Raw genomic sequence first — 61319 nt, 5'->3', positions numbered from 1 at the left:
CTCCAGGGTATTCTCCAGGGCATTCAAAAGCTAACTCTCTGGTTTCTGTAGTCACTTGCCCCATCCTCAGATTTGTCTTATCACTGAGTAAGACAGTCTGGTGCAAGCATTGACTGAGTGGGCATTCCCTTCAGCAGTGTCCCTTCATGAATTCCTCCTTTTGTACTCTACAAAATTGTCACAAAGTTGCATCTTCTAGTGTTAAAAAAAAAAAAAATCTATTCTTTGCTAATCTCTTGGATTTCTTTCTCTTTTTTGGCTGATGCCAGGTGTCATTCCTTGAAATGATACCAGTTTCAGACTGATTTAGTCAACTGCACAAGGGTAGTGGTCAAATAGTTATTACCAAGATTGCATCTTGTGGAGACAATCCAGTAAAAACACCTAGTGCTAAGTGTATGAATAGTCCCATTTGATTCATGAGGAGCTACTCAAGTTCTTTCAGTGGGCCATAAGAACAAAAGCCAGTTAGTCTTCTCTTTTAGCACTTCTTGTCACTTACTGCAAGCCTCAGCCTTGAACTGAACATTTCATAGCAAACCTAGGAAGAGTTAGATACCTTAAATGGTGTTATGGAAAATTCAAAACACAAAGCAAGGAACTTCATCAACTGCTCAGTAGGAAATTCCAAGGAAATAGGCAGGGCTGAAGTTTATTTATCGAAGCTGAGCCTTTAAAGCACCACCACCTTTGAACGTGTTCAGGATGTTTGAAGGAGGTGTTGCATACAGGACAAGTCCCTCAAGGTCCCTGAACTGGGTGAACATACTGGTAAGTGCGTCCTGGCTCATCTTCTTGTAGCAGAGGGCCCTTTGATATCTCACATGATGAAGCTGCATGTCCTCACATGTGGTTTTCCAACATATTTGTCTCCCCTCTGTCAGTGATTTTGCTGAAGATCAACAGTGACTGTACAAGTTAACCTCTTTACTGATATGTTCTTGCTGCCTCTGAGAGGAAAAGGAACCGGATATTTTTCCAAGCGTAATCAAAGGACATTTAAATGGGAAAGATATGCAGGACATCTTCATGGTTTCAGCTACCCTGAAACAGACACACTTGAGAGCAAAGAACACAAACCAGGCAGTTTAGGTATGATTGCTGACTGTATGGTGGGCCAAAGCTGTAGATGATTTAAATCACATAGTTTTGCTGAAAACAGTGAGGAACAGCCCAACTACTGCTTTTTTTTTTTTCAGACAGTAAAGGTTTAATGACCTAACTCTTGTGTTTATCAGCTGTAAGTGTATAGTATAGGCCTGTTGACAGTGTTAGCAAAATCCTTCTGTGATAATAACTGTGTAGGACAGAACTTTACTTAGCAGTTATTATTTGACATTTCCTTACTTTTAGGTATATAATCAAGCAGACGTAATGACCTATGACTATTTGTTTTGTGATATTTTCTGGATGTTTATCAGAGAGGGAGGAAGAAAAACAGCAGCCTTAAACCCACAGTTTTCTATATGCATTAGGATCATGTATCCTACAGAGATGTAGCCTTCCTGCAGGTTTTGCATTTCCATTTTCAGCAAGTCTTGTCTGTCCTGACTTAAAATAAATTGGATCTAGAGAAGTAACTGTCATTGAACAAACAGAAAATAGCTCATGCTGTCAAATTAGATTTAAAAAAAGCATTTCCTACCTTTTAACAAAAATAGCAGAAAGGTAACATTAGACAAGATTTAGGCTACCAGATTTTCTCTATGGGATATGTTATTTTGCCTATGAAAGTTAGCCGTAGTTCTTTCTAAATGAATCAGTTAATGAAAGATCTGACTCACATGGATTTGCACTGCATACTTTGGAATTCCTTTAGCCTGAGCTCTTGCTTAATTCACCAGCCATGAACTGCAGGGTGCAGAGGAGCTCAGTTTGGGTTTGAACCTGAACCCAAACTCTCTGTTGGTCTCTGGTAAAAAGATCCTGGACAAAGTTCCTCCCTAGAGTGGACAAGACTGTTTTATGGATCAAGCAAAACCCAGGCAGAGCATCCCCTTGCAATCATTGATGTGAAACCATCATGCACCCTGGGAGGCTGGTTTGGGCAAAATCTGGCTCAGAGTCATGCCCAAACCACTTTTTAGGTGTTTCTGACAAGTAGTTTCTTGGTTGTGGACCAGAACTGGAAGTAGAAAGCATGCAGTTTATTTCCTATGGCCCTGAAGTGTTGTTTTTCACTAAACTGCTGATGATACAATGTGATTACTATATTTAATGAAAAACTAAGTAATGATCACTCAAGACTGCCAGAAAACAAGAATTCAGTAGATTTTGGTAAATCATTGGAATAAAGTAAGTGTGTATTTAGAAATTATTACAAGAGAAATGCATCTGGAGGCAGACTTATTGGCATGTTGAAGATTTGCTCAGAATAAAAGTTACATGCTGCAAGGAATCTAACTCTGAAAAGTGCTTCTAAAACTATTTAAATGTTAAATCAGAGGCATTCTGAGTCACTGACCGTCAAACCTAAGGAATTCATCTTCTCAGCTGTGTTACACTGTAAGACTATTTACATTAAAGGGCAATGTTTTCTTCTTCAGTAGAACCAGCAGGTGGAAGATCGTCAGAAGAGCTTTCTGTTTCTTAGTAGAACATATTGCTGCATAGATGAAAAGCACTCTTCCTATTACGTGCAAAATAATAACTGACTTCATCGCATTTGAATGTATGTTTATTTTATCATCTTCTCAGCAATGGAACACGGATGTTGCTATTATCTTATTTCCGTGTTACGTATTATTCATATTTCTCCAGAATCAATATTGTGGTAGCTCCCAAACACAGACTTTTTCTGAATGTATAGAGTTCTACTGTTCCCACAGCCTAGATTTTTTGCATTTTTTTATGTTATTTTTATGAGTTGTCTCTAGCTTTATTGTTTTAGATAACATTTCTGTAGTACAAGTATATGGGCTCTCTTCAGAGACCTGCTTGAAAGGATCAGATGGGCCAGGGCTGTAGAAGGAAGAGGCGCCCAGGAGAGCTGGTTAGTTTTCAAGCGTATCTGGGTATTTCCTCCATGCCCAGCAACAGTACATCCCTGTGTATAGGAAATCAGGCAGAGGGGGCAGGAGACCTACGTGGATGAGCAGGAAGCTCCTGGCAAAACTCCAGCAGAAGAAAGCAGTATACAGAATGTGGAAGAAAGGACAGGCCCCTTGGGAGAAATACAGGAGCGTTGCCAGGGAATGCAGAGAGGCTACAAGGAAAGCTAAGGCACATTTGAAATGAAATCTGGCAAGGGATGTTAAAAATAACAAAAAGAACTTATTCAAATATATTAACAACAAAAGGAAGGTCAGGGAAAAGGTGGGTCCGCTGGTGAACGGAGTGGGTACCCTGGTTATGGAAAACACGGACAAAGCAGAGCTGCTGAATGCCACCTTTGCTTCGGTGTTTGTCAGGGGCAGCCCTCTAGAATCCCAGGCCCTAGGGACACAAGAAGTGAGCTGGAGAGAGGAAGGCTTGCCCTGGGTAGAGGAAGAGTGGGTCAGAGAGCACCTAAGGAAACTCGACACCCACAAATCCATGGGCCCTGATGGGATGCACCCCAGAGTGTTGCGGGAACTGGCGGATGTCACAGCCGAGCCACTCGCCATCATCTTTGGAAGGTCCTGGAGAACAGGGGAGGTGCCGGAGGACTGGAAGAAAGCCAACATCACTCCAGTCTTCAAAAAGGGCAAGAAGGAGGACCCGGGCAACTACGGGCTGGAGAGCCTCACCTGCATCCCCAGGAAAGTGATGGAACAGCTCATCCTGGCTGCTGTCTCCAGACACATGGAAGAGAAGAAGGTGCTCAAGAGTAGCCAGCATGGATTCACCAAGGGGAAATCATGCTTGACTAACCTCATCACCTTCTATGATGGAGTGACTGGCTGGATAGATGAGGGCAGAGCAGTGGATGTCATCTATCTGGACTTCAGCAAAGCTTTTGATACCGTCCCTCACAGCATCCTCGTGGGCAAGCTCCAAAGGTGTGGGATAGATGGGCGGATGGTGAGGTGGATTAGGAATTGGCTCAGTAGCAGGGTGCAGAGAGTGGTAGTGAGTGGTGTGGAGTCCAGTTGCAGGCCTGTCGTTAGCAGTGTCCCACAGGGGTCGGTCCTCGGTCCGGTCCTGTTCAACTTATTCATTAACGACCTGGATGAAGGGCTGGAGTGCTCCCTCAACAAGTTTGATGATACCAAACTGGGTGGAGTAGCTGATAGCCCTGAGGGCTGTGCTGCCATCCAGAGGGACCTGGACAGACTGGAGGACTGGGCGGTGAGAAACCTCATGAGGTTCAACAGGGGCAAGTGCAGGGTCCTGCACTTGGGGAGGAATAACCCTGGACACCAGTACAGATTAGGGGTTGACCTGCTGGAGAGCAGCCCTGCACAGAGGGACCTTGGTGTCATGGTGGATGACAAGTTGACCATGAGGCAGCAGTGTGCCCTGGTGGCCAAGAAGGCCAAGGGGATCCTGGGGTGCATTAAGAAGAGCATCTCCAGCAGGTCGAGAGAGGTGATCGTCCCCCTATACACAGCCCTGATGAGGCCACATCTGGAGACTGTGTCCAGTTCTGGGCTCCCCAGGACAAGAGGGATGTGGAGCTGCTGGAGAGAGTCCAGCGCAGGGCTACGAGGATGATCAGGGTCCTGGAACATCTGCCCTATGAGGAAAGGCTGAGGGAGCTGGGTCTGTTCAGCCTGGAGAAGAGGAGGCTGAGGGAGGACCTGATCAGTGTCTATAAATACCTCAAGGGAGGCAGTGAGGAGGAGGGGGTGGCCTCTTTTCAGTGGTGCATAGCGATAGGACTAGAGGAAATGGCCACAAGCTGAGGCACCAAAAGTTCCACAGGAATTTACGGAAGAATTTCTTGACAGTGAGGGTACCAGAGCCCTGGAACAGGCTGTCCAGAGAGGTTGTGGAATCTCCTTCTTTGGAGATCTTTAAAACCCACTTGGATGCAGCCTTGTGCCACATGCTCTAAGTGACCCTGTGTGAGGAGGGGATTGGACTCAATGACATTTAGAGGTCCCTACCAAGCTTAAGCATTCTATGATTCTATGATCAACATAGATGGATGTAGCTCTGGCTGCTCTTACCAGGTGGATTGTCCAAGAGATGAAATCAATGAAGCCTCAGTCAAGGCCAGAAAATGTCGTCTAAGAATGACTTGCTTTTAGGTCACCTGAAGTAGTCACATGTGCCGTGTGGATGGCTTGCGTGCAGCCATGTAGGAGATTCTCACTGCTTGTCTCCCAAGATCCTTGGCTGCTTGACTCCTTGTGTCCCTTAGGATGTTTCCCTGATAACCAAAAGCTCTGATACTGTTTATGTTCTCTTAAGTGAAGACACTTCTGCCTGATGTCATCCTGCGACGTGGCATGACGTGGTTTGCCGATTCAAACCAATAACTGGGAAAGTGCAGATCTCTCCACCCACCTGCACCCCATGCTAATAGTAGTCGCTGCTATATCTACACATAGTTTTACTCTTTGTATCCAGCAGAAGGTATGAATCATAAAAGATTACCATGACCAGCTGCAATACTCCATGAGCTGGAGAGTAGCTCACTGGGATACGTGCTTTGGAAAGAGAAACATGTCAGCACGAGTAAAACAGAAAGTGAAGTGTTAAAGTGATTCAGAATCACTTCATCACAGCATCAGGCTTTGGGACACTCTGAAGAAGTCCCCTGTCAATGCCAATGCCAATACTGGTCTGTATATAGAGCTTAGAGAGAGAGTTCCATTTTTGGATACCATACTTCAGGTAATTTAAATGTTTTTTGATCTTAAAAGCATTAGTACTCAGCATTTTCTAAAAGTGTAGTCCTGGTGCCTCCAAATAATGTAGTAAAAAGTAAATAAAATTGGGGCAGTTCAAATCTTTTGAACTGGTATTTTTAGGAACCTTTAAAGTGACTTTTGGGTGCCAACACATAAGCAGATTTGGCCTATCTGAAAACTCTGGATGTTTATCAAGCCTAGACTAGCCTTAGCTTGCAAATACATAAGATTGTTTGGCAGTAAAATGGCTACTTAAGTCCTAAAGCTATGAACCAGCGACACAGGAGGAAAGAGCAGCTATATGCTGCAACCAAGGATGTGATCATAGCTGAATAAACTTATCATATTGTACCCCCACTGACGTCTCCCAGCACTGTTAGAAAACATTTTTTCACAAGTTTCCCTGTGGGTTGTACCTATTACAGTTGCTGGGAATGTGTTTGGACTGGCAACCTGTGATGAAAGCCTAAAGTCTAAGATGTGTCCATAGTTACTGCCTTTCAGGGCTAAATGGATTAAAAGCTGAACCTCCAGTGGCAGTGATGATATCCACAGGCAAAATTATTCTTGGAACAAAACTGCACGCCTGAGGACAAGGAAAAGGAAAAAATATCAAAACATTAAATGACTTATAAACCAGAATGGCTTTTCCAGTCTTTGAATGACAGAGCAACTAAATAACAATTAATGAGAAACATAACTTATTAGTATTTGTATATTCTCAGAATAGGAATTTTCTCCTGAAGCACTTTATTTATTGTATTTATATCATGATGTAGAAGAGTTATTGAGAGAGAATTCCTCAAATCACTTATGTGGTAGAAGTCTTCTTCTTTTTCATTTTTGAAATTCAATTAGGCTTTTTAGAGAGTGCTATTCTAAAGCAATCTGAAAGATAACATTTTGACTTACAAGTAATTCAGTGTTTTGGAAAATGCTATTTTATTGATAGTTTCCAAGTTTGCATTTCTTTACCCAGGAAATCTATGACAGAACAGGAAACTGAATGAATATGTGCTATGTCTCAAGAGAGCCTGCTCAGTTTTAATGTACCAAAAAATAGCTACCTTGGTTTTGGTGTGCAAGCATAATAGTTTTTTTTTCTATTGGAGTTTTGGAAGGTAAAGGACATTCCTTCTCATGCCAGATCATTCTAATGTTTATCTGTAATATAACAATTATTTTCAGTTCAGTGTTTCTCCATTCCATATTGACCCTACAGCTTTAAAGAGATTGACTTTAGAGCTACACTGGTTAATGGACACTGCTCAGGAATTATGGAAATCTATCGGTTTCTGCTGTGAGTTGGGAAGTCACCATCTAAAAGAAAAATTGAAGAGCAGAAAAGGAGCAAAATTAGCTAATGCTGATCATTGATCTCTCAATGTAAAAGATATTTTACAATGACTTTGTAAGAAAGGTAATTGCAAGTGAAAAAGCAACTCCTGTGGCACATGATTTCCTACATCTTGAAGTAGAAGTTGCACAGCTCAGTAATTTGCTTCTGCTCTAACACAAATGATCAATGCCCTTACATGCAATGCCTACTCAGAGCTTGCCTTTTTGAATTAACTGAGCTGGACTGTTTGCAGATTTTCTTTGACAATGTCAGAAGATGGCCTATAAAATTTAGTCCAGCTATTGTCATAGATATTTTCCCTTGTATTCCCTTCTATCTTATCTTTTCCCCCTTAATTCAGCTTAAAAAAGGACAGTTCATGTCTGCTATCTTGCAAAAGCTAATATCTACTCTCTGCACTGTAGAAGGGTAATTGATGGACCAAAGGCAAATGTTTTAGTATAACATATAATTTAGGTAGTATACTGGCTTGTTAAATTCACTATCTAGTATTGAATCCCTGCCCATCTACCCATCCATAAGCAATGTCTGTGTAGGACTCACTGCTAAGGAAATTTTATTTTTTAATCTAACTTTGATGAAGGCAAAGTGAAGCCTTTTAACAGTAGCTAGAACCTACTCGCTCTATGTCTTCACTGCTGTTGTTTCTGATGAAATATTATTGTCCTTTATATAACCATTTCTGGCATTTTATTTCAAGTCCAGATTGACTGCAAGCTTGCAAAGTGCATCCCCCATTGAGCAGTATTATTAACATAAATCTGTAGTAACATCTCGCCAGGTCTCTAAATGTCTAGAGAATATTAAGAACACAATGAAATATGATGGTGCCATCACCAGATCATCTGTATTGTGGACCAGATGCTGAATTTCTTACAGAAATGGGGGAATTGTCACACAGAGCCGGAAAAATGGCATTGTGGGACCGGGATTGCAAAAGCATTTCTTGCATTCCACAGTTTCTATCTAAACCAACTAACCAACTCAATGCCCTCATCAAGTCAATGAAAACAACAAACAGCTGAAAATCCCATGCATTAAAATGAGGATTAAAATACAACCAGTGGGTTGATACTAATTATGATTCAGAAATGAGTCAGCTATTGAACTATCTTTCAAAACCTGTTTTGAAGAAGAAAAAAAGGGAGGGGGGAAAGTAAAATGAATAGTTGGAAATTAAGGAGCTTTTGCAAGTAAATACCTGTGAATACTTTGCATATGGAAGAAAGGAATTCCAGAAACCATGAAAAGGAAGGCACACTTAAGAAAAGAAGTAGAGCTACTACTGACCAATCGCAAGTATTTTTGAAAAAAGTGGATAATTACTAAGATAGCAACTCAAGGTTGAAAACTGAATTAATCACAGAATCACGAAATGGTTGAGATTGGAAGGGACCTCTAGAGATCATCCAGCCCTACCACTCACTTTGAGAAAATTCCAGAGAAAGCCTGCTAATTTTGAGACATTTGCCCTTAAAGTGGGCACATTACAGGCACATTTTTTTGTCAGGACCATGAACCTAATCCAACAAGGGGCTTGCTATACTCATGATTATTCCTATCACCTGTCTTTGGGCTTTTCACATTTAGCTGTAATGCTTCACACTGGCACATGAAATTCATGGATTCATTGAAAGTCCAAGAATTTTATTAGTGAAGAAAATTCCTACGCTTCAAATTAAAGTCACCTTCTAATGATATGCTGCTATGGACAAAATGCATGACAGATGGTCACTTTGCTAAAAAACATGTATTATGATTTCTTTTTTTTAAAAAGGGAAGGGGCTAATCTTTAACACTGTTTCAATTGATTGCTAACACTGCTTCAGCTGAGCGCTAATGAGCCCATTTGTCAGCTTGGACAGATCAGCGAAGTCATTTGCAATGCACTGATTTGCACTGGTTGATAAACTGTTACCAGATAAAATTGGCAGATCGAGTCACTCTCTTTGTGTTGACTCATGTATCTCTGCTGTACATCTTGTTGCTTGTGGATCCTTATTCAGGGTAAGAGTTGGGTAACCTCCATGAGGTGTGCATGGGCAGAAAGCAGCTAGGAGAGCTGAGTTTGCTTTTCTGTTTGCTTTTCTCAGATTTTGTTTTGGTTCAGGCAATAAACTTGTGTCACATTCAGGCATTAAAATGGAAAAATCACTTGTTGTATGAGTTTCAGCTGTGGGTTGAAATGTAGATACACTTTCAAAAGCAACTTAATCAAGGCATGCACCACTCTCACAATATTTCTATATTGGTTTTGGACACTATGCGTATTTTATTAAGTGAGAGAGATACAATCGAGCTTCTTTTCTGCCCAACCCAACTTCCCCCTGCCCGAAACAAACAAACAAATGAAACAATTGAACAATTACTGCAACAACTTCCAGCTTTGGTAGTTGTGAACTGCCTCTTTGCATTAAGAGGCTTTACTGCTAAAAATTTCAGTGCCATAGGAAGGCATGTGAATCCAACTGATGAGCCTCTCCAAAGAGTTAAGCAAAGGGAGCTATGGATGCATTTACTATGATGAATAAAAGAGTAGAGGTGGGTACTTAATTTTACATACTCAATGTGTAAACGTGGTGGCTGCAGTGATAGATGGCTGCTGAAAGGCACTCATCCACATATTCCCTCAGAGTAATTCTTCTTCCCTCTGGAAGAACAGTGAGAAAAGCCTCTGGGCTTTTCTTTCAGAACTGTAAAGACACCCCAAAACTTTCTCTGTCCTGCAAATCCAAAGTTTTACATGTGTGTAGTTCTCAGGTACCGAGTTCGCTCAGGACGTGAAAATAACACAAAAATTAATTACAGAGCTGTAGCGTGAGATGAAATACAATCAGAGTTTTCTGTTTGCTTTGCCTCCACCATAGATTTGTACCATGCAGTTGCACTTCTTTAATGACAGACAGAAGAGCACCTTGTTTTTCAAAGCTAGTACCATTTCAAAATGTTGCTCTCTCTTGCAGCTGCCAAGCTGCTGCAGCACTCAAAGGTAGCTGGGCTTTGACTCCGGCTGGAACAATTTTTCCATAAGAAAGGGGGAAAAAGCCCTTCATAAGCAGGTTATGATCTTCTTGTATCAACCTTCCTCTCTATGTCTGAGAAGACTCGTTTACTTTTATCTTCTTGACCACATAAGCCTGGAGTAATAGCTTCCCAAAACTGCTAACGGCCATAATCCTTTCTTTTGGTAGAACTGATTCCTCAGATGTAATTTCTCATCCAGGATCTGCTCTGATTCCCATTTAAAACTACTATATTTTGATGAAGAAAATATGTGTTTTCAGAGGTTGCGGATTTGGGGCCTCACTCAAACTCTGGCTTTGGTGTTGTCATAGAAAATCATGTATGCACATAGACATACGAATAAAGTGGCATGTGCAGAAAGTGGAGAGCACTTGTGCAGAACTAAACAGTTTCATTTTCTTTCCCTGTCAAAACTCATCCCAAGTTCAATAAGTAGACAAGATATTTCATTCATTCAGGTCATTCCTAGAGCTGTATCTGGATATGTCAAAATACTTGCAAATGCAATCCTTAGACATAATCAAAAAGACATAGCAAACTTGATAAACTGAAGGCATTTCTTCCTATGTAGTATCGTTTCATTTAGAAAAGAAGTCCCGCTCTTCTCCCTTCAGTGGCTATAGCCACTACTACATCATCTTTCATGATGGCCCACATTTATATCATAGCTGCTTGGCTTAGCATTTTGCTCAGTGTATTTTGGTATGTTATCTGTTTGTTTTCTATAGCCCATTGTGCTTTGAGCATCTGACTAGAAGTACTGACCAGAGAATCCAATTATTGTTGTGAATGAGTAATCAAGTATATATCTTTTTATTGAAAGTAGTAACAGTTGTCCAAATCTAATTGGTACAAACATAAGGAACTCAATCTGACACATATACAAAAGTAACCCTGAAAATATAAGCTAAAGACTTTCGCTGAAAAAGCTCTAAGGTGCAAGAAAACACAGATCAATGCAGTACATAACCACTGATCATCTTCTCCCCCAAAAGAGTGACTTTGTATATAACAAGTGTTTTGAGCATGTCTAGTTACAGGATGGGTAATACTATTCTTTGAGTGTCCTCTGCTGGTTATTACCTCGCATAGCAATGAAAGGCAGATTGGACAGAGTGTCATACACTGCAGAGATTTCACTTAGAAAATATTGTCACTACAAAATTCAGAATATTTCTTACGTTTTATAGTCACACCTAAAAAATTAACTATTAATATAATACTACAACTTTGAGACTTTTTAAACAATTATCTCATTTCTAGCAGCTTATTTATGCTTATAACTAGGAATAAAGTTTTCAGCTGAAATAAAGTAAAATATTTTCTGGGAAAACACTGCTTTTGACAGATTTTGCCAGTATTGCAATGGAAAATGTTAGATATGGCTCTTTTCCTTGAGTTGGGAATGTGTTGCTTAAAGATTTTTCTTTTATTTTGAATTCTGCAATGAGATGAAATTGTAACACTGCAATTGGAGGCCAGTTTGATGATCCCTGGCAGGGGTACGCTCTCTGGGTGCAGGATCAGAGGTGGTTGTTGCCCCAGAAGGCATCTCTGAGACCTTCGAAAATTGCACATGGGCCCTATCAGTGATGCCAGGTGGATTTTCCTTCCTTATCAATCAAGAACCTGGCTGTTGTTGATTATCTGGTGCACATATTCATACTTGGAAGTGGAACATGCCTGTGTGTAAGCTTTTCTTTTTGTTGATTATAAGTTGGTTATTGCTTGCACTCTCCAAAGAAGTGTTACTCACTGTTGATTTATTCATGATGTTGTGAGAGCTGTCCCCAAGAGCATGTGCCCTGACTCATGTGACACTGATTTAAATGGCCTCCTAAATGCAGGATTTGTTCTCTGCTTCGAGAGAACCAGTCAGAGGTTCACTGCTCTTGAAACCATCTTCTTTATTCATAGGAACTTCTTCTCTTCCTCCATTTTCTGTAGATGTGGATTTCTTAGCTGGATAGTGTTTCTTGACCAGTACTATAAAAATTAATCCTAACAAGTAAGAAGGAGCTCTCAGCACTGCTGATAGACCAAGGAAGGCATATCTGTGGGATAAGGTATAAAATACAATGTAAGCCTTTAATTTTTCAATGAAACTGAAACACACATCATACTGAGAGGAAAAAAATGAAAATTCACTCTCTATAATTGGTTCTACAAACTGCTATTAGAAGAACTTGCTAAAGAATTTGTAATATTACAAAAATAGTAAGAAAGCGAAACTTTCATCATCTTCCTCTTTCTTATTAAAGATTTTTCACTAAGAATTTTTTTAGGCCTAGAAATATGACACATAACATGACAGATCCCTATGTTAGACTATTTTATATAAAATTTAAAAAATGCATTATAAGCAGTCAAGGGGTGAGTGAAAATGAAAAAAACTTCCAGAATATTCCTCCTTGAGATAGTTTTTATCTGTATTTGACCAATGCTTTCAGCTGCCCAGTGTGATTTTCTTTCACTGCTTTTCTCTCAAGTGTGGCCAATGCACAAAGTTACCATCTTGCCAGTGTGAGCAACCTCCCTGCAAATGACGTAAATTTGGATAGCTTTCCTTTCTTGCTGGTGAATCATATAACCCTCAGTGTCTTAAATTGACTCAAAGAATATATATATTTATCTACACACACATTCCATAAAGTTCTTGTCATTGATAAGGGCCATTATTTTACTCCTAAAATTTCTCTCTTTTAGAATCCAGAGTTAGTGTTTGGCCAATGTTTCATCAGTGATCTCATGCAATATAGTATAATAAAATATGGAGTATCTATCTGTAGTGAGGAAATGCATGAGGCTCTTTGTGTTCTAATTTACCTTACCTGTAAGCATTAGAGTCATATATTCTGCAAGCACCTCGAAGCCCACAGCTTCTACTTCCCCACTTCAAGCATGTCCTATCAATCAATGCACCAAAATAAACTGGAGCCGGAATTCCAGCTGAAACAAAGTGAACAGAAATATCTCAAGACATTACAAGGTAAGCAAGACAAGACTCTTTTTTTTTTTTTTTCCTTTTTTTTTTGAGGAAACGTCCTTATGTTCTGTTAGTGTCAAGTTCCATCCTCTGTTCCTTTCCTCTCTATATATCTCATGTATACCTAATAATCTATGCATAGAGGTCCGTGTATTAGGATGGTCAGGGCTGCAGACAGAGCATGATGGGAGGAGTGGTGATTTTGAATGTCCCTAAGGAGAGAAAGGGGGGTGTAAAAGACTTGCACTCCAAGGCCCTGGGCAGGAATGCCAGCTTTCATGGATTGACAGCAGTGGCTCCCACCAGGGAAAGTGCTTGCTGGCTTGATGCACTCAAGCACATATCTGTAAAAGGGGCCAGCTCTACTTAAATAATACATTTTTTAACCTTTGTCAGGACCAGTAAGTGCTGAGTGCTGGGTCAGAAAATCTGCCCTGTTACTGTGTGATGAGAAAAGTGCAAGAGGACAAAATGTGGCTACATCTTCCTGTCTCAAAATGTCTCATTTATATCCCAAGAACTGACTATGGTTCTAATCAGTCTCTGACTGCTGACATTTGTAGGCTGCTGGTGATATCTTAGGCTTCATAGCAAATCCATCTGGTTTGACTTTTCACACTTGCATTTCTATTCCGTTCACAAAGAAGACATAAAAGGAAAGAAAGACATAGATGTTTTCCTGTCTGTCTAGGCATTTTAATTAACCATCTCATTAACAATGCATCTAATTAGCAATCCTTACACAAAAAGGACGTTGCAGCATGTTAAAAAGAAGAGTATCTAAGCACTTGTATACCACAAAAACAGTTTCAGTAGGGACAGTACTTTCTGCTATGAACTCTCTTATTTGTCTTGAATAAAGTCCTGATAGAGCTTTCTCCCTTTTATCTTACTTGCAGCACTATGCTTCAGTAAAGAAAGCTATCACTTGAATGTTAATGAAGTTAATATTTTAGTTTTGCTCAGAAACTTTCCATTTCGGAACACCTTGTCCCAAGTGCAACAATGCTTAATAAGCAGGCCAAGACATATCAAAATTATGTTGGATATTTTTGCAGTGGACTCTTGATGGTATGTTGGACCTTCAAGAACAACCCAGGATTTAAAAACAATTCCAAGTGTATATTTCGTTCATGAAAAGGGGTTGCTATGATGTCATTTAAAGCTACAGAAGCAAACATCTTAATTACTCAGATTAATTTCTCTTACCTAGTGTTCTCATAACAAGTGTGTACAGACCAACTGCAAGAGATTTCAGCTCTGGCTGGACACACCTGAAAGAAAGAGGGAAAAAGAAGAAGCATTTACCTACCTAGAGCTTAGACATACTTGCTAAACTGATGCTATTTCCCCTGGACTTAACACTCATCATAGAATCACTGAATGTCAAGCTTCAGGAAGAGAGTGCCTCTGATGTCTGTGGCTAAGTAGTAATTAAAAAAAAAAAAAAAAAGGTGAATTAATCTATTTTGGACACTTTGGAAGTCCATCCACTAGTCATTCACTAAAGAGATGAAATGCTAATGACATAATCACATTCCCTATCCTAGGGATAGTGAAATATAGTGCCCAGCTAACTTAAGTCACTGGCATAAATTTTCTCACTTGTTAAGAAAGATTTTACTCATGTGATGGAAAATTCATCAGTGCTCTGAGAAGGGAGTGTTGCATATAGCTGCATTGCTACATTGTTTTATTCTCAAATGACATTTGTCAAAGCAGTCTGTTCAACTGCCACGTCTTGAACTACACCAAACTGTCTGGCAGTATGTCATTCAGCTTTGTGGGGAACCACATTACAAACATGTGAACTGGGCACTGATCTTGAATCCATTATACATCCAGTGTGCTATCTTGCAAATATTAACATGGACATCATTCAAAAAGATGTCTCACAATGGGTAGGAAGTGGGAAGTTTGCATTCTGAATTCCATTCTCATTTAGGATGACATGATGCCCCTGAGACTCCATTTAATTTTCCACTAATATGTTCTTCTACCAATTCAACTTATACTTCAGGTTACTGAAAAGTGTATCGTAATTTCTATACATGTTCCTAATTGTATCCTGTTATTCCTGCACCAATATACCACAAGAGCTTTGTGCCTCGGTGCCTCATACGACCTGAATTTACAGACAGCCAAAGAGCATGATCTGTTAGGTCTACTCCACATCCATGAATCTTGACAAATGAACAGTGTCTGCAAAACCCATGTGGCCAAAATATCCAAATAGAGAAAGAAGGCATATTCTGGAAAATCTTTGGGTATGATAACTATAAGAGACACCATTATGGAGGATTTAGAAGCAACACACTAAAATAGACTTCATATCAGCAGGAAAGTAAGTTTATTGCCAGCAACCACAAATAGAAGTGAAGTGAGGAAACTTGGTAGAGAATATGTTATACTGCAAGAGAATTTTTGTTGCCAAGGGAAAGCAAGAACCCTGAACACCAACATGATTCTCCCATTGGAAATACTATACCATTGGTGCATACTCACTTAATTTTGCTTACCTAAACATGATCATGTAAGCTGGGGTGCCTCCCAATGCATAACAAAAGCCACTTAGGACTTGTATTGCCGTATAATAAATAAAGTTTCTTGAACAAGCATCACTTTTTGGGCATTGCCCCAAAGTCGCAGAGTTATTTCCCCACTGTGACCCGCTGGCTTGGATGCAGCTGCAGTTATGGTAGAGCTGAAAGACACAAAAGGGTTTTGGTGGGACATTGCTCAGGTAGTGGCATGTCCTATTGCCAGGTACAGGCAGCTAAGCATCCTGCTCCTACCATGTTTGCATTAGAGGAACCTCAGGTTCTATAGACACCTATTTACTTCTGAGAGTTGTAATAGTCCCAGCCTCACAGAGCCTGCTGAGCCCTACTTTCCCCTCTCCTTCAATATGTAAGAGTATACGCAAAGAATCTCTTTGAAAAAAAGATCCCTGTAGGTACCAATAAGAAACTATCCAGAAAGAAAAGTCTGCTGTATAAAAAAAAATCTATATGAGTGAAAAAGAATTCCCTAGACTGTGTATTTTCTAGGATGATCGTCTGGCATCATAAGACAGGAGAAATATAGTGCAATGAAGTCATATCCATTCACTAGAACTGTCTTGATCTGTGCCAAGCAGAGCTCAGCCATCTGGAAAAATAAGCTGTATCCTGCCACGCTATAGTCTCACATGAAAACAAACTGGGAAGAGGGCAGCTGTGTTAGTGTACTACCACTCTTGGCTGAAACCTCAGACCAGTCAAGATTAGGTTTATGGAAGCCAAATGGTGAGCAATGGACATAAAAAGTAATTAAGCACTATGAATTATTTTTCCTATGTTCAGTCTACAAAAGATGAATGTTAGTATCTACAACAAAGAGCTTGGGTTTTAGCCTAATGTATAAAAACATTTCTCCATGATGTTTGCATCCAGAGATGATAAACCTTTTATTTATTTTTTCTCTTGTATCTTTGGTTTCCTCTAAATGTATGACCCTACTAAAACTCTGCTGGTATATAGAAAATAAGCTAGCTGGAAAAAAAAAAAAAAAAAAAAAAAAAGCCCAGGAACTGAAGAGTTGGAGCAAGCTCCTACCATATTCTTTCCATGTCCCACCGAAGCTGTGCACCCAGCAAGGCATGCTGAAACATATGTGACTCCGTTGTCTCCACATACAGGATCCCACACATTGGTGGCACATTTGCAGCCAGAGTTGCATTCAGAAAATAAGGCATTTTCATGTTTCTGAGTGGGTTTCCTTAGAAGTTAATTTTAGACTGGTGTGAGAACAACCACTTAGCAGTACTGAAGTCAATTTAATCCCTTCAACTTTCTCTTCTATCTGATAGAGTCACTACTCTTAAATTTAGGTCATATACTGAGGACATAGGTTTTAATAGCTGAATTTCTACAGTACTGATCTCTTTGCTTGAGATTCTATTATATTCTATTATGCTATTCTGTTATGTATTTTTCATCTTTTTATCAAGTTTGGACACACTTTGGTAGAAAATCACTTCTGGCATAAAGGCGTCAGTATGTGAAATACCCAAATAATCCCTGCAGTAGCCAGATCACCTATGCTGTTAACAATGTAATTTTGCTAATATATTTGTAGTTAAACTTTTGCTAGTGCTGTACTCTGGCAGGCTGGCACTCCCCTGTTCAACAAAACTACGACACAAACACTTAGCAGGGTTCACTTCCTCTAAGCAATGCAAATGTGTTTTCCTATTTAAACTCTAATGCCGGAGTATATAATTTGGACTGTTTCCCTGCTCCCATGAAGCAAAATGTCCTGTCTATTTTTCACTCACCCGTCATAGGACACTGTCAGTCCTGCCACCACATGATTCTCACAGCCCACAAAGAAGTGCAACAGAGTGAGGAGGAAGGCCAAAAATGACATACTATATGCAAACTTGGCTGCTCCAGTCATACTCATTTTGTACTTTTTCATTATGAACCCTCCTAGGAAAATCCCAATACCTACAGGAGGTAAGGATGTCAAACCTGGAAGAGATGATAGAAGAGGAATGTTAAAATAAGAGACTCTCATTCTAGTTAAGAGCCAACTTCTGTTCTTGAGAAAATGTCCAAAAAAATGGAAAGAAATGTCCTAAGTGGTATCTGATGACTCTAGCTGGCTGCCTGCTCAAGATGTTCCCTAAGTTTGGCATGATATTTCAAAGTGTCTAATTCATAAAACCACTGCACACCCAGCTTGCTAACATGGGCTTTGGGTCTCACTTCTACCCCAAGCACTTAGCAGTCAGATATCACATCATACACCTACACCACATCATACATCATTCCACATGTTGAGTGTTTTGTTTATTTATTTTTTTTATTTTATTCTGGTCCTACAGACACCAAAGCAATAGTTTGTTTGCAGCCTTATATAATTCAGCATCAGAAGAGACATCAGTCTATCCTACAAGGAGTTCAGCCCCGGAAGATACCTGCCAGAACTTCTCCCCATGCATACGCATAGTCATCTCACAGAGTCACTCACCTATGATAAAGTTAGATTTAGATGTAGACTGTCCATATTGCTGTTCTATGTACTTAGGTTTGTAAGTCAGGAAACCGATAAAGCTGCTGAACTGTAACAGCGAGCTGCACAACAGCGTAAGGTACATTGGATTACTCAATACTGTTTTCAGAGATGTACAGAAATCTGAAAAAAAGAGATGTATGAACTGGCTTTGAATGATATATACGATAATTGCTAATGAGTAATCTATGAAATTTAGGGAAAAGTTCTTTCCTAGGCTATCCAAATGCAGGGTGTTCTGATCTTCATTTGCATTGTATCTAACCGCAACATCTAATTCTCAGATAAAATACCAGAGTCTCAGATCAAAGAATTGTATGAAAAGGCTTAATTAAAAGCTAGAGAGAAAAAAAAAAGATAGAACTACCGATTAAGGCTTGTTCCTATAAGGAGATTCGCACATGGCAAAAGCTCACACAGAAAAATGTTCTTTAAGCTCACGTAAATATTATCATAGGTTCAAGGCTAAAAGTGGGATGCCTTTGCAGAGATGCTCGAAGGCACATTTTCCAGTGGGACCTGAATAAAGACAATATTTTCTTGATAACACTAAGCCGTCCCTTCCTCATCTTCTACGGCCCCACTCTCTTAGTCTAAGAAATGGCTCAGCCAGAACTGAAATTCAAGTCTGCCATTTTTTTTCCCACAGGAATCAAGGTGCTTCAGAGTCTCTATAATCTCTATGATGATCAGAAAAATAATCCCATATTGCAAAAGGAGCCTTTTTATATTTCCTCTATGTCCTAATGCAGAAACATTTTTTTTTTCACAATCTTACTCTATTCTAGTGCAAAATTTTAGAGGGTGTCACTGATGAAATGATAAATCAGATAGATTGTTAAAGTTCTGAAGATTTTCTTTGTTTTCAAGTATTCCTCCTTTCCTGAGGATAGCTAACTGATTTATCTTGAAGCACTGGGGAAATGATGTGTCCAGCAGAACTATCATGTTTCTGCTGTATATTGTATCGATTACTTCCCATAGTTTTACAACATGCAAAACACTTGCCTTTCAATATAATTGACCACTTCTTTGGCTTAGATTTTGCAGAAGTATGTGTCTTCCTTGTGGCTTTCCTCTCTCCCAGGACACTAGATGATGTTTTGTCGTGATTGGCTCCCTCTGGCTTTTTCAGGCTCTTCGGCAGGAAGCAGAAAGGAATAGCAGCCAAGAGACTGATTGATCCAGCTATGACAAAACCAAGCCACCAGGCACCCACCCAGCGAGAATCCTGTGGAGTGATAGTGATGCTTTCTAGAATCAAGTGAGACAGAAATGAGTTATTTAAATGAGGAAATAGAAAAAGTTTCCACTCTTTACCTACAAACATACCTACATGGGACAGCAGTAGTAGCACTGACTCCCAGTGCTAAAGATAATCATCTAGTGAGAGACCTTTCACGCAACGGAGGCATCAGGAATCACACCTGGATCCTGTTATGGTTCTTATGGCATATGTTGCTGGTGGACCAACACTGTAAGACTTTTCACTGTGCAGAACTGGTTCAATGCCCTTGTGCTTAATTATGCATAATTAATTATGCTATAATATTGGCTTACCACAGGGATGTCATAAAATAATTAACCTATCCAAGCATGGGATCCTGAAGAGCTCAAATTCTCTGTCCTGCCAGTAAAATGGGATCACCCACTGCTGCTGATGGATGGGTTATCTCCTGAAAATTTTCCAGCAGCCCACACTGCACAGCTCTCCCTAGCTTGTCTGGAGAATGAAGGAGGGTCTGGCCAGGAAATATGGACTCATAAATGGTTTCTCCCTCTTCCAGTTGTGAGTAGGACGCAGATCATGGCCACCAATTTTGGATGTGATCTCATGCTTTTCCTTTGGATTAAAACAAGCAAGAAATATAAATATATTGCAAACATTAAATGAATTTTAAATATTGCAAAATGACTAGCTGAAAGAGTAGTTCACCAGTTCAAAACAGAACTTCTCATTAAGATCTCAGTTTAGTAAGACATCTTTGTTTAATGAGACTTCTTGTACACGTGGTCCCAAGACTTCTTATATTTAAAATTAATTATGTATTTAGTCTTCTAGTCCTAAAGCAGGAGTCTAAAATATAGTCTCTGTGTAGTTGTCTTGTCAAAACGAACTTTCATCAATATTTTGGAATATAGTGAAGACTTACAGGTGGGTAGAGGAATCTGTTACCTATAGTGGTGTAAATTGGCTCTTAACATATTATCTTACTTTCTCATTATCTGTGCTTTACTTACCTAAATCCACAAATCCAATATCCACGTACAGTCTTGCACATAGTGATCCCAACATGAAACCAAACATTGGGCCCAGCATAGCTATTGTGTGCAAACTTGCTGTAAATACAAGCATATTTTAATGGTTGAACAATTTCTCCTGCAGATCATGACTAATTTCTTACTCTAAATACTTCTCAGTTTATTTTACTTTGAGATTACCTATATACAGAGGTGCATTTTCTTCCTTGGCAAAATCATCAAGATAAGAGATGCCCAGTGGTGTTATTGGTGTTTCACCAATTCCACGTAGCATGTTTCCCAGTAAGATATATATCCACATATATGATGATGTTTCCTTTTCACAGCCTGCACATAATGAGGGTTACATCTTCAAGATAGAATAGTTGAATGGGAAATATTGACAAATCGCAGGAAATTAAGGAAATAAAATTTTTACAATTTAATATGTAAGGCATTAACAACATTATTTTTATGGAATATTAAGACAAGACTGCAAGTGTCATTATATCTTTTAATAATATTTTAATAACACTTACCTTAATCTTTGTCATGTTTGGTTTCTAAAGATACAGGTACCATCCCCACCCCAGAAATATCCATGTAGAAAGGAAATGACAGATTGATATTGTCAGAAAGATATTGTCTGGAATATGACTTATACCTTTAACCCGAGAAGTTAAGAGATCATCACCTGGGCACACTTAGCTCATTCTCTACCCATGCTAAGCAAAATGAATGAAAGTTATACTTCATATTTATAAGTAATATCATAGATACCTCTACTCATTTATGGTTAGAACTATCCAACTTCAGATTCCTCCATGTCATTCTACTGTTTTTTGTTTTTTTCCTGGGTCCTTAGTACCCGAATCTCTTTTTTTGAGAAGTTAATTCTTTTTGCATACACTCTCAGCAATCTTTTTAATGTTAGGGTCATTTTATTAATCTGGAAAGGTGAATGTAGGAAACGTGATTTGGATCCTAGTAATCTGTGTTTGTTCATTGATTCTTCTGCAAATGAAATACACAAAGTGCAATTAAGTGCTAGCAATATTCCCAAACAAGTAGAGCCTGAATTTAGAAATCTAATGAGCATCCTACACTGGGGAATAATTCACTCAAGTGAATACCAAGACAGGATGAAACTAAATAACTGCTTCGCTGGTACTTACACTTACCTGCTTGTGAGAATTCCAAAAGAGTTTTGTTGGCATCTTGATGTAGCAAACAGGGATTTATCTTTGAAGTTAAGTTGGCTGAAGATGCTCTATGTGACACTGCCTCATACTTATAGCTGGAAACACACAATGCAACATTTAGAAGCAGTATTTACTGTGGAAATATTAGTATAGCATATAGCAATCACCTGACTGCTACTTCTGTTAAGAGGAATGTATTGTTTTTTAAAATCAAACCAAAATGCTAATGAAGGAATAAAAAAGAGAACTTTTTAAAATATGGAAAACAGAAACACACACAAAAAGGAGATTTGATCCTCAGTAGGTATCTGCTGCCCTGTTAATTGACATTGGGCACTGTAGAGCAGAGAATGGATTAAATCTCTTAAAGTCACTTATTGGGTATATTTACAGGGTGCAGGGAAATGCAGTGGAGAGACAGCAGAGCTGCTCAGGTGCTAGAAAAAATCCTGCTGTTTTAGCACAGTGATCTTCCCAGATACTAGCCTCCTGAGGGGCAAATTAGTTCAGTTAAAGTACAATTAGTTCAGGCATAGCAATATGATAACATATACTTTATGCTTCTAGGAACTGGACAGGGTCTATTAGACCATGTAAACCTGTTTTCAATTTGAAACAAAGAGTTCATCTTAGGAGACGCTGCAGACCAATTTCCTCAGAAAAATTCAGTCTCTAGCTCATAGGGTTTCTCAGTATAGACAAATCAGATACACAGCTTGGCTTAAGCAGTGTGAAATAGCCATCTGGTGCTGGTGCAAGACAAAATCACTGTGATCAAATGTGCTCTTTAGTTTTCTTTTTGCAATAGCACACTAAAAATATTCTAATACATCTAATCAAGTAACAGAAATATGTCTCACTCTATAGTTTCACTGCTTCAGACCTATGGCTAGAAATATTATAACTTATCAGCACAAGACAGTAACTCCCCGAATCTGGAGAAGAATCATGGAAATTAGTTTAACCAGCCGCAGATAATAAGTTTAACCACCCATGAGCATTTGGAACAGGAAAAAAAAAGAAAAGGGACCAATTCTATGAGCACTGAATCATCTGTAAACTCTCACTGAAGCTGAAAGACTTCTTTGTGCTAGGGATCACTGTTTGCCACAGACTGCCTGAGGCTGCAGCCAGGCTCTGGGTGCCTCTTTCAGGGATCTGGATTTCTTCTAGCAAGCACCTTTGTAGGTTGTTTTCTTCCATGATTTACTTCTGAAGCTCTGCTTTTGCATGGGTGTTGCCTGTTACTGTAAAGAAATTTATATCTCAGGTAGGATGATCACCCAATACGAACCTACTAGCTCAAAGCTTGATGTCCTATTCAGAACAGCACCAATTACAACTTATTCTGGAAACCACAGAGGTGGGTGTAGCTTATAATTTTTCTGCGATTCATGATGGTTTAAATTTCCTGCCTACATAAACCTGACATCTCTATTACCACCCAGTGATACCACATCCCTAGATTGTCACTGATTAGGGAAACCCAATAAAGTATTCACACAGTAAACAATTCAGAAAGATTATATAATTCTTTAAATCAATAGCACTAGCCCAGTATAATGGCTGAAGACTTTCAAAGAACATTTTTTCTGCGTGAAAATTGTTTTTTAAAAGATTTTCATAGGATTCTGTCTCCTGCCAAATTTATATACATATATTTATAGTAATTTCCTAAAACTATTTCCTTTTCTGTCTCCACTTCAGAACAAACCTGACTGAAATTCAAAGCATTTTGGTTTGCAAATTGTTTGCCAAAAGGTAAACTGTTGCCTTGGAGCAACCATATTTTTTCAATCAGATAAAACATACAGTAATTTATGTGTCACATGATTAATAGCGCTTTCATTTGATATACTCTTGAAAAATCTAAGACTTAATATATACCAGCTTTTGCTCAGAAAACAGAAAGTGATATCCAACATTCTGTTACCCAAATTAATCTTGTTTAGTACTTACTATCCCATGAAGAAATGAGGCATTGCTGTTAAAAGACATCCCAAAGCCATAATAAAGCATCCTACAGCGATTACTTTGGGCCTGTGAAGTTTAGCTCCAAAGTAACTCACAAACGCAATCACCAGCAAATTACCTGAAGCAGAAAAATAAACAAAAATCAATACCAGATGCTGTGTCACACACTGCTTTGAAAAAATTGCTATATGATATGGGATATCAATTACCCATCTCAAAACTTCCATCAACGAGACCAACTGTAGAGGACGTAAGGTCAAACCTTCTTTCAATCTGGGTGATGGAGCTTTTCATGATCGTGGCAGAAAGCGCTTTACAAAAGTAGCTGAACGATAAAGCAGCAAGAAACACCTGAGGAAAGATGAGGACAGAAAATGGGAGGTAGGAACTGGGAAGCAGGTCATGCAAAGATGACATATGCTTAAACTCGTGTAGAACAATCATTACAGTGTATGTCTCATTAGGTTTGACTTTATTAACCCAACTCCAGCGACAACATTGTGTGTGTTTGCACATGCCTTCATGCTACGCAGAGTCACGGTGGTCCTTCAGCAAGGTTTGCCCCAGTCTCTGCGTTCCTAGAGCAGCCACTTGCTTTACCTATGTACAGGGTTGCTCTGGTCATCTCAGTGACCAGAAAGCTTGATTTTTCCTGCGCTGCTGGTCAAAGGTTTTCCAAGGCAGGAATTCTACAGACTGTGGAATTTAAATTTCAGCAAACATCTCCCTGGGGACTGCTTACCTTGGTGATGTTCAGGAATGAAGTTTGTTAGAGGCCCTGTGTTGGGCAGCCAGAATGTTGGGATTTCTAAATGTCATAGAAATGTTAAGTGTGTCCGTGGTAAAATTCTCTACAAACAGAGACTTGTAGAAAATAATCTAGCCTCAGATGAACGTTAGCCAGAGTTATCTTCTGCTTGGGCCTTGTGTTACTTATTTTAGACATGGATGGATCTCTTTTTAGATGTATTTTAAATATATATATATTTGTATTGTAAATTATATATATGATTATATATATCATAGCCATGTTGCTTGTGTACTGCATATCTTATAAAGGAAAGCTTAATATTCTTTGTTATTTTATAGTTGTTTCCACTAACACATATTGAGGCTTTAGCAAACAACAATGTATCTGATAACAAGATAAACTAAGTCTGTTTAAATATTATCCAAACATTTCAACAGAGACTAAAACCAAATAGACTTATTGCTCACTGGGTAAAAGTTACAATAAAATACAATATTGGCTAAGTAAACAAAATTAAATATAGGTTTAGATTTTTGCATTACTATCTACTGAAAGATATAAGGTCAATCCTGACAGTAAATGCTTGAAAATAATGATATATATTCTTTTTTGTCTGGGAATGAAGGGAAAAATATCACAAGTACAGATCATGGTCCTCCTATGTTTTATATTTGCTGAGTCTGACAGAAAATCTTTCTTTCCTTATTTCAGTAACGCTCTTTCTTTGGACCTAGCTGAAATCACAAACTGCAGATAAGGATAAAAACACAAACAGAATAGACTTAGGCACTTTGAGTTTAAAAAAACAATTCTAACACAAACCATAAAAACCTTTCATAGGAAAGTAAAGTAGAAAAAGAGCTTGGCTTTTACTACATTAAAGATACTGTGTCTATTAAACTCAAATATATATAAAGGTAGGACTTTCAGTTATGGAGTCACTGTCTTGCAGCATTATCTGTTCATATGATGGCAAACTAAGTGCCACAATTCTCCCAGAGAGATCAGATTCTGTTTTTGCAGGTGTATATGGATGGCAAAAATGAGTCATAAAATACGAAACGTGAAAACCTTTGCCCAGCACAAGCCAGACATTTGAGACAGATATCTGCAATTCCCTTTTTTTTTTTTTTTTTTATTTTTCAATTAATTTTTTCTTTTACAAACTTTTCATAGGAAGAAATGTGTATTTGGTTACAACTCCACTGAGTTATAGAAATACGCACAGATGAATCTGACTCAGGAACTAGCGAAGACACAGACTCAAACAAAACAGTGTAAAAGGAATCCTGCCCTCATAGTATTTGCAGCTCAAACAGACCCGATAAATACTAAGGTTCTAACATTAAAGCAAAATTCTAACCAGCTTTGTTCAGTCAATGTATTAAATTCACCCCATGTGTTCCTGAAAGCTCAGGTAGTTATGTGAATCAGAGCACTAGGGACTTTAGTCTTTAGTTCTTCAATCCTTAGGCCTTTGTATTTGCTAAACATCCTGGAACAGGGTTAGTGTCACCCTGTTTGGGCCATACAAAAATGGATGGCAACAGCAAAATCCAGGCAGCACTGTGTTTTAGACACCTATTTCAGGTTGGATGAAGTCCACTACTGGAGATGAGGTCTGGAAGAACTGGAGTCTTCATCCCAGTGTGAAGTCTACCTCTCTTCAGTGACTAAGATGAGGCTTAACTATGAATAGCTTGAGGTCAACAAGCTCAAGCATAACATGAATATGTTAGCTTAGCTTATTTTATTTAGTGTAAGTTTTGATAAGATCAAACTCTTACCCATACCTTCAGTTTGTATTCAGTTTTCAAAAAGATAGAGGGAGCAAGAATGATCTGCCATGTCACATTTTGAACAAAATTTCTTGACCTATGACAATAATAATTTATGGTAATATTGATAAGGCATCAAACCTTCAGGCCTGTGCAACAGGAAGTCTTCTTTTTGACTGGTAGGTGTTTGTTTTCTTCATCATCCAAAAGTTGGGCAGGTTCAGCTTCCTGATTTGAGGCATCAGCATGGCTGGATTCAGTTTCCACCTTCATACTTGATTTCTCGACTGAAATATTTAAATGTGAGAGAAAAAAATAATAAATACAGGAACACATACGTCAAGGCAAAGTTAGTTAAGGATCCCTCTGATGAAATAGCAGTTATGGGAAAATGATGAGATGTTGAAATCGAATCTTTTCATTGGAAAGGTTTTGGTTCAATGACTTGGGTGTTTCAAAGTGCATATTTGCTTAGGTTTTAAAGTATCTTGTTTTGATATCTCTCATTTAAATGTAAGTTTTTTCTCCCTCCTTCCCACATTTGCTTGTGTTTGGTTTTTTTTTTTTTTTTTGGTTTGGAATGACTTTTAGTTCTGAAAAGAGTAAGAGGGAGCACCTCTGTCCAAAAACAACATAAAAGGGTCAACGTAGTATCAGTGCTGAAGAGTAGGGAGTCCTAGGGAGGCTTTGCATTTCTGGGTCTGGAGGTTTAGAGGTCAATGAGCACTCTGGTGAGAGTAATGTGATAACACTAGGTCACCTACATTCATCCTACTTATTCCTTTGAATTGGCTGTACATACACAATTCTCGATGACAAGAAGAATTAATTATTTCAGCTACAGGAGCTCAGCTGTAAGGAGCTCTCTCTTGCAATGTGTGCAGGATATCCTTAGTATTTTTATCTCTGCAGAATGCAATTTATGCATGAGATCTGCTGCTACTCAGCAGTTCAGCAGAATTGCTCCATTTCCCCTGCAAAGAGCACATACTGCAGCCACAGAAGATTAATCTTTTCCCTCCTTTGAAATAACAGATTTTTTTTATTGTTGAAAGGTTATTTGCATGATAAAGTTGAATTTGTTTTTATTGCAACAAATATTACAAACTTCGCATTTGTCATTACTGACTATTTAGAATTCTATATTGGAGGGATGGGTAAGTAATATTAAAGGAGACTACTTCTGTGAAATACTGTAAGGGAAGTTTACATAACTAGCTGCAAAGTTTACTTAAAGAAGGAGAAAAAACTTGCCCGTTTGTGCAACTCCAACTACAAACAGAACAGATTTCTGAAGGAAGATCCAAAAGCCACTGCAGAGCCTCTCTGAGAAAATGGATCACTTGGAACAAACCACTCTTCAGATTTGCAGATCTTGACACACAGAGGAAATGGGAATATTGAAACTAATGAATCCAACTCAGAGCTCAGAAATTATAGCTCACAGAAACTGATTTATTTCACATTTCACAGTAGTCTCTTCCTTTGTGAAAAGACCAAGAAAGAGGTAGAGAGAGGAAAAAAGCACACAAAGAGATATTTTCCATGGTTGAATAGAACTGAAAAAAAAGTTGAATGAGCTTTTCCAGTGCTGGAAGAAGTCCAGCTGCATTTGCAAATTTTTCTGAGCAGTTGAAGGGCAGGCATTGCTCTAATGCACGGTACTGATGAATAATTTTGTTTACCCAAATGGGGCAAGCCTCAGCAATGTTAAAACAAGTAAGCGGAGATTTTACCAGTTTAAAAATTTTTTAGGCTTCGGTTTCCCAGCCTGTCCTTAAGTGGTATTACTGCCTTAAATAACTCCTTTCCTTTCCCAAGTTGATATCTACTTCCTGCACTCTTCACTAAAGCAAGTGCCACTGCTTCTATGACTATACTGTAAGCCTGGGTGAAAAAATTGATCCAAATGAAAAATAATTTCTTCTTACTTCTTATTTCTTCTTATTATTTCTGATTCCTTAATCTTACAGGCAAACTTTAATTCCCCAGACAGATGGGAACAAGACGTAGAGGAAGGATTTACTTAAATCTGCATGGTTAATAAGAGAAATGTTTGAGGAACGAGACCCTTGGTGCATCTGGGAGTGAGTACTCAAATACTTCCGAGTATCTGATCTCCCAAAATATAGCTACCCGTGTAATGTGAAGATTAGTTCTTCCCTCTTATGAGTATACATTGAAGACCACAGTAAGATGCTAGGATAGCAGGTCATCACTGGTGACAAGGCTATAGAAGCATTTTTTTAGGAGTTTGAAGATACAACAGGACTTAAACTCTGAATGTAAGGAAAGAGTGAACAAAGCAGGAAAACATGAAGATAGAAATAAGAGGTAAAAAAAGAGAAAACAGAAAGGCAGTTTAGAATCCGTAACTAATGAAACAAGTTAAGGTATGAGGAGCCCGTGGAGTCCAAGGGAAGACAGTTCCTGAGAGTGAGAGCAGTATCACACAGTAGGTTAAGAAAAGAGTTGTAAGTAGAGGAACAAGTATCGACAGAAGGGTCAGACAAGAGAGAAGAAAAATGGGGCCAAAATCTGCCTCATGCATGCAGAAAAGTGTAAAGTCAACTAGCAGTGGGCAGCCAGCTGGCTCAGCAGCTCAATGACAAGCTACTGCAGTGACCAGGGGAAGGATTCCCAGGCAAGAGCAGGGTGACTGGGTCCTGCGCGGGGTGAACAGCCCGTGTGCCATTGCTGCTTTGCGCAGGGGCTCCTGGAAGCACTGTTGCAGGACAGAGGAGAGGTGAGAGGAAAGGTGTTGCAACCACTTCCAGAGAAATGTTAGATTGGGGTGTGTGAAAGGACCAGCTGCTGGCAGCCTCTGCTTTTGTCCTCTGCTGCCTCTATGTGGAGATCTTTTAGAGTCAATAAAAGATCATGACTGGGGAGAAGATCAGGAAAAAGAAAGTTAAAAGGTACATTTACAATTGTTTTTAACATAAATGACTGCTGAGCTTGACCATGTCTAGGCTAAAAAGTATTGATGAAGTTGCTATTTTAAAAATATCCCACAAGCATTTATTACCATTTTTAAGAAACAAAAGTTCTGGGAATCAGTAGAATTATCAGAAGCACATTTATTCTTTCACTTGTACCTCTTCTTTCCGACTATTGCTCTTTGCTTGTACAAGCCATTCTGCTGCAGGAAGTCATTGCGTTTGCATCAAGAAGAGAGACAGCAGATAACATAGCGCAATGTGCAAACATAGTTGCGCACATAACAAGCCTACCTAGGTAGTTGCTTGGGCTGAAAATAAACAACAACAAATCACCCTGTCTCCTTTTCCAGGAAAATAAACAAACTTCCCCCAGAAAAAAAAGCATAAGGAAAAAAATCTCCAAAGCCCGAGTCATTCCGTTAGAATGGAAATCCTCTTTCAGCTCTTCCGTGTTGTTCCAATCGCCCTTTTTCTAGCTTATTTTCTCATTATACCCAGGGAATATCTGAAAAGTAGCTAGTGTACTTGTAATGGTAGTAAGTAGGGAGGGAAAAGAAAATAAAAAGGAAATAAGGTACTGAGTTTATTCTTGTGATCAATACATTGTCTTCAGAGAAATACTTTGGGGTGAGGGGAGATCAAGGGTCTTAATTAGTAACTAGTGTGGGTCATTTATTCTGATGGGAGCTGAAAGCTTTCACAACATCACATGAAGCACACAGCACCCTGCAAGCCCCTTGCAAAGTCCAGCAGCCCATTTGCACAGGCTTCTTAGTGTTTCCGACTACAGGACCTTAGAGGCACCTCTGGGCTGCAGAATACTAACCTCTCCCTTAATGTACATCTTAAAAAAATTTCAACTTGGTTTCCCATTCATTGCGTTTACGTAAATTGTAATGAGCACTAATTAAAGCATGACATGAGTAATGGGTATTCAGTATACAAAGGTGCAGAAAATATGAATGAGGAATTTTCAGAATCCAGCAAGGAAACTGTGACTCTTTTGGCTGTTTCTCACTGCAGTTGCACTCCAAAAATATGTATCACCATCCAGCAGACTGCAATATCACAAATCAGGAGCCAGATTTCATCCACAGGTATATGTAATTATCTCAACTTATACCAAGTGCAACGCTAACCCAAGAACCTTATTGATCTTTGTATACATTAAGGAACCATAATAAGATGTACAAAGTTAATGTAATATAAGAAATGAATATCACAAAGCACTGTGCAGGCCTAAATGCTGCATGTTCCCGAGCTACAGTGTTTACTGTTCAGGGAGAAACATACAACTGTAGGATGCCATCAATGCAACACGAATTTTACTACTATTACTGGTCACAGGACATGAGACTAATACTATATTGGTAATACTCATTAATTGCAAACACTAAATGGTAACATTTTAAAGTTAAGACAAACAAAAAGAATATTAAAAGAGTGCCTACCTAGGTTTTGTATCCACAACAACAGGGGTTATGCTCAAATAATCAAAAGCCAGAATAGTCTCTCCTTAAGCAAGACTGAGCTGGTACTTCGTAGAAGAATCATTAACTACTAGCATAAGCAAATATAAGCTACGGTTTAGATAGTTTTAATCTTGTCTCCTCCCAGTTCTGCCCTCTGTTAAAAGTCCCTAAATACATGTTTATCTACCAGGGTCAAAAATTAATTAGGTAGAAAATGTACAAGTGTGCAATTTGCACACTCTTTTGCGGCACTCCTCTTGAGCTCATTAAGTTTGTAATTTCATATAGTTCATGCCTTCCTTGCTCTTAAAAATTATGTGACCCAGCTTTGGGAGTGTTTCTGATAACAGATAGTTTAAACATCTCTTGGTATGGTATTTCATTTTCATAATCTATGGCTGAAATCTATTAACACGAAAACCTGTTAGACATAGCCAAGGATTTGTAGGAAGATAAAATATAATACATTGAGTATATTGAACAACATTGATGTTCAAGAAACATTCATGCTTAGAATAATGATGGGATTTAGATTCAGTGCAATTAACAACATAGGCAAACCCAACAAGAAAATATTCTGGGACTATATGTACTTTGGAATAGATCTTTGTCCAATTGCAGCTCTAGTTCAAGGAAACCTGAACTGGTGTCCGGGAAGGAGTTTTATCTAATTGTCCTTATTGTGCATTATATATGACTGTTAGGAGTTATTTCAGTTAAAACAGAAGTTAATTTTTAGAGCGTGTTAACTACGGTTATAGATGTTACGCCAAAATGTGCCTTTTTTTTTTTTTTTTCCTTTTAGGCAATCTTGAATAGCGTCGCTACACCTATTTTTCTACCTGGTATGAACAATTACACCCTACTTAACATTGTCCACCTCTGCATTTTCTTAGTTAGCCTTCAATAATATTATGATATCAGCTGTAGTATCTATCACCACTCACTGGCTTTTATTTCTGACACTCAAGCTCCCTTAGCTTCAACAGAGAAAAAACAACATGAAAAAAACCCCAAAACAACATCATCAAGAAGCAAGTAGTCATCTCGAAGTTGTTAGGGCAATTAATGCAAGCATTAGTAACAATAGAAAATAGGAATTCAGGCAGAAACACACATCACCAATCCACTCTGCAATAAAAGTTTCCACTACTAGCGATCAATAACATAGTAAAAGAGGAGTTTGTTCCATGTTGCACAGGAAAAAAATGGTGTTATTATCACTGTATCCGTACGTAAGATTTAGGTCTGAATTAAGAAAAAAAAGGACCATTTTACTGAAAAAGAGTAGAGTCACATATGATCACATGCTTAGAATTAATTACATGTAGTAAGTACAAATTCATGACTCTTCTGTAAAGTCCTGAAAGATATGGGCCTTTTTTTTCCTTCTAGGAGGTAGCGATGCTTTGCATTACATTGTGGGATAAAGCATCAGCTCTCCTAACAGTTTTCTCATAAACTGTTGAGGTTTTCAGCTAGTCTTCAGGATAGGCTGCCTTGGCAGTGGTTTATTGCTATTTATTACAGTATGACATACCATATTTCTGCTTCTCAGTGTAGTTACTGGTTTTCCATGTAGGACACATGCACACATCCTTGCTGTGTCCTCCTTCTTCAGAGATATGTCACAAGCTCCATGATTACACTTTAAGTATGCCAATATGCTTTAATTATGCTAAGTGTTTCCTCTTGTTTTATGATATTTCATAATGAAATGAATCTTACCTTTCCTAAGATTTCCTTGTCAGGTTGTGTTCAGATATATTAAAAGTCCCACCCAATTTTTGCCTTATATTTCTAAAAGCATAAAAAGGCACCAATCTTAACACACTCTGTAACAGAACCTGTAGAAAAAAAGTGTTAATTCTCATAGGACAAAAAGGGAAAACAATAATTCTTTGGCTTCCTTGGTCCAGTACCTGAATTCACAGCATTTTCTACCATGTTTTTTCTAGTTACCTGTATACCATTAACCTATAACTTGCTTTGGAATGAAAATAACTTTAATTTTCAGATTCTATATGGCCAGGAACTATTTTTCTTTATTCAAACTATTTTGTGAATGGCTATTGTCCAAGCCTTGTGCATCCAAGCCATGCATGGAAGCTTTCACACTCAAAGTGGCCTTTATGAACAAGAAGCATTTAATGTTGAACAAATGAACTAGAATGGGAAATGAGGAAATGCTACAGTCAAATGACAGACTATGGTACCAAATCTGGAAAAAAAACCCAAAGGCATCTCATCGTTTTTCATTTTGTTGAACTCCTCCCATATGACTCTAATTTGCATTCAAGGGAAATAATTGGATTATGAGAGCAAGATCCCCTTAATAAGAACACAGAAATATCAGTAATTACTGTTTGCTCCTGAGAATAAAAGCAATTCTTACAATAGCTGCACTAAGCTTGACCTTTACAGCAGGAGATGGTTGCAGACTCCTCCAGGCAGAGGGTGGCAGCAGACTCCCACTAGAAGAAGTGACTGCCAAGGCACCAATTCTCAGGGGGTGAGGGAGCAGCGGCAGTCCACCAGGCCAACTGCAGTGGGCAGCTTTGATTTGAGCCCTTTTATACTCGGACATTTACTTTCCTAAGCAAAGGAAATCAGTGGACTTTAGAATTTAACTCTTGATAAGCGCATTAGGAAAAATAAATGGTACGTTGCATGAATACAGGAGCCCTGAGACTGTGTAAAACATTCACAGAATGTTTTTAGCTCCTTCAGGAGAAGGAAAGGCTTTCTGCTGCGGCTGATTCAGTGCATCTAATACTAGTTCGTAGCTGGAGAGATAAAAAGAAATGAATGAGTATTTACAAACTGATCTGGCGTTATCAAAAACTGTCACCGTCTTAGCTGTTGTCTGGGACCTGCTCCTTCCACTACTCAGTGAAGCGTTTCTCATTTCTGAAAAAATGATAATCTTACTAATTATTTATGTTATGCATGTAATCTAGGAAAAAAAGGAGGGTGTGTTCTAATTATGCCTTTTTTTATTATTTTTACATTTATTTATTTATTTCCATTAATTTTTCCATTTAAAATGTGAAGAGCGGCTTGTAATGACGATTGCCCAGCTCCTCCTTCTATTCAGCAGCCTGCTTCAGGGTGTGCTGTGTATAGACGCATATCTATCTATCTATATATATGCACATCTATATATATACAGATATATCTATATATATACAGATATATCTATATCTATATCTGTATATATATAGATGTACACATCTATATATCTATATCTGTATATATATAGATGCGTGTATATATATATATATATTCAGATATATAGCTGTGTTTTTGTTATTTAGCATAACAAAACCAAACCGAAACAAAACCCAGAAAAAAAATGGTCTGGGTAGTACCATTTAAGGCCTGAAAAAATTATTCTGCTCAAGAAATTGAATGCTTGGCTCAATACACAAAGCAGCTTCACTAAGCTGTTGCTCTGTCTTGTTACACCACAGCAGATCTTGTACATGAAGAAGTCTTGGTTTAAAGACTGAAAATGAGAGAAAAATGGATTTCCAAAGATTCCAAAGAATGTTGTTCTTGGAGAAAATGCATGTTATTTCTAAGCCAATCTTGTCCTATTCAAGTTCCATATGCTGGAATATATTCTACTTTTTTTTTTTAATTTTTTTTTTTTTTTTTTCTTTCCTACAGGATTTAATAGTCCTCTCCAATCAGGAATCTTCCTATATGTGAAGGTGATTTGGACAAGATCTGTATTTTCTCTGTGTGAGACTAGTCTCCCACTCTGTGACAGATATTTCCTGAGTGCATAGCACATAAACAGCCATCCCATTTCTCAGCATCTTCTTTTAAACTCATTAACAACACAGGATCCAGGAGAGGATTATAGTAACATCCCATGTACCACAACTGTTCACTCTAACTTACCTTGCTCCCCTGGCACGAGAGGAAGCTTCCTGATTGAGTCACTGTCATGCTGTGAGAACATGCTCTGTTTGCTGTCCACTAAATGCTTTGCTTGTATCCTCCTTTTCAGCATTCAGTGAACTGCCTTAATCTTCAATGAGCTATTGGTTAACTAATCTCCTAGTAATATTAACCACATATTGCTTAAGTGAGGTCATTTTAATAAGCATTTTGAAATGACCTCTCCTTCATAATTGCTCCCTCATATTGTTTTATCACAACTATGGATTTGCTTTCTTCTGTGGGCTGATTGGCACCAGAAGTCCTGCTTTGTGCTAACTTCATTAAAGATGCTCCAGGGCATAATAAAAATCATTATCCAGAGTCAGATATGCCATCTCTGTAGCCTTAAGGACTACCCCACAAGTGGGATGAACCAGGAGCAAAGGCAACTCCAGTGTTTGCCACTTGTTGAGAGGATGCAGTTCCCAGTAGTCAACAAGGGTGACCAGAGCTGGTGTAGTCAGAGCCTCTGGTCCTAGCAGCAGGTCAGTGAACATCCAACAAGAGAAGGGCCAAGGACAACTCAGGAAATTCAAACAGAAATTTAGGAATAGCCCATACCTCAACATTGCTCAGCAAGGGGCAAGTCCCCAAAGACCTTAATAGTCCTGACTAGCCTTACCTGGGCTCCTGGGGAGAGGTGAGGTTCCCAGGTAAGCCTGGTCATGACCATTAAGGTTCATCCACTAGTGCCCCCAGGGCTTCAGGATCAGTAACCAAGGGAGGATGCTTAGAGAAAGTAAGGGTCAGCAAGTGTATCGTACACATATATACATATGCACTTACTTGCGTATGATACACTTCCCACTATCCAATTAGTTTCAAAATGCAAGAGAATTCTTCAGCAGCACCAGTGGGAGAAGGCACTACATAGAGTTTTCTTTTGTTTAACTACACTATTTCTGTTCCTACTTTTGTATACTACATTGTTTTCATGATTTCACAAGTCCTCTATCTACTGTGAGAAAAGTCAACTGAATTTGTTTGTTCTGAACCTTGCTCTTGCGGTCACCACATTTTGCTACCTGGTACTTGTAATGGAAGTGTTGGTGAGCAGCCAATCCCTGTCCACACTTTCCTTCCACTTAAAATTTGTTAGGTCTCTCTTTTCTTCTCCTTTAGGTTGTATATATTTTTTGTAGAATAAATAGGCCTAATTTCTGTTCCTATTTACCATCCTTGTAATATTATATAGATATAAAACCATGATTTCTCATAGACTCTTTCAGACTGATACTTTCAGGCCTCTACATTTTCTTAGGAGCCTTCCATAGATTTTTGTCCCTTTCATCTGGTCATTCTTTAAACCCATTCTTTAAACTTCTGCCTCCATAATTCTAATATTCATCAGCAGAAGAAACACTTCTGGTCATCGGGTTGTTAATATCCTCAAATCCTCTTCTTGGGTAAACAACATGTTTACCCTTTCTTCATGTTACTCAGGATTCCCTATAAAGTTGCTATTTACAAGTACTTTTTAGCCAGCCCTGTGAATTAACTACTTGTGATTCTGTGCACTATGCACTATATAGCTTCTATATGTCTTTTTCTTTTAGTGTTACACAGAATTTAATTTTCTTAGAAAAGTTTAAATGTACTGTGTCATCAACAGTCAAACAAATTAAAATAGTAAAAACATAAAAAGGTCAAAGTTTTCTCTCAGATGAAAATGGTTATTTTGATCATGCTGACAATTAAAAGTATTGCACTAATCGTTTCATGCATCAGTCCATTATTTTGAGTGTGTCAAGTGAGTAAACTATCATTACTCCGTTTACATATTTTTTGGTATATTCACAATATTTACTTTCTTTCCTCTGGAAATTCCCTTAGATTCCAGAATTTGGTATTGCAATTTAATACTGGCACAAGGATGAAGTAGCTGCTTCACTGCTACAGAGCTAAGGATACTTCATTTCATCCTGATGCTTCTTTACATTCAAATGCTGGGTGGACACTTTCTACTCCTTCATTTGTTAGAATTGCTCAGTTTTCCCTGCTGGTCTGACCAGGAATTACTAGCTTTAAAGAAGGCTGTTTTATGCCATTGAAAATGAACATTTTTGCTGGGAGAGAAACCAGGAAGAATTACAAAGGCCCGTCTTGGCTGGACTTCCCACCATGTGACATGGTCTGGCACCCATATGCTCTTTAATGTGTGCCAGTTCAGGCACTTGCTGTAGGATGACGATGCATGCATGCTATTTTTACATGACATACAATGCATTGGTGCTTCTTTACAAGGCTACATGTCCTACTCTACCCTCAAGTGCTGATATCCAAGGTCTGGAAATCTCCTTAGCTAATTATTTTAACAGCCTCACTTTTGAAAAGGAAAATCATGTGTCAATTACAGTTCAATAGCTGTAATTTTAAAAAGGGAAGAAAAAATCTAAATTTGTTAATCTTTTGGATGCAATGCAAGCAGCTATTTAACTTAAGACATAGATTTAATTTAAAAATTATTGTAGTAAGTAACTGGACAGGTCCAAATTCCTTACTGCATTTGGTCGTTTATTATAAGCAATCTAGGGCATATATCTCTAGTCAGATACTGATCCCTATATCTACTTTAATACCTGGAGTAATAAAATACAACAGTTGTTGACCTGAGAATGTTTCAAAGTGAAAAAGGCAGTTAAAACATTGTTATTGCTGAAAGGTGAGAGGAAAAGACTGCTCATTTTTAAACTATAATAAAAAATGCCTTGCCAGAATAAATCTTTTTATAATGTTCCTCTTCATATGTGTTGGAAACACGGCATGGAAGCAATGGCCAAGCTTTCAAAGAATTAGCTACAAATTATGGGCATATGTGCATAGGTCTAGGTAAAAACTTTTAAATCTTTTTTCACGCTTCTTTCTGACTTAGAACAACAGGAAGTTTTTCTCTTAGTTTCTCTTTTGTTTTCTCTTTGACATGAAATTATGCAAGTCTCTGACACAAGACGAAGTTTATATTGCCTGAGTCAAGGCTAGTGATTTGCAACAGACCTTCAATTTGCAGAGACTGACAGTTCGACTTGATTCAGTGTGACCATAGTAGTCACTAACGTAGCAGTATGATTAGCTTTTCCTCCCTCATTTCTGTTAGTGCTTAGATTTTAGTTTGCTCCTGTAAAATATAGATCTACAACAGCTGCACTTACAGTTTGAAAACCAGAAAATTTTCCTTGGTGTCTTGCTACAGGTATGTGCAGAGAAGCGCTCTACTCACTCTACTATTGGCATTGCTGAGAAGCAGTGTCCTTGTGTCACTGATCACAACCCTTTGAGCTCTGCCATTCAGCCACTTCGCAACCCACCTCACTGTCCACTAAGCTAGCCCGCGCTTCCTGAGATTTCCTCGGAGGATGACATGGGAGACAGTGTCGAAATTCTTGCTGGAGTCAAGGCAGACAACATCTGCTGCTCTTCCCTCAACCACCCTGCTAATCATTCCATCATAGAAGGCCACTAAGTTGATAGAGCATCATTTCCCCTTGGTGAATCACTGCTGTTTAATCCTGATCACCTTCTTGTCCTTCACGTGCTTAGAGAAGACTTCCAGGATGATCTGTTCTATCACCTTTCCAGAGAAGGAGATGAACCTGACTGACTTGTATTTTTCTGGGTCCTCCTTTTGATATTTTTGAAGACTGCAGTGACATTATCTTCCTTCCAGGCCTCAGGCACCTCTCCTGTTCTCCATGCCCTTTCAAAGATAGTGGAGAGTGGTTTAGCAATTGGGGAGTGGCCTAACAACTCACCTAGGAGATAAACTGCAGAGGCCATTGGTCCTTCCTCTAACAACTACATTTTGTGAAGTGATTCTGGTTTATCTAACTGGTTTACAGAATCACAGAATCACAGAATTGTTGAAGTTAGAAGGGACCTCCAAAGACCATCTAGTCCAAACCGCCTGCTCCAGCAAGGACACCCAGAGCACGGGGCACAGGGCGACATCCAGGCGGGTTTGGAAGACCTCCAGAGAAGGAGACTCCACAGCCTCCCTGTGCAGCCTGTGCCAGGGTTCTGTCACACTCACAGGAAAGAAGTTCTTCCTCACATGGAGATGGAACTTCCTGTGTTTCAACTTATATCCATTGCCCCGTGTCTTATCACTGGTCACCACTGAGAAGAGTTTGGCCCCTTCCTCCCTACATTCTCCCCTTTAAAATATTTCCCTTTAAAATCCTTCCCTTTAAAATCCTTCCCTTCTGCAAGGGTTTGGTGCCTAAGCAGCATCCCTGTCTTTGAGGAGGAATCTGTTCTACTGATTAGGTAGTTCCCTAGTGATCTACTTTAATCATTTATAATTGATAAAGCTCAGTAAAGCTGTTCTTATATGTCTATTGCTCCATCGCATCCCACAAGAAAGACTCAGCATCTAACTGCAGTATACAAACTCACGTAGGCAGCAGGGAATCTACAGTCACTTCGGAGATGCAAGTCACTTCTGAGATGCCTGAGGTTGCTTTGCAATATTATGATGAAATGGTGAAGCTTCCCACTCATCAGGTACTCTAAAATACTAATTGCTTTGAAGGATGTTGTCTACAAAGGTGCAGTCACTATCTCAGCAAAAGCATCCTTGAAACTGCCTCATGCTAACCATTTCCTTTTGAACTCCCATCCCTCAAATTTGTCATACACCAATTAATATTGAACTGCAAAATTACATATAGAGGGATACTATTAGGCAGTCTTCATTCCAGCTAATTAAATAATACAAATTAAAAATAAATGCTCCAAATCACTTAGTCTTTGAATTAATTTTATTATTCCAAGAAGTCTTGTCATAGTTTTTTAAAAAATAAATCATATGTATCATATCATGATGCTATAACACTGCAAAAAATGCATGGAACTATTCAGTACATTGAGTATTAGAAAGTAGGAAGAAATTATTGGAAAGCTAAAAGAAAGCTCTATTTTTTTCATGCCAGTAATACCTTTGTAGGATATTCTCATGGAATCTTTGATTGCTGTAATGATATTTTTCACTACTGTTAATGTTGTACTGTAACAGAGCTGGAGTATACTTGAAATGAAATCCCCAATCCCCACAGCATTTGATGGCTCAAATGTTTTGGTAGAACCGGTTTTGTGTGAAAAATCAATGCAGAATATTTTCTGCCCCTTCCATTTAAAGAAGTAGATTTTGTGCATCAGCTCCCTGCAGGACTGATAGCAAGGCCGATACTTAGCTCGATCCTACACCGCATCTCACATGCGGAAGAAAGCATAGGGGCAGCAGCAGCAGTAGTTACAGCTAGACTTGGAGAAGTCGAGCTGAGGGGCAGACAAAAAGCTGCTTTTCAATGAAGAAGAAAGCTGCATCCCCTTAGACCCAGCAAATTCTCCCTGTTGAGTTTCACTTCCTTGGCAGGACAAATGTTGAGCAGTGTTTTAAGAAAAAATACATATTCTAAAATAAAATGCTTGCTTTTTTTTTTTTTTTTTTGTATTTACAATGAAAATTGCATAAATATGAATATTTGAATATTAAGATGATACCTCACTCAAAGAGCTTCAATGATCATTTTTTTTTTATCTGGAATAACATTCACAAGATAAAGTCACTGACAAAAACCTCAAACTGCTTAAAGTCTCGTTTCCTTTTCTGGCCAGTAAGTTGTCTGAATTAAATGGTCACTGTTGACAAAATCATCTTTCCTCTTCTTTGTCAAACCAGTGCCTCTTCTGCTGGCTGAGATGGGCTCGTCTTGTGGAATGGACCTTTTCCTTAGGACCCAAAGGACTGCGATGCTGAAGAAAATGGACCCGGTGCCCAACACCAAAGTCAGTCCCAGGTATACATACCTGTGAGAGAAAAGATCTATCAGACCTCTCTTGAAAGCAATGTACAATTAGAAGACAACCTGTCAGAAAGCACACTTCTGTGCTGTGAAGTTGAATGAGGAAAAAGTTCCAGGATGGTAGCAAAGTGATGAGGCTTGCAGCAAGAGACGCTCAGCTCACCTAGGTAAGTAAGGTAATATGTGAACAGTGATAAAGAAAGTGTGTCAGGTACTGACTGTCATTCTCCACATCAAAGTGCTTTGGTGAGCAGAATGCTGATATTTCAAGGGTAATTAATTTTTTTTGGTTACTTCGTTAACAACATCAGTGATACCAATGACATTTTTGATTTACCAACAGATAACAACAACAACAACAATGATGATGTCTCAATGTACTTTATTAACAGTGAGTCCAAAATGAGTTTTGTTGTTTTCTTCTTTGATGAAATTTTTGAAAGAAGATGGACTCCTCTTCTTATATTTTATTTTTGTGGGGGATGAGTGGAAGAGGTGACACCTTATCTATGCTCTTGTTTTCCCTATTCTCTTGTTTTCCTTAAAAGGAACCATAATGGAATAACCAGTGTTCTTCCATTATCCATGGCGTATGTATCTTCATGATACACATAATTCACATAGTTACTCTCTTCTACCACTGAATCAACAAAAAACAGCAAAGAGCTTAAGCGTTTCAATAAGCAAGGCATGCTTCAAGGCATCTTTCCTTCCTTTTGTGATCCAGCATCAATGGTGAGGTATGACAGCTCCCGCCAACCCTTTCCCTAGCAGAGCTGCTGAGAAAATGGGAGGAGTCTTGGTAGAAAAGTGAGGATAAAATTGATTTTGGAGGGATAAAAATGAAAGCTGAAAATGAAAATTTTCAGCAGAAATTGCAATAACATTAACCAAAAACGACTAAATGAAAAGTACAGACTAAAAACTGAGCATTAATGTATCATCATAATTATTATTGCTTTTAAGACCCTTTCATTCAAGGAATTTTCTTTTTCACCCAATCTATCTGATCTAAACTCTCTTACCAGTGCTAGTCTATTATGTTTATATGTGTTTAAGGCATTAATTGACAAGAGTTGTTACCTGAGTGCCCTGGAATCATAGAGTCTACATGCTCCTCTTCCCCCACATCTTTTGCTTCCCCATTTCAGGCAAGTGGTATCTATTGCCACTCCAAAATACACTGGGGCTGGAATTCCAGCTGGAAGTATTTAACAAATAAATAGAGGCAATAACGTTATTTTCCAGTGTAATCATCTCTGATCTCGAGGCATGCAGAATAAAATAATAATAAGACTTTCACACTTGGCTGATTTAAGAAGTTACTTGTCTGATTTAAGAAGTTACATCTTGCATTTCATAATAATAAGACTTTCACACTTGGCTGATTTAAGAAGTTACTTGTCTGATTTAAGAAGTTACATCTTGCATTCCATACACACACACACACCTATCTGTCCTGTGTGAAATTAGGATGGAGCATAAAATGCAGAAGAACATCAAAAAACCTGTTGAAGTTGCCAGAAGGTATGCTTACTATGGCCCTGTTACTTTGCTTTGTAGGAACTCTCTGGAAAAATGGAATACATTTCTCCTTCCCTAAGTGCAACAGAATCTGCTCAGCTCAGGGAGGTGGTAGTTGTTTCCAGAGTTCTTGCAGGGATGGGCTGAGAAGGGAGAAAGACAGCAGAGCTACGAGCCTGCAGTGAGACTGCAAGTATCTTGGAAGGAGAAAGGTCCTTCTGTATGGCCAGGCTTCTGGATCATGAACCATAAGCATGACCTTTCTTTGGGTGTGAAAGGAGCCAAAGGGGACTCTAAGGAGCTGCTGAGCGCTCCTGGAAAAGCAAGTAAGCCTGGAGGGAAGAGCCAGGCCGGCAAAGATGTTGTAAAAAACAACTAAAACCAAAACCTTGCTTTTCATTTCATCTGCCTCAGTATCTTCTGATTTTGTCTATTTAAATAAGTGCCTTTTTTTTTTTTTTTTTTTTTTTGCTAATTATTATCTTTTCTAATAAGACCTAGAAGATTTTGGAGCTCTCAGTTCATTGATATCTCATGGTCTCCTTGCTTTTAGAGAAATCTGCAGGCAGCTCTACCACAGGACTAAGGTTGGCTTTAGGTCAACCCTAACCTCAGGAATTCCCCTAGAATCTAAAGAGAACATGCCTGAATAATGATCTATTGATCATTATTCAATAATAAGTCTTTAGTTAGTTTATATTAACTATAAATTATACAATATAATATGTTTATAAAATATTGTATTATTTTAATTAGTCAATAATAAGACATTACTCAATAATGACCAGACTATTTGGCTTCTTATTGGGTAAAAGGAGACTAGAGTAATTTTAATGTTTAACTTCATAGTACTAATTCAGATTCCTTGTCATCTCCATGTAGTTTGTCAGTCTACATGTTTATTGTAAGTCTGATATAGCTATGGGGTTTAAAAAATATGCAGATGCTCTACTTTTCTCAACCTTTTTTTCTTGTTTTGGTTTCAGTCATACAATACTGGCTTGTCAGCTAGAAGTTGTTCATTCCAACAGCCAGGGTAATTTCTGAGATAAGTGACTAACAGGGACTACGTTAAAATACATCTAACCAGACTTACCAAGCACTCTTACTGCCAGGGTATAGATACCAAGTGCAAATGATTTCAAATGTGGTTTAATGCACCTAAAAATAAAGGAATAAATGTTAAGCAGAAATAAAGAAATGGATTGTGCATCATCTGAACTCCTAGAAAGTACGAGGGAGGAAATACACTATTTTTGTCTCTGCAATACACCTGACTTTAGCAGAATTATTGGAATATGTAAATAACATGATAAAATTAAAATTGCATCTAGTAATTCTGAATACCTAAACTGAATACCACTATTTGAGTGGTGTTTGATTTTCAGATAAAAGTAGCATACAGGAGTTGCAAACAGAAGACAAGAATAGGCTCATGAAATCAAACAATCATTCAATTAATCACTTGACAAAATCATGGATAATGACCTAGCTTAAGAAAATGTATTTAGGCAAACTATATTAGTTTCCATGTATCTGGGATCAGATGCTACCTGCTATAAAGAGAAATCCTCCTTCGTACCTCCTGTAAAGAGAAATCTTTGACAGAAAGGACAATTTGCATTAAAACTTGCCGTGTGAGCCCAGTGTCAGCTCCTGAGCACTTCTGGCTCAAGTCAATTTTTAAGCATGTAAGTAATCCCAGTCACATGGCTGAGCTGGGACGTGCTTGATATATGGTGAGGTCAGTACATGCATTTCATTATGATAATGTATAAAGCTCCCTGTTGTGTTAGTCTTTCTATTCAATATATAAAAATATAGCCATCTATTCAGTTACTAACAATTAAAAATAGCATTTTGAAGGTACACACTCTGTGCTCTGAATTAAGATGGGCACAGCTTGCACAAAAAATTCATATAACTGGAAACTATTTAAAAATTAATTAAGACAATTCCGAATTAGCTATTTGGTTCCCCACCATATATGATTTATTATTTTCCCATGTATCTGTTAGGACAGCATTACGAGCCCTTGTTGTGAATAATATTCAGATCATCTTCCCTTGGTTTAGTGAAAAGGCAAAAGGACACAAAGGATATGAAAGGAAAACAAGACCAAAGTATTGACACACTCAAAAATCTTTGTATCCATCTCATTTTGCAATTTGAGGGATCATTCTCCAATGCTCCAATCATATTTTTTTTGTTGTAAAATCTATTGTAATTGTGATTTACATGGGCATTGTCATCTCTGCAAAGATGCATGTAATACAGTATCAAGCCAGAAGAAGAGTATTTTACTGTTGCTACAGGACCCTTGTTACACAAACAAGTCTGCCTGGAAGTCACTTTAACAAAATGTGAGGACCTAGAAAGCAAAGTGGAAAATAAAACAAAAACTGGATATTTATTATCTGTTCTGTGAGATTGATAGCCTGCTAAGATTTCTTTATAGAGAATATAATACAGACATCTTCTCTTCTGGATAGAAAAAAAAAATATTTGTGTTGTCTCTCCACAAAATCTTTGAGACTCTAAAAAGCTAACCACTTTTTGGGAGGTATGAGACTTTCTTTTCACTGCTAATTTACCCTCTATTAATCTCTTGTCCTTAAACAACAACAATCCAAATTGTAATTCTCTCCCTGCACTCCCCGCAAAAACTTCAGGACTTCCCCAAGTTTCTTAGCAATTGTTATTTACCTAAAACTATTAAAAAGATGTTTCAGGAGGTAACTCAACCCCTAGCTTTAACCACACTCCAGTGATTTTAGTCTTGTAAAACCTTGAAGTCAATGTCACTAAATCTTCTAGGCTTTGAGGGTTTTGGCTATATTCATGCCCCACAGCAGGTGCAAGGACATCCCATATTCATCTTAAAGCATCAGTGTGCCACAGTCATGGAAACTTATCAGAGCTAGCCGAACTGAAAAATTTTTAAAGAGATAATGGCAAAAAAAAAAAAGCTTAAAAGCAGTCTGAGATTTAGCATTGGGAGTTGTTTTCAAAGAGCATGTGTTTTCTTTCTAGGGAAAAAAGTATGCTTTTTGTTCAGATGTATTTTCAGGGAAAGCTGGTCATTGATAGATTTCAAAAAAAAATGAGCATGAGTTTAAAATGGAATTGCGCCCTCAGGTCATTTGCAAATAATAATAAAAAAAGATTTAATGTATTGAAATATGTTTTATTTAGCTGTGGAACAGATTCTCGTGCCTTTATTCCAGCTGAGGAGCACATAACTTCTCAATTTCAATTAGATTGCTCTCAAAGTGGCATAATTCTCAACAGGAATGAAAGGTACTGGAATAGAACCAGTGAAGCCTTCTCTTTGATCCCATATAACAAAATGCTCAAGGATCTTTATGGAAAAAATCTCTAATCTTCCCCAGATAAATCTGCTAAGCAGCAAATCCTTGGAGAACAAGTGTTGAGGATTGTGAAGTCCAGGCAGTCCCATATGCCTTGTAGGTCTCCTCCCAAACATGGTCCAGTGGAGACAGGACACAGCTAAGCACGGCATTTGTGAGCTTTTCCTACTATATATTTTATGCGCAGAAGGGGATGTGACACATGGAGGTAATAGAGGCGATTGTAGCCTAGCTCAGCCTTAAATCCAGCTCACCTGGTTTAGGACATGTACTTTATTAGACATATTGGTGGAGGGCAACAGGAAAGGACCTCCAACTCAACCATTTTTCCGTGTCTTTGTGTGAACATTACTTCTAATTCAAGTACTGTGCTGGAACCACAGCTGGATTTGCATTTCTTGCATTTCTTTCTTTATTTATATTTTCCATATAGCATATATTTGGCCAATTCTAGCACTGCATTTTTCTGTGTGGTATAAAGACATTGGTAATTGGATACAGCCTATTCCAGAATATTTCATTCAAAAGTAAAGAGAATTTTGGTGTAAGAAAACACAGCAATTATAAAGCCTAATTCCATATTTACTGTTATTTCATTTCAGAAGTAGCATATACTCATATGGAAATAATTTGGAAAAAGGGAACTGAAAAAGAAAGCTTTTCAAAAGCGTGTGGAGCAGTACTTAAAATCCAAAACTTGACAAAAATCCAGATTATGCACTGGAAGTGTTATATTCTGTTTTCACTTTCTAAAACTAGCTTAAAGACTTACATTTGCTTTTGGACAAATACTTTCAGCACTGAAATAAGTAGTGGAAGAATCTTGCAGGATAAGTGGGATAAATCAAAACTGTTGGAATAGCAAAAACATCTCGTGAAAAATCTAACTTTATTTTGAAGGGAGAAATCTTTAAAGTAGCAAATGTATAGAAAAAATATAATGGACCCAATAAGAGGATCTGAATAGATATATTGGATTTGTGTTAGATCATTTCTATATGCCTGCAAATTGGTGTCCATTGCAAGTGAGGAAAACTGGCTACCTATAAGTACACACATATGCACATAGGCACATGTAGAGCTGATTTCTATTCACACGAAGGTGACTCCTCACCATTCTGGTAAGGTAAAATGTCTTAAGGTGAGTAGAATTTGATATAAGTTTTTGTATTATGTTTACAACTAGAAATGTAAAGAAGGCAGAGATAGAAAATTCATTGCAGGATTCGGAGGGTGTCTTATAGTACTAACAAAATATTTTAAAGTACACCTTGAAAAGCTGGAAATATGTCACATAACATTAGGAAGAAAAACCTGATTACAGGTGTCAAAGAACCTCAAAAACAATTGGCAATGCTAAAAGAAAAAACTGCTTACCTTAGAAGAAGTATGTATCCAGGTGTGCCACCTACTGATAAAGTATATGAAGTGATAACTGATATTACCAGAAAATACAGAAACATTTTTGGACATTCGTTTTCTTTTTGGCACAGTCCCACCACAGCGGATGAGCTTCTTGAAGAAGATTCTAAAATCCCCACACAGCTGCAATTATAAAATACCTGGAAGACAGTGGGTGAAAGGGTATGATAACTAGAACAGAAGAAAATGTATGTTATAGCTATTTCCTGTCATGTTTTTCTGGGTAGCCAGAAGCTTAGTTCTGTAGTGGAAAAAAAGTTTTACAACAGGAAAAAGTCTTTTCGTTGTTGTTGTTGAAGTAGAATTATCTAAAGGAAATACTGACTTTTGTGATGAGTAATTAGTGTGTGCATGTGTGTTTTGATGCTATTAGTAGCCAACAGCTAGAAAATTCTTCTACATTATCTGTTTGGGATTTCTACTGGAAGCAGGACTTGAAAAAGTTTTAAATGTGGGTGGTAGATTGCTATAAACCTCAGGAGTTTATGGTTGTGGAGGATTAACCTTGCTCAATTTTTATTCATTTACTGTGACAGAACTGGTTATATTAGGAAAACTATAACATCATATACAGAAATAGAAGAATCTCTTACAGTGTTTTTTCCACTTCCATTGGATGCTTGACAGCCAGCAAGACAAGCAGAAATGTAGGTAATTCCATTTTCCCCACATATAGGATCCCAGTCATTTTTGGAGCATACACAGCCTGAGTTACACTCTGAAAACAGAGCTTGCTCATAATGAGTTATCTGTTTGGTCCTGTTGAAAAAGAGAAATTGGAATGATGTTTTCTAACAGTGAAAGAAACCATCATCAAATCATGGGTTATGCTTTTTGTCAGATGCACCTGAGTTTAGCCTTGTATTTTTAGTCCATTAAGGAATTGTCTCTTTTCTTTTGCACAGAAGACAGTTATTTTTTTTCCTCTTTTATCAAAAATAATTCACTATTTCATATGTCTACTATGAGACAGTACTTATTTTCTTATTTCACAGAACAGTTAGAAAATTCCGTTCCTGAATTTTCTGTGATTTTAATTTTTGGAAGCTTGATGCAGTTAAAGCAAACCTGGACAAAAATTTTGATTACTCCAGTTTCTAAGATGTTTTACACATGGGAAATCATTGCTGGAGAAGCTGATAGGGACATGACCAGGATGGGATTCACTGAAACTAAGGGCTGATGCCTGCACACTGTCTGTCAGCACCTGCTGAAGTCAACACCTGAGCTAATCCTGGGGCTGCAATGCAATCAGAGATGGCAGGTCCCTCTGTAGAAAGAGCTTTGTAGAATAACAGGATCAAAAAATGCCAGCTTCAAGGTTACCTCTGTGCTCGTGGTTAATCCTTAGGTTTGGAGTCCAGAAGCTATTACCTGCACAGGGTTGTTCAGCAGCACACAGAGGCAAGAAGCAATTAATCGAATATTACCCCCCCCTACTGAGCAACTCAGATTTACAGGAATTTGTAGGTTCAAAGGATGGGTCCCATGGCAATAATAATTAAAAAGTAATCAGAAAAATAATCTGCACCTGTGGCAAAAAGCCCTCAGAGCTGAAGACAATCACAAAAGGATTTTGACACAATGCCCACTGGAATAGATGGAATGGTTTCCACTTCTTTGAATTAAATTCCTGAGAAGCATATTTAGGTCACTTATTCTCTGTTCAAAAATATATGCCTTGTGGGATACAATGAGGAAGGAGTTTGCTTTGAAATATAAACTTGTGCTGAAGTTTGTGCTTCCTAACTGACATACCCGTGATACGACACGGTCAGCCCAGCCACATCTGAGTTCTCACAGCCCATCGCAAATAATGAAAGGAGCAAAAGGTAACCGAAGAAAGATGATCCCAAGGAAAGTTTTGCAGCCCCTAAGACATTGATTCTGAATTTTTTCATGATCAGTCCCCCTGAGAATATGCCAAAGGCCACAGCAGGGATGTTGATAAGACCTAAAATCAAACAGAAAAATCTCTATTAGTGAAAACTTCAGTTCAATAAATTGTCACAAACCAGCAGCAGTGTTAACACAAAATAGCAAAATATGAATATCTTCAGTCTGGGGGTTTCATTTGTCCAGATTTGGAAGATTTCGAAGATGGTGCTAGACCTGCTTTTGAAAACCAGTTTCTAGAGAAATATTTCATGACTAGAGCATTTCCTCTTTGTCAGACACATAATTATCAGTGAGATTGCTTTTCTGCGCTGTTAGTGTGTTGCTGGAGGGATTGTTCAAATTCTATTAGTCGTAATATTCTGTAGTAACAATCACAGTATGTTGCAGCAGTGCTAGTGGAGAAGTGGGCTGCTGTCTAGAACATAGTGCTTCTGAGGGCAGCCCAGAGGACCACAGTCCCACTGCACACGCTCTGGCACTCCAGCGTTTTGGTACAGACATTTGGGTCCTTCGCCCATATCATGGCACCAGGAGCCACTCTCTGGGGCTGTCTCACTATGGCTTTCCAGGCCGTCTTCTCTCCTCCCCTTTTCTGCTGGCAAGAGTAGCCTGACCTACTCATTCCTAGAAGGAAAATCTAGTTTTGGCCTATAAAGTTGAACAATATTGAGTGAGACTGGTTGCTTTTTCTGTTTTGAAAAAGCCAGGAACTTTTGCCTGAATGTTCCTGCTGATGGTCCCCTGGGGAAGTCTGCTGCCAGAAGAAAGCTAGCTATATGCCATTGCCTTCATGCACAGGACAGTGAGGACAGCACTGGAAGATTTCTGGTTTTGGCTTCTGAAATGCTCCCTTGTAGCAGCAGCAAGTGTTGCAGCAGCAAGGGGGTATGTACACCCCTTGGCCACTCTTCTTCTTCCAGGCTTCAAGCAATCCACTGGAAGAGCAGTGAAGTTAACACATGAGATGATTGGGTGACCATTACTCCTTACCTGAATGGCTTTGCTCAAAGTAATGCCCATACTGATAGACAGGGACATCAAGACCAAAACAATCCCGTTCAGTATATGCAAAAAAGATGTAAAGAGAGACCACAGTGAAAAATCCTGCACAATCAAGCATCATGTCTTTTGCTGGACTTCATTGAGACTGAAAATGATTCTCCCAGATATATCATCCAATTCTAGCTTATGAAAAAAAAAAGTAAAAAAGAAAAAAGCATTTTCACAGGACTATGCATTCTGCAGCTTTTAATTACTGCTGACACCTAGTGGTACTGACCTGAGTATCTAAAACAAAAGCAAGCACCAAGGTATGAATGTATTCATAAATGAAATGATATTTAGGATGTTTTTTCAGGAATGTACTGATATTAGAACATGATCTCAAATGACTTAATTTGAAATATGAGTTTGCAATATTGGAATTTGATCTGCTTGCAAGGAAATATGCCTCTAAAGATTCCCTTAACCTGAGTCAAAGTGTATCCACCTCTATGAAGGAGGGAAAGCAATGAATAAAGAGATAATAGAAGGTATGGTTTTTTTGTCAAAAATAGCCTTATTCCATCCAGTAAAAACAGAGGTAAATTTTTTTTTTTCAGGAAATATTTTATAAAAATCAAGATTGCTCAGAGGTTTCCTGTGTAGACACAAGCCAGTGTCTACACAGGCCAGTGTCTACAGCAGCCTTCACCATCTTTTCCATATTGCACTTTGCTGAAATTATTACTGCATGTACTACTGATCTGAGTCTTCTCAAGAGATACTTGACTTGCATTTATAATTAGGAATCTCTAGATGAAATAATTATTTTTTTGAAAAGAGACATGCAGTGTCAAAACTATAAACCTTCTCTTGTTCTGAGCGAAAGAGTATAGAACAAGATAAAATAGTTTTGCCAGTATCACAGAATCACAAAATGATTAAGGTTGAAAGAGACCTCTAGAGATACCCGGTCCAACCTACCTGCTCAAGCAGGGACATCTGCAGCGATACCCTCATCAGTTAATACCTCCTGCTTGACCGTTCATAGGTACTGCCATGGTTTATCTATACTGCTTGTGTTCTTACAGCTAACTTTACTGCTCGACACTGACTTGATCGTGTGAAAAATACTTTATATTTAAAAAAGCCATGCAAATACAGCACTGACTGTGTCCTTTCTTGTATATTCCTTGGTTTGTGACTACCAAAAAATACCTTTTACAGGTTAGTGTTTTGTTACTATGCTTCAAATTGCTCAGATAATTCTGATTTATATCAAAGAGATAGATATTGTTAAAAATAAAAATGGGAAGGGAAAAGAAGATAGATACTCTTATTTCTACTGAGCCCTCAGTGTCTTAGAGAAGAGAAGGAGATGGCAGATTAGGAGAGTGAAGAAGGAGAAACCCCTTACTGCAGGCATGGCTACTCAGCCAAAGAGCTTGGTAGCCCAGCCATCGTACACCCGCTGTTGAGTACAGTAGCCTTGTCAAATCAGATGGGTCTTAATCCTCAATCAGTTTGCACATACCTGAAAGCTTAACTCCAGAAAATCTGTGAATATAATGGAAAGTACTGTACTGAAGGCAGGGATTATCTCCTGGGCTTTCCCTGGCCATCAGCTATGGCTGAAAGTTTGAACTACTTTCTTATTGGAGTTTCGTGCCAGGAAATTCCAGTCTCTGTCTTTAAGGAATTAACATAGCACAATGGATCACTGCAGTTTTTCTGCACATACACACCTCTGTTGCTGTGCTACTAATGCTGTCTTGAAAACTCTGTACCAAGAGAGCTTGCTCTGTATTACCTAGATGTAAACCTCTTTGCTGTGTAATGCTACTGAATCGCTGGACCTCAGAAAACTGAATTCAAGTCTCCCATTTCAACAGCTGGGCTGTGAAGTTCACCATCCTGACCGTGTGCCCAGAAAAGACTTCCTCTACAGCATCACCACATGCAGGAAGGTGCAGGAAGAGAGGAGCCCAGGCTCACTCCCCCTGTGATATCACTGATATGACATTGATTTGTCTTTATTTAACATCACTTTTCTTTAAAGAAGTCATTAACAATTCAGCAATATGAATATTTATGGTCAGTCCTCTTGCGCTCATGGAATTGATATACCTTCTTTTGAAATAAATGGGAAGCCAAATGATGACGTATTTATGCAGAGTTTTTAAAAATTAATTCTCTTCTCAATTATTCTCTCAAGATGTGCATATGTTCTTTTTCATATTCCTGGCAAACTAGGAATAGGTATCAAATTGTGGAATCTTCAGTGACACCTGCATAGATAACATCAGAACTAACTGTTGTAAAAGCTAGAATGAAATAATTTACTTTCTACAAGATACTACTTTAAAGTCATACAAGGAAGGAGAAGAAATAAGCATAGCCTAAGAAACGTTTTTCTCCCTATGCATGTGCTACTTTTAAGATGTCCATTTGTAAGGTATCAAGAAGCAGATATAGCATTACCTATAACAAAATTAGTTTTTGAAGATGTTTGTCCATACTGTTGTTCAATATACTTTGGCTTATATGTCACCATGCCAATTAAAGAATTGAACTGAATGATACTTGCACACAAATACAGGAAGTAAACTGGATTTCCAAAAAGGTTCTTCAGTGATGGCAAGAAATCTGCAAAATCAAGTAACAGAGTTGAGCACCATGGTCAGAGAGAATAACTTCTGTGAATAATGATTTTAAATATGATTGCATTTTCCAAAGGATGACTGCAATGTACTTCATAGGAAATAAATGAAGCCCCATGATGCTCTTAAGATCTGCATTTCCACATGGGGAATGGTGAAACAAATTGCTAAGCACTGATTTTCTAGAAGAGACATCTTGTTTTAGATACCTTCCTTTGATTGAAAAGAAAAGAAAAGAAAAGAAAAGAAAAGAAAAGAAAAGAAAAGAAAAGAAAAGAAAAGAAAAGAAAAGAAAAGAAAAGAAAAGAAAAGAAAANAAGAAAAGAAAAGAAAAGAAAAGAAAAGAAAAGAAAAGAAAAGAAAAGAAAAGAAAAGAAAAGAAAAGAAAAGAAAAGAAAAGAAAAGAAAAGAACAAAGAAAAAAGGCCTGAGTTGATTTATCTGTGACCTCAACAGCCAAAGTTCCTTTCAGCTTTTTGGGAATTGAAGGGTGGTCAGCATAGCTGAAGGTAAGCACAAGCATGTTGAGGTGCATCTTCAAATTCTGTGGAAAAACTCTTTTTGCAAGGCAGAGCCAAGGAAACAGATTTGGTCAAAAGAGCTGGTGTTGAAATCCAGGTAGCTAGCTAGCATACTCTATATGCTCTGTGCCCAGTCTTATTTGGGTCAGCTTTTATATGCACTCTACTAATGGATGGCCTTAAGGAAAACAAGCTTAGCACACATGCTTTCACAGGTTATTACTGTTTGATTTCCACTCCTACTACAGGCAAAGGAAACACTTTTGCATGGTTTCATGATACTTTTTAGTCTACTACCATAATTTTACAAATCTTGGCTGAAGAAATTCTGCTTACAAGAGAAAAATGAAATTGTTTCTGGAACTTTGCAAGCTAGTTAGTTGGAAAGTTATGTTGGAGGAGGAAGAGAGAGAGACTCAGCAGTGAAAAAATGGACTCTAGGGACTTGCCTTTTGCCAGCTCGGCAAACTTCACGTGTTGCTGATAAGATTTCTGTCGCTCCTTGTTATCCTCAGTGATGAACTTTGACTGCTCAGAGGAGGAGCTGGAGTCCTTTCTGCCTTCGGGTTTTGGTAGGTGCTTGGGCAGGAACCAGAATGGGATGCTGGCCAGAACGCTAATCACACCGGCTATTAGGTAACCCAGCCACCAAGCTCCCACCCACTGCACATCCTTGTGAGTTATCGTTACACTGTCTGGAGAAAGTCAAAAAGGAGAAAAAAAGGAATACATTTAGGAAATGTTTGCTGATAATAGCAAAGTTGATTTTTTTCAGGGGCTTTTTCCAGGAGAGTCCTCCCACACCCAAGGTGTGTCTGTGCCATGGGTCTCTACTAGTGTCAAGAACAACTGGAGGGAGGTGATAAGGGCTTGCTGATCCCTGGGAATAGCAGTGGCCTTTCCCTAAGACCAAGGGGTTCCAGCGTGTGCCACATGAACATTGCTGGAGAGGGTGAACCCAAGGGAGATCCTGCAGGTGGTCACAACCTGCTCCCAGCTGGACCTCTGCAGAAAAGCTGTGGATCCAGCCAGATACTAAGGCAGATTTTTTTTTTTTTTTTTTTTCTCCTAGGAGGAAGGAAATCAGGAGCTCTGGTACTAGTTTCAGGACTGGATTTCTGTACAATGACAATGTAATCCAAAATTCACATGCTTGTTTTTTCTCAGAATCCTGAGCCGTGTGTCCTCCTCCTCCTGCTAGCTGCTGTCTCCCTCGTGCCTCCCCACTTGGGTGATTTCTTGTGATGCAGGATCTGCTCAGACTGAGGAAGAGTCAAGCCTCTTACTTCCTCTATAGCTGTGCTCGCTGTTAGGCTTTTTCCGAGCAGATGCTGCATTGCTGGTATCATTTTAGCTTCTAAAGTGCCATCTCTGCTTTATTAGCTCCTTATCCTTGGGAAACATACTAGAGCTAGACACGTTTTGGCCAAAAATATGTACCTTGAATAAGCATTTTTGACTATACTGAGCCTGACTAAATTTTTAAACCTGACTTTTCTGACTTACCCAAGTCTACAAAGCCAATGTCAACATAAAGTTTGGCACACAGGGATCCTAGAAGAAAGCCAAATATTGGGCCTATAATTGCAAGCGTCTGTACACAGCCTGTAATAGAAAACAGGGAGCTGTTAGGTTTCTAAGTGAAATTGAATGTTGGTTCTTCTTGTACAACAAAGAACAAGGCATGACATAGGATAGATAACAAGTGAGAAAATCTTAAAACACTGCTCTCTGACACATTAGTTACTCAAATTAGTACTTCTGCAAGAAGAACCCAAAACCAAAATTTGGCCCACTATATAGATCTGTTTGCTTGTTTGTTTGTTCGTTTTGGTTATCATACAATTAAAGAATGAATTTCCATTTAAAGAAAATATATTGAATGAAGTTAATGGCCTACGCTCAATAATAGCACCACTCTGCAATTGCCATGAACTGTTTAGCTGACTATACTAAAGTAATTGAAAAACAAATATCAATTAATGAAATCATTTCAGTAATTTAGACTATAATGGACTTCAAATAACCTATGACCCAGTATTTATTTCAATAGACTCTAAGCCAAACTTTCCACATATTTTGAGTTTTCAGAATTGATCTGAAAATTTGGCAAGAACAAGTCTTTTTCACAGGGATTCTGTTTTTTGCCAGGCTGGAAACACTTCAAGAAAAGATGCTTAAAAACATGCTGACAGGGCAGGACTTTCTCTTAATATTTCAGATGAATGTGCAGAGCTCTTTACATAGTGAACACTGATCTCAACTTTTCAAATCTCAGAACAATTTGTTACAATTCTATAGGAATTCAGAGGGAAAGTTTTAACTGTTTCCTGAAATTTTATCTTAATGAGTTGAAAAAAATACATGTTTTTATCACTTTCCAGAGAACTGACTGCACAGAGATTCAACAGTTCACAACCAGAAGAATTAGGAAGCTTAAGGTAACAGCAGGAAACTAAGGTCAAATTCTTTACTCAAATTAAGGTAATGGAACTAGACTGCTATAATTAAAGGGGAACTTGGTCCTTTGAGTTTATGTGATTGTTAAATAAAACTTTAATATTGGAAATGATGCAAACAAAACAGACAGGGTAGGCTAATTCAATAACACTCATTCCATTATTCAGAGTGACTCACTTTCTACCAGGGAAGAATCCATAAGGAAAAAATAATTTATTTATTTTACCAATGTATAAGGCGGCATTCTCTTCAACAGCGTAATCATCAATGTATGTAATTCCCAAAGGCTGGATAGGGGTTTCACCTATTCCACGCAAAAGATTTCCCAGTAAAACATAGATCCACATGGATGAGCCAGCTTCTTTTTCACATCCTAGATACATCAGGGTAGAGACAGCAACATGTTTTTCATAACATTTTACTACTAAATGCATAGGACTAAAAGAAGGTGAGTGAAATACTTCAGAAATAGGCAAGCAGTATACCCTGAACTGAAAAAGAAAAGGTGGAAATTTTTACCCAATCAGCTTGGCTTGAGGCAGACGCATGTTTAGCATAAGAAGCTTCAGCCAAAGATATTAAATATTGGCCACTTTGTAAATTTGCTGCTACATCCCAGAGAGAAGCTGTTTGCAATTGGGGTCTCCTAATGGAAAGATTTGGAAATCACTGAGGATAGACAGCAGTACCAATCACATTTAGCTCATACAGTTCCCAGCACAAGGAAAATGTCGACTTTTCCAGGTCCCAGGGGAGACTACCTGGCGTTGTTGCAAACCACAAAGATGCAGGAAGCTTCTGGAGCAGCCAGCAAGGCTAGGAAAAAGAGCCTGAAAGGACATCTTGGCAACTGGCAGAAGAGTTTTCACATTTTTCTTAATAAAACCTTCTTATACAGAAGATCTGACTTTTCCCTGGGAAAGATCGGTCTGATTGCCATTTATTATTTTTGCATCCTAATAAATCAGTACAGTAGAGTTTGGGAGCCTTTGGGTATATTTTAGTGTGTTTATCACAGCGTTTAAAAGGGATTGTTCTTACCTGCATTTATTTTGGACTGAGATTTTTCCAAGGTCGAGTGTGGAATTTGATTTTTTTCCTGTAGACATGGGGAGAGGCTATCAGTTGAATTGATGATGGAAGGAAATCTTTCATACCTGTATCTGTTTAAAAACAAATTGTCTTTACTCTCCATTTTAAGAAATTATAAGAAAAAAAGATAAACAAAGCTATTGCTATCACGGAAGACAGGTCCATTGCTCTGAAATGCAGATTTCATCTGCACCCTGTTAAAGACAGATCTGTATGGTTTGCAGGGAGTAAATGAAATTCAGTTTATACTGTGATACTGTATGATAATGGTTCCATTGGACCCATGTATTTCTCATTTTAATAATCACTTTCCTATGGTACATAGAGCTACATACTTTCTACTGAGGCTTTTATGATGCTTAAACCAAATCAAAAAAGTGGCTGATCACGATCACATTATCATTAATAAATTGATAAGCTGATTACCACTGAGAGGAGGGTATACCTTAAATTACTTGCTTTTCTGCAGGAATAAAAGTCCTTTCATAATAAATATTAAGTCGATTAACCACATCAACATATGCCTATTTCTACTGGCTCCATCACCATCAATGCCTAAACATTTTAACAAGCTAACACACAGTATGGATAGCGTGGCTGCAGAACCTTGATCACTGGGCACTTACCGTCCCATGAAGAACTGGGGCATCGCAATTAGGAAGGTTCCAGCTGACATAATTAAGCAGCCCGCACCAATTATCCTTGGCCTGTGAAGCTTCGCTCCAAAGTAGCTTACAAGAATTATGATTAGGAGATTCCCTTTGAAAGTAGAAAAAGAAAACTGAGATTAAAAACCCGTGGGTAAGAAATCTAGGTTCAAAAATAAAGATCTCTAGCATGTAGTATTGCATAGCAATTTCAGAGGAGAGAAGGCTGATCATATGGCGCTGTTTTTTTCCCCTATTTCTAGGCATTCTTAGGAGAGCCCAATACCATTCCTGATAAGAAAATCTTAAGATTTTGGAAAAGTGGCAGGAAAGAGGACCATGCAGATGACAGATAGTAGCAGAAGCAGAGAAATAGTCAGGTAAGAAAGCAAAGGAATCAAACAGCGCTTTATATACTTAAGATTTCATTTTGATGAATACCACTGTACACTGAACATGCAAGAGAAAAAAAATGAGTAATTTGAAATAGCCAGAGGTGATATCATGTTGTAAAGCTTAGTGTAAGAGGGATGAACTGGAAAATGGAGTGAGATGCTAGTTAAGAGATTTGTACCCTTGCTGTTTACCAAAGCATGTGGATACATTGGTGGAACTGGACAAACACTTATGGATGAAGAGGACTGCTGACAAAAGGCAAGAAATATCTGTGCAGCTGAATTAACATTATACAGGTGAAACTCACATTATTAAACCTCATTAAGTGAAGTTCTGGTTGGGCTAGTCAACAGCTTAGCTTATCAAACTATGTAGTCACCTGAATGAGTGAAATGATCCTTGTGTAGGATCCTCGGGCAGTAAAATGGGAATTGTGTATGCTGCAGCTAGTAGTATTTCATAATGGAATTACTGCCTTTTCAGGTTCTTAGAAGCAAGGCCAACCAGAACCATACATAAATGTCTTGGCTAACACTACTGTCTTTATCATAAAGTGTTTAAAATACATTGAATTGTTCATGTCAGCAGCCCAATCTTAGCCAGTTAAGTCCTGTTGACAACTAATAGGGGAATTTTGCTCAGTGTTAATAAGCCAGAGGGTTACATTATTCAAAACAAATCATATTTTTCTTTTCTGAAAACAAAAACAAGTTTCTACAGCACTTACCAATTTCAAAACTGCCATCAATAACACCAACCAAAGAGGAAGGAATATCAAATCTTCTTTCTATTTGTGTGATAGTACTTTTTAGGTAACTTCCAGACAGTGCTTTTGCAAAATAAACAAAAGATAATGCACTGAGAAATATCTGTGAAAATAAGTGACAGTGATTATAATTGGGCAATATAGAATGTTTTATTTAATTATTTTAAATATTTTTTACATTCCCACTTCTTTTTTACCCAGATAACCATGTCAATATTTCTCCTGTGCTTTGTGAACTAAGCTAGATTGCCAATGTATTCATCTTCTATAAGTGATAATGCAAACTGAACTTACCAGTGGCTGGTACAGGTGCTAATTTCTCATAGATGCCAAAGCTAGGTATCTATGGGCAGAGAAAGGGCAGAGAAAAACAGCAAACCTCCTGATGCCTTTAATGAAGGGCATCTTACAACAACAACAATACAGAAACATGTGAGGTGTCAATAAATGGGTATTTTTTAACATAGGATTTTGCCTAGTAGGAACCTATCTTAAAACATGTATTTTCACACAGGTAATCAGGGTATGGATTTTAATGTCTTGTTCTAGAATAACGTCCCCACTGACAACTGGGGTGGTAGTGAGGTGTCTGTTCTGAAATGTCTTCAGCTGCATGAAATTCAGAGTAGAACTGACTGTTAAACTGCAAGGAGATAGATCTGGCTCTTCTGCTCTTGCCCCCTTCACCGCACTTTGGTTCACACTACATGGACTGTGGTTCTTTCATATGAAATTATACTGGAAGATGTGCTTCAGAAATGCAGTTAAGTTGCTTTAACCTAAAGTAGGGTTTCAGTCTCTGGAGCAAGACCAGAGCTAGTATAAAGTAACATCTCACCCTGAAATGCATGAAGTAACAGCTTGCCATGAAATGCTGGCTTCTTAGCACTGTTTCACCTCTACAGAGCTATTTCCTATCATGAACACAGCCTTAATGTGTTTCTTAGCTGCACAAATACTCAGACACAGCGCAGTCTGCAATGGGAACAGCAAAACTGCTTCCTGTCTTCAAATCCAGGCTGTGTTGATGGAATATATACTACTCTTTGGGAAAGGTGTTAATGCAAACAAACAAAAACAAAGAACTGAAACCAGAAATAAAAAAAAAACTCGGTAACATTTGGTATGTAAAGAGGTCTAGACGTGTGTCCTACCCTTCAGGAATGTGCTCTAGGCAATTATGAGCTATGGACAGTCTGCCCCATATCCAGCTCATTGGGACAAATGAATTGGTTGCAAATGAAAACATCATATTTGACATGGCACATCATTGGCACCAACACTGCCATCATTGCTGAAGGCAAGTTCCTATGGCAAGGTTCAAAAACATCCGTGTCACAGTCAACACGCTTTTCTGTTCTTAGCACTGTTATTAAGCAATATCTTATTTGGAAATGCTTGTGGGCAAATAAAGAAAGTATATATTTTTTTCCGTTGTGTAGATTCTGAAAAGCTTTCCAGTAAAAAGATTTACATTTACTATGTGTTTATGCCCTTAAGTTTTAAACAGCAGTGGTAAAACAGGTTTGCTCTTCCGCAGGAAAATTATATAAGTGAAATTGGAACTTCAGACTTCTCTTACTTTGGCACTGATTTTTCCTCTTGATCTGAAAGTATCCCAGGATGGAGATGGAGACTATACACTGTGGTGGAAAAACAAATGCCCCTGCTTTAAATTTGTAACAGACAGGTGCAGATGATTTCATATTCTTTTGTGGTTTGTCACTGAATGCACATACGCAACTATTTCACCTCATCTTTTAGGTCAATAAAAGCAATTTTTATGCTTTTAGAAGGCTAGAAATTAATGAAAAACCAACCTGCTGAGTCTCTGCACTGGTTTGGTATTTTAAAGGTTAATCATGTCAGTTCTAGTTCCCAGAAGCCACAAAGATTTTGAACACGAAAAAAAATGTGCTGTAATACTATTGCTGCTCTATTTTTGGAGCTAGTAAGCCGATTCCTGACTGGCTAATCTCTGACTGAAGTTTCATTCAATGAGGGAATTGGATTATTGTTATTGTTGATTATTGTTGAGGCAAGGGAACAAAGATAGAATCGCTATTATGTTGCAAATTAATTAATACAACTCATCTTTTATTTCAAAACAGGACGCCAATTATTGACCTTTGCAGAGCAAGACCACAGAAAATATTCAGGAATCCAAATATTTTTACCAGTTATATTTATCAGTTAATCCAACAAGATCTTAATTAATTGCTCTCCATAATTTATATAGTTCGTTTCTATTACCACTGAAATCAATGGCTTTATAGATATCTTCATCAGTCTCTGAAAGTTTTGTTGGATTCTGGTTAATATGGAAAACCAACAGAAAAAAAAGGAACATGTAGGATGAAAAGAACTGGGCAAAGCCAACAAATCAGTTTCCACACCCCTCAGAACAGCTCAGCTCGTGTTAACATGAGACACAAGAGTCTCATCTGTAAAACACTGATGGAGATTGTAGGTAAAGCATCATGCTGTTGTCCATCCTGCTGTGTACCCAAAAATCCTTCCCAGAAGGTTTGCTCCTTCTGGCGTGATGCTCGCGCTGTCAGGCAGGTAGGAGCTTGCACTATCTGGCAGGAGACTCAAAGCAAGGTGCCTCCTCTGGACTTTGTGAGGGCCAGGGAACGCACTTTGTGAAGGCCAGAGAAATGCAGACATGAACTTTCACAGACATCCACAGTCCATTTTCAAAGTCCTCTTGGGTGGAGTTTGCTCAGGTCAGTAATGTGACAATGCTACCTGAATCACAGAATGATTAAGAATGTAAGGGACCTTTGGACCTAGTTCAGCCCTAAGTAATATACCATTTGAAACACACAGGCAGTAAGACAGATATTATTTTATAAAACGTAGAAGACCACTGAGGTTGTGATCTTAAAAAAAAAAAAAAAAGCCAGATTACTATGCAACCTGGCTACTCACATAAATCCACAAATCCAGAAAAAAAAGAAGAATGAAATAAAGAGGATGTACTAGCCTTCCATGACAACATTTGAAGAGTTTATAATATACCATCCTGAATCAACAGGACCTGTCTGAATGTTGTCACACGAGGCAAACAGAAGCAGAACTTTTTCTGCAACTTAGAAACATCTTGAATAATATTATGCTCGCTCAACAACATAAAACTAGAACTGAAAAAGGGTTAGTCCACAAAAAAATTAGGCCTTCTAAGTGTCTGGAAGAATATTGAAAGCTCTTACTCTACCTTTATGCCTCCACAACATGATTGTCTTTCCTTGGAAGAAG

General features: G+C 38.4%; 2 protein-coding genes across 6 annotated transcripts in view; both read right to left on the bottom strand.

Annotated features, from left to right (window-relative positions):
* Nucleotides 1-11166: 11166 nt before the first annotated feature.
* LOC112944176 (solute carrier organic anion transporter family member 1C1-like) lies at nucleotides 11167-34546 on the bottom strand. 4 transcript variants are annotated; one of them, XM_026035560.1, is made up of 15 exons: nucleotides 34478-34546; nucleotides 26296-26441; nucleotides 23835-23976; nucleotides 23611-23743; nucleotides 21631-21746; nucleotides 20651-20797; nucleotides 20450-20548; nucleotides 19217-19462; nucleotides 18167-18331; nucleotides 17469-17664; nucleotides 16747-16909; nucleotides 15670-15854; nucleotides 14360-14424; nucleotides 12996-13113; nucleotides 11167-12218 (listed from the first exon to the last, which is right to left on the bottom strand). In XM_026035560.1, exons 1-15 carry the CDS (start codon nucleotides 34536-34538, stop codon nucleotides 12002-12004), a joined length of 2199 nt encoding a protein of 732 aa, XP_025891345.1. In that variant the 5' UTR covers nucleotides 34539-34546; the 3' UTR covers nucleotides 11167-12001. The 4 variants fall into 4 exon arrangements, with proteins under 4 accessions (XP_025891345.1, XP_025891349.1, XP_025891348.1 ...); XM_026035564.1 differs by lacking the exon at nucleotides 34478-34546 and adding an exon at nucleotides 32985-33052; XM_026035563.1 differs by lacking the exon at nucleotides 34478-34546 and adding an exon at nucleotides 32964-32984.
* Nucleotides 34547-40104: 5558 nt separating this feature from the next.
* Nucleotides 40105-61319, bottom strand: part of LOC112944178 (solute carrier organic anion transporter family member 1C1-like) — a 21298-nt gene continuing 83 nt past the window's right edge. Inside the window, exons 1-14 of one of the 2 annotated variants that reach the window (XM_026035565.1) lie at nucleotides 61279-61319; nucleotides 58020-58161; nucleotides 56876-57008; nucleotides 56199-56320; nucleotides 55384-55530; nucleotides 54204-54302; nucleotides 53147-53392; nucleotides 51999-52163; nucleotides 48396-48591; nucleotides 47231-47396; nucleotides 46593-46777; nucleotides 42941-43005; nucleotides 41404-41521; nucleotides 40105-40324 (exon numbers count right to left, since the gene is read on the bottom strand). The exon at nucleotides 61279-61319 is cut by the window's right edge and continues 83 nt beyond it. In XM_026035565.1, coding sequence (XP_025891350.1) covers nucleotides 40105-40324; nucleotides 41404-41521; nucleotides 42941-43005; nucleotides 46593-46777; nucleotides 47231-47396; nucleotides 48396-48591; nucleotides 51999-52163; nucleotides 53147-53392; nucleotides 54204-54302; nucleotides 55384-55530; nucleotides 56199-56320; nucleotides 56876-56925 — 1779 coding nt within the window. In that variant the 5' untranslated portion in view covers nucleotides 56926-57008; nucleotides 58020-58161; nucleotides 61279-61319. Of the gene's footprint in view, nucleotides 40325-41403; nucleotides 41522-42940; nucleotides 43006-46592; nucleotides 46778-47230; nucleotides 47397-48395; nucleotides 48592-51998; nucleotides 52164-53146; nucleotides 53393-54203; nucleotides 54303-55383; nucleotides 55531-56198; nucleotides 56321-56875; nucleotides 57009-58019; nucleotides 58162-61278 lie in introns of those variants that run through there. The other variant, XM_026035566.1, reaches the window with a different exon arrangement.

The sequence above is a fragment of the Nothoprocta perdicaria genome, unplaced genomic scaffold (genome assembly GCF_003342845.1).
Source record: "Nothoprocta perdicaria isolate Ctin4 unplaced genomic scaffold, notPer1 scaffold_161, whole genome shotgun sequence".
Lineage (NCBI taxonomy): Eukaryota > Metazoa > Chordata > Aves > Tinamiformes > Tinamidae > Nothoprocta > Nothoprocta perdicaria.
Note: the sequence above shows the minus strand (reverse complement) of the source record. Positions and strands in the feature narration are given on the sequence as shown.

Excerpts from the sequence above, each read along its gene's own strand:
- LOC112944176 (XM_026035560.1), bottom strand. The coding sequence starts at position 34,538 with ATGTTCTCACAGCATGACAGTGACTCAATCAGGAAGCTTCCTCTCGTG. Across the intron at positions 26,442-34,477 it reads TCTCGTGCCAGGGGAGCAAG|TCGAGAAATCAAGTATGAAG; the intron begins GTAAGTTAGAGT and ends TAAATATTTCAG. Across the intron at positions 20,798-21,630 it reads TTTGGAATTCTCACAAGCAG|GCTGTGAAAAGGAAACATCA; the intron begins GTAAGTGTAAGT and ends CATTATGTGCAG.